The sequence below is a fragment of the Physeter macrocephalus genome, unplaced genomic scaffold, assembly GCF_002837175.3.
Source record: "Physeter macrocephalus isolate SW-GA unplaced genomic scaffold, ASM283717v5 random_201, whole genome shotgun sequence".
NCBI classification, from domain to species: Eukaryota; Metazoa; Chordata; class Mammalia; order Artiodactyla; family Physeteridae; genus Physeter; species Physeter macrocephalus.
Genome location: NW_021145486.1, coordinates 1,188 through 70,538, shown reverse-complemented (window position 1 = coordinate 70,538; position 69,351 = coordinate 1,188). Strand labels below are relative to the sequence as shown.

Below are 69,351 nucleotides of genomic sequence, written 5' to 3'. Positions count from 1 at the left end.
AAGTACTATGAGATAGGTGGTGGTGGAGTTATTATTATTACTACTATTATTATTATTGTTCTCATTTGACAGATAAGAAAAATGAGGCACGAATTAGTAACTGATCCATAGTCACACAGCTAGTAAGGGCAGAGCCGGGCGTTGAACCCAGGCAAGCTGGCTTCTCTGGGTAAAAGCGTCCCGCCTGTTTCCTCTCCTCCCGTCCAGGTGCTGGAGGCCTGGCAGAAGGGTCCAAATCCCCCTGGAAGCCTGGGCCACTCTGTTGCTGGGGGCGTGGCCTGTACCAGCACCGATGTCCTCTCTTGCATCCTGCACCTCCTGGGCCAGGGCTACGTGGAACGACGGGATGACCGCCCCCAGATCCTGATGTATGCCAGCCCGGAGCCCATGGGGCCCTGCCGAGGTCAGGCAGAGGTCCCCTTATGTGGCAGCCAGACCTCCGAGACCTCCAAGCCTAGGTAGCCACCCCTAGCTCTGTCACCCTACTGCCACCCAGGACGGACAGCACTGCAGTGACACGGGAGGGGTCGTAGCGCCCAAGTCAGGAGGCTCCCAGTGGAAAAATATTTCATTTCTTTCTTTGTCTAACCCCATTTTCCCTGTCCCTGTTATCTCGCCCATTTTGCTAGTCTTCATTCCCCCTCCCAGCACCGTCATCCCCTTCTTTGCCTCCTTCCCAAGCATGGGCCTTGCTCTCCTCAGCCTCCTAAAGCCAGCCCTGAGGCAAGGGACACAGACATGTAAACTCCTTTCTGGGTGTCTTTCATTCTAAGCAAAATTGAAATATTACGCAGATATGTATTGAGTACTAACTTTGCTCAGTGAAATATACAAATTCTAGCTTTCAGGAAGTCTGTTCTACAGAGGAATTTGCCGTAGGATTCCCCTAAGTAGCTGGCACCCCTAAAGCTTTTTACATCAGCTCCAGTTCACCAGGAGTTGTTACGGCTCTATTTTTCTGCCTGCTGTTCACACTGTGTGTAAAGCAAGTTCTCTAGAGTAATCTTGCCCCAACTTTCCCATGCACACACGTTCAAATTCAGTTGAGCTCCCGGTGACACTTAGGCTGCTGGTCCACAGACCGCACTTTGAGGTGTAAAGCTGTAGATTGTTTCTCACCAGACACCCTGGTAGTATTTTGGGCGGGACCTGCAGTAGGATTGTCCCATCCACTGTAGGTCAGTTAGCATCGTGACCCCTGCCCACTAGATTCCTGTAGCGCCCCCAGTCATTGCAACTGCCAGCTCCCCACTCTTACAAATGCTCCTGTGGAGGCTGTGCTCTGACGGTTGGTTGGATGGTTATCCTCAGGTTGGTTAAGCAAGTGTGGATGGAGATGTGCAAGCGGGGACTGGGGGACCAGGGTGGGGTTCAGCTAGCAGGTTGGATAAGCAGGGCAGCGAGACTGACCGCTGACTCTTCTCTCCCTCAAGCCCGGAAGTTGTGGCTGCCCTAGCATCCCTACAGCTGCCTGCGGGCCGCACCATGAGCCCCCAGGAGGTGGAAGGGTTGATGGAGCACACGGTGCGGCAGGTGCAGGAGACGCTGAACCTAGAGCTAGACGTGGCTCAGCACCTTCTGGCTCATTCCCATTGGGGCGCCGAACAGCTGCTGCAGCGCTACAGCGATAACCCCGAGCCACTGCTGCTGGCGGCCGGGCTGTGCGTCCCCCAAGCCCAGGCTGCCCCTGCACGCCCGGACCACTGCCCTGTGTGTGTCAGCCCCCTGGAGCCCGATGACGACTTGCCCTCCCTGTGCTGCATGCACTACTGCTGTAAGGTAAGGCCCCGCCCGCTGCTCTCCTGCCCCGGCTCTCGCCCGACAACACAACTCCTTGGGAACTTCTGGGCTTCAGCCCGAGCAGTGCCATTTCCCGTCCTGGGCAATGTTGAACGAGTCTCTTAGTCTCCCTTAAACTGGTTTTGTCATCGTAAGTGGTGCCTTGACACTCTGCAGGTTGTTAGGATCTGGCGGTATGTGTCAGTGGTTCTCAAATTTTGCTGCATGTTGTAATCACTGGGAGCTTTGAAAAATCCCGATGCTCAGACTCTGCCCCAGACCAATTAGAATCTCTGAAGGTGAAACCCAGGCATCTGGAGTTTTAAAAGCACCTCAGGTGATTCCAGTGTTCAGCCAAATTTGAGAACTATAGGTAGATAGGTAGGTAGGTAGGTAGATAGATACATACATACATACACACACATATACAGAATCAAGGTACTTTCTAAATGAAAAGTGTTATGAAATTGGTGATGACTGTAGTTTATGGTTTCCTTATCACCATTCAAGGCTCTTTATCCCAGAACATCATCACTTATTTTTACCATATATACTCTCATTTAACATAAAAATAAGAAGGAATGGTTTAAACCAAAAAATAGCACAAAAGCAGAGGGAAGCATGAGAAGTCAGGCTGCTGTAAAGCTGAGGCAGAGAAGGCTGTAGTTGGAGAGGGAGTAGTCCTCAGAGGGGGAGGGTCTGAGGCAGGAAGCCGGGTACTGAGTGCCTCATCTTCCCTGCCTCACAGCTTGTAGGACCGGTGCCCAAACCCATATACTTAGCAGGATGAGCTCCCCTGTTGCCCTGAATTCTAGTCGCCTCTCTCAGCAGCGCTACCCCAGTGGTGGGTGACCGGGGCTGTGTGCGTTTGCATGCGTGTGTACTTGTACTTTTTTCTCCTTCCCTTTTGCTCGGCTTCAGGTTACTCTTCTCACATAGTTGCCTCTGCTCCCTTTTTCCAGGTTCTTAATTATTTCCTTTACACTTTCACTTTTTCATTCAGCTAATACTTGTCATGGACTTACTACGTGCACAGCTCTGGGTGCTGTGTGAGGGAGTGGGGAAACCCCAACTGGCAAGGACTCGAGAGCTAATACTAACCACAGCTAATATTTATGGGGGACTCACTCTGGGCCATTGTGCTGTTTTACACACATCATCTTGCTTAATTCCCAGAATAGTTCTGTGAGGTAGGTGAGCAAACTGGTGGGACAGCGGAAGGAGAGGCGATTTGGGAGGTGGACAGGGGCCCAGATGGGTTGGGTTGGTGGACAGTGGCCTTTAATTTATGGGAAGCCCTGGTGGGTTTTAAGCAGGGAGATGATATGATCTGATTTCCATTTTTGAAAAGATCACTTTTTGTGGAGAAAAGACTTGGACGGAACAAGAGTGGAAGTAGGGACACTGGTTTGGAGACTGTTGTACAAAGAGGCAAGAGTTGGTGGCAGCTGGGCCTAGGGACAGTGAAGAGGGGAATGGACGGATTGGGACACATTTGGAGATAGAGCTGACAGGTTTTGGTGACTTAGGACAAGGGAATCAAGGCAGTTCCTGGGTTTTGTTTTTTTTTTTTTTTGCGGTATGTGGGCCTCCCACTGCTGTGGCCTCTCCCGTTGCAGAGCACAGGCTCTGGACGCGCAGGCTCAGCGGCCATGGCTCACGGGCCCAGCCGCTCCGCGGCATGTGGGATCTTCCTGGACCGGGGCACGAACCTGTGTAGCCTGCATCGGCAGGCGGGCTCTCAACCACTGTGCCACCAGGGAAGCCCCCAGTTCCTGGGTTTTTGACCTGAGCATCTGGGAGGAGGGGATGTGTCATCTTTTACTGAGTTAGGGAAAATGTTTGGGCTGAAGGGCAGATTTTTGAGGGGAAATTCAATCTGTTTTGGCCAAGTGAAGTTTGAGCTGCTTTTGCTTTGTTGGACACCTGTGTGGGACTGGCAAGTGGACAGTGGATTTTTGAATTTGGAATTAAGTGGAGAGGCCTGGCTGGCAACACCCAGGGAGAGAAGAGCAGGCCCAAGCTGTACCCCGAGCCTGTAGAGGTGAAGAGACGGGGAGCTAGAAAATGGGACTGAGGAAAAGCAGGCTGATGGCAGAGGTCCCAGCCAAAGGGGAGCCAGTGGCAATGCAGGAGTGATCAGACAGGAAATCCTGGGGTCTGGAGCAGTCGGAGGTGGTTTCCCAGGGTGAGGCTTGAGTGGCAGAGGGGCGGGAGGGGGAGTCCAGGCTGGAGACCGTATTCCACTTGGCTGGGCAGCAAAAGCCAAGGGCACACCCAAAGCAGCAGGGCTCCTTGTGGGAGTGGAGTGGGCTCTGAACTGAGATGCTGGCCTTCGTCCTACAGGGCAGGGCTCCCACCCCATGGTGGTGAGGGGCCCTCATGGCCTGTGTGCTTGCAAGCGTGGGGGTCTGAATTTGGAGAAATTTCCCCTGTATGATCTCAGAAATGCAAGAATTTTGCATTCAACTTCCCAGTTTATCTGGGCTTGTTTCACCATAGAAGGGGTTGGTTTTGTTTAGTACTTTGAGTGAAAATAGTCCGGTGAAGTGCTTCTTATTTATCCTGGAGCTTTGAAACCACCTGGGGGACTCTCCAGGGGTTGGATGCATCATTTGGGGAAGCTCAGCCGTCGGCAGTGTGAGGGAAAGGGTCGTTAATGGAGTCGTTTGGAGGCTCGGGTGCTCATGGTGTCAGGAGCGACGGGGGGGGAGGAAGCGCACTGACGGGACCGACTCCCACGGCAGTTGAGGGGTGAGGGGATGATAGCCTGGGTTGGCGGGGGCAGTGACATGGAAGCAAGAAAAGGATTCAAGAGTTGTGAGGGCTCCAGCACTGGGGACTGGGGGAGCGGTGGGGTGGCTGATTAGGATTTGGGGGCGCAGCTGGCGAGGCCGCTTTGTGGAGGAGGCTGAGTCTGGGGAAGTGGGAGCGTCGAGACAGGCACTGAGGTGAGCAGTGGAGCGGGAGGCGAGGCTGCAGCTGCGGCGCGGTGACCCTGGCCAGCCCCCCAGGCCTCCTTTCTCTCTGACCTTCTTGCTGTCTCCAAATCTTTCTTAGAACTTGAATCTTCTCCTTTTTCTTGATTCTCTTTTCCCATTCCCTTCACATCCATCCCAACGATAATTATAATTACATTACCACGGCCCGCACATCCTCAGAGTGAACTGTAATCTGGGCCAATCTCAGGAAGACTCATGGAGGCCGGAAAGCTTGGGGTCAGTTTCGGGGTTGACGTAGAAGCAGGTTTGTCTCTGGCGTCGTGCACCGTCGGGGAGGGGTGCTAGGTGTCACCCTTGTGCTGCTCCGGTGCTGCCCCTGAGCGGCTGCTCCTGTGTCCCTCCCAGTCTTGCTGGAATGAGTACCTGACAACGCGAATTGAGCAGAACCTTGTGCTGAACTGCACCTGCCCCATTGCCGACTGCCCCGCCCAGCCCACCGGGGCCTTCATCCGCACCATCATCTCCTCGCCAGAGGTCATCTCCAAGGTACCCCCTCCTCGGAGAGGCTCCGGTGCACAGCCCCAGGGAGTGGGCTGACACGCGGCGTGCGGGGGGCCTGGAGGTGTGGCATCCGGAGAGCCAGGCCCTCACCTCGTGGCACCTGCGTCCCCACAGTACGAGAAGGCCCTCCTGCGTGGCTACGTGGAGAGCTGTGCCAACCTGACCTGGTGCACCAACCCCCAGGGCTGCGACCGCATCCTGTGTCGCCAGGGCCTGAGCTGTGGGACCACCTGCTCCAAGTGTGGCTGGGCCTCCTGCTTCAACTGTAGCTTCCCTGAGGTGGGTGCCCACCCTGGCTCTGCCCTGGAGCCAGGATCCACACCTCTCCCTGCCACCCACAAGGACTCTTCCGTGTCCTCCCCACACTGCCGTCCTCCAGACCTGACCTACCCCTCCCTCCCCGCAGTAAGGGCTGGGCTGCGTCCTCACTGCCCCTCCTGCTCTAGGCACACTACCCTGCCAGCTGTGGCCACATGTCTCAGTGGGTGGACGATGGCGGCTACTACGATGGCATGAGCGTGGAGGCCCAGAGCAAGCATCTGGCCAAGCTCATCTCCAAGCGCTGTCCCAGCTGTCAGGCTCCCATCGAGAAGAACGAGGGGTGTCTGCAGTAAGAAGGGGGTACTGTGGGCACCGGCAGGGTCAGGGGGCATGGGAGAGGGTGGGAGGCCTGGCGGAAGGAAGGGGCAGTGGGCCTACCCGAAAGCTCAGCAAACAAGGGCAGTTACTCAGCCACCTTCGCTGCACCCTCCAGAGTGATTCCTGGATCTGAGTGTTGCTTCCCCCACTTTTAAGTCTACGCTGTATAGGGGAATTCAGAAGCCAGGGTGTGGTCAGTAAGGATTGGTAGGGTTAAGGAGACTAAGAGGGCATGAGAGGGACCAGGGCATCTTCAGTGGTGTGTCCAGGCCCTGGGCATTCCTGGTGTGGCTCTGGCCAGAGGCAGGAGCCCTCTGACCAGCTGGCTTCCTCCACAGCATGACTTGTGCCAAATGCAACCATGGATTCTGCTGGCGCTGCCTCAAGTCCTGGAAGCCAAATCACAAAGACTATTACAACTGCTCCGCCATGGTAAGGGGCCGGCGCCGGAAGGAGGGGGCAGAGGCCCAAGGGCAGTGAGGATGAGATGCTGCTGCAGGGCCGGGCGCAGACGTCTCTGTGTCCCAAGCAGCCGAACAGCTGTTGGGGCGAAGGCTCGGTGGGGAGGAGACAGAAGCCACCTGGGCCTACAGGTGCTGAGAGTTCTATCTTGGGAGGTCTGTGCATGAAGACCTTCAGCTTGGGAGTCGGACGTCTCACACCGAGGTGGCTCCGGAGAGGCCGGGGCGGGCTGGGCGCTCCCAGGAAGCACCAGCGCAGAGCAGAGCAAGGACTCCGAGTCACAGCCTGGCTCCACTGTGTACTCGGCTAACCTGTCCAGGCCTCAGCGCCCTTATCTGTAAACGGGGATGATAGTCTGACCTACCTCACAGTTATGAGAATTGAATGAGAAAACCTGGGTAAAGCATCAGAAGGCCTCCATGAATGGTAGTTGGTCTGGTTATTAACCTCATCCTGTCCTGCCAAGCACCCGACAGCCCTCTCGACCTGTCTTTACCAGGTAAGCAAAGCAGCTCGCCAGGAGAAGCGGTTCCAGGACTATAATGAGAGGTGTACTTTCCATCACCAGGCCCGGGTGAGCAGCGGGGCGAGACGGCTGGGTCGGTGAGGAGGTCAGAGGGCTGGGCCAGATGGCCGGGTAGAGGCTAGAGGTCCCAACGGGACGAGTGCTCTTCTGACTGGGTGGGGATGTGCGCGCTGGCACTGACCGCCTTCCCTGCGCAGGACTTTGCTGTGAACTTGCAGAACCGCGTGTCTGCCATCCACGAGGTGCCCCCGCCCAGATCCTTCACCTTCCTCAGTGACGCCTGCCGGGGTCTCGAGCAGGCTCGAAAGGTGTGGGGCGGGGCGTGGGGGCGATGTGCCCAGGGGTCTGGTGGGCTGGGAGAGAGAGGGAGGGAGGGAGGGAGGGAGGAAGAAGCTGGCGGGAGGCGGCCTCAGCGGGAGCGGCAGCCTGGGCTCCGCAGGTGCTGGCCTACGCCTGCGTGTACAGCTTCTACAACCAGGACACGGAGCACATGGACGTGGTGGAGCAGCAGACCGAGGCCCTGGAGCTGCACACCAACGCCCTGCAGATCCTCCTGGGTGAGCCCCCTGCCCACTCAGTGCTCTCTCCTGCCTCCCTCCCCCAGCACCCACCCCCGACACACAAACGGGTGGGTGACCAGAGCCAGCTGCCCGCCTTCATTCTGTCCCCTTCCTGTCCTTCATAGCCTTGTCACCATTATAAAGTTCCAGTCCTCAGGTACACAGTACACAGCCCTTCACCCGGCCTTTGCTTTGGTTACGACCTGTCCCCACCTCTAGGCGCTAGGCCCCGGTAGATGTGGGTGGCACATAGTGGGCGTCCAGTATGCATCTGTGGAAGGACGGGAAGAAGGGAGGGAGCCCCCGTGCCCTGCCCCCTCTGCAGAAGAGACCCTGCTGCGCTGCAGAGACCTGGGCTCCTCGCTGCGCCTCCTGCGGGCGGAGCACCTCAGCACGGGCCTGGAGCTGCTGCGGCGGATCCAGGAGCGGCTGCTGGCCATCCTGCAGCACTCCACCCAGGTAGCTGCCCACCCAGCCCGGCCGCCCTGGGGGATCCTGAAGGAAAGGCGTCAAGGGCAAATGGACCTGGCATGCATCCCAGCTCCCAGGCCTGCCCGTTAGCCACCTGGCATTTCCTGCAAAATGGAGTTGGTTATCCCAGATCAAGGGTATTTGGCCAGTTGCTTGCTCCCCAGAATCACCTGGGGAGCCTTTTCAGAAGATTCTTCGCAGATGTGGATTTAGAATCCTAGAACTGGGGGCAAGGGACTGGCATCCACCAGAGTAGGGGATCTGAGGTTCTTTCTGGCTCTGATACTCTGATGTCGAGTCTAAAGTAGGAATCCCACCCTCAGGGAGCTTACGGACTGGTAGTAACTTGGGCAGAAAAGGCGTGAACATACATGGGAAGTGGGGGTGGTGCCTCACTGCAGTATCCTGGGTCCCTGGAGCCCACCTCTGAGTCATGTTACACAGAGGCAGTGGCTTGTGGAGGGCGGTGCTGAGCGGGGGGCATTCCTGGCAGGGGCCGGGCCCCCCTCGGCCCTCAGAGGACGCTGGGTGAAGCGAGGCTGGGCACAGAGACCCCATGTCCTCTACTCTCCTGCTCCCCGCATCCTCCCGTCTCCTTTCCAGGATTTCCGGGTTGGTCTCCAGAGCCCATCATCAGAGGCCCGGGAGGCGAAAGGATCCAACGTGCCCGGCAGTCAGTGAGTGGAGGGGGCGGAGCCACGGGGGGGCCGTGGGAGGCGCTAGGCTTCCTCTGGGGCTGAGCATGGCTCTCTCCCAGGCCCCAGGGCTCCTCGGGGCTGCAGGTGGAGGAGGAAGAGGACGACGACGACGACGAGGACGATGTGCCTGAGTGGCAGCAGGACGAGTTTGAAGAGGAGCTGGACAATGACAGCTTCTCCTATGACGAGGAGTCTGAGAACCTGGACCGAGAGACTTTCTTCTTTGGCGACGAGGAGGAAGACGACGAGGGCTACGATTGAGGGGTAGGATGCAGGGAGCGCTGGAGCCGCCAGAGTCCTGGGGCCACGGGCTCAGGAGTGCACCCTTCCCCCTGTCGTGAGGGTAGGCGGTTACCAGTGTCTGTGGCACCGTCTTCTGTTCACTGAATAAACTTCTTTTTTTCATATACTTCTCTGGAAGCAGACCAGACAGCTTCCTCAATGGGCCACTTCAACTTCCCCCTCCATCGCACACACCCAACCCTCCTCCTCCTTTACTGTTTTCTTTAGGGTCCAGACTTCCATCCTCAGAGAAAGCCCATGGCAGACCTGTGTGACTTACACCGATAAAAGGAAATAAAGGTCCACGTGATACAGGGCCAGGTACAGGCTGGCCCACTTGCCCCAGACCCAGCCCTGCATCAGAGACAGAGAGGAATGGCCACTCCCACGATCGATCAGCTTCCTCCACACTCCTGAGTGTTCCTGGGGGGAGCTTGAGGGCGTTAGGAAGTATCCTCTTCTTGGGAGCCTGTGGACCTTTAAAGGGTTTCTACATCTTGAACTGAAGTGGGGTGTTAAGAGGATATTATGGGGACCTGCCCCCACCCCACTCTCACACAGACGGAAAGTTAGAATTGTAAACATGCCATGAATCTGGTACTGGGGCTAAGGGGTAGGAATGGTACTAGAGCAAGTCTGGGGTCAGGAGAACTTAATAAGCTGGGGTGAAGTCAAGTGGTGGGGTCAGGGGAGCAGCCACTGCTCAGGAGGATCCGCCTCAAAGTACCCATCCAGCACGGCCGCCGCCTCTGCCACCTCGTAGCCCCACACCTGGACCCGCGAGCCGTCGGCTGCTCCCCGGATTGTGGCTGAGAGCACTGGGAAGGAGGAGGGAGGTGAAGGTGGCTCCCTCCCACACTCCCCCCTCCCCTCCCTTTCCTGTCCCTTTTTGGGTGGGCACTGTGTTCAGACCCCCCGCAAGGAAAGAGCAGAGGGTGGGGTCCTCAGCTGGGGAGGGAGGCAGGGGCGGCCACCCAGGGCTGGGGGTGCTCACCTCGGCCAGACTGCGGGCGGAACAGACACAGGACTGGTTTATTGCGGGCCACGGCCCGGCCCAGCTCGTAGCCTATACCCAGAGAGGGCTGGGCCACTTCTACACAACCACTGGGAAGAAAGAGGAGACCAAGGCTCACTCAGGCTTGTAAGGGAGACGTGACAGAGTCTGGCTGTAGTGGGGAGGGAGCTCTAGAAAGTCCCTTCTAGGTGGGGAGTCCAGGCGTGTCCAGGGGATCTAAGACCCCAGGGGAGTTTGCAGGCGGGGGGAGCGCCACTCACCCTTTGCCTGCTGCAGCCAGGCCAGGTCCTGCTCATGGATGAGCCTGTCGCCCCCAGCAGCCTTTTCCCCTGTGGTTGAGGGAAAGCTGGTCAAGGGCCCGCCCTGGTCCTCAGTTCCTCTCCTCTGCTGCCAACCCCCCGCAAGGGCCCACCCAGCACTAAGATTCCATGAAAATGAGTGAGGAAATGAAACAGCCCGAAAGAAAAGTTTACTCCTGTGCAGGGGGATGTGTGATTAGGACCAGAGGAGTGATACAGATGAGATGAAGGGAAGGAAGAACTAATTCACCGTGGGTCAGTGATCGGGGTGGAGAGAAGGAGGAATCACATCCCAGGTGGGGGAAAGGCAGGCAGTAGCAAGAGGCTGGTCCCGGGCAGGGGAACTAGGGCCTCATAGGCTCTCAAACTGTGGTGGGTATGAGAACCACCCGAGAACTTGACAAAACTACAAAGGCCCAGGTGTCAATGAACCCAGGCCGATCTCCAGGTGATTCTCATAGCCAGGTAAGTTTGAGAACCAGTGCCAGAATGCAGAACGTAACCAGTAGGGGTGTTGGCAAGGAAGGCAGGAGAGGCGCTGGGGTCACAGGGCAAGGAACCCAGCTTTCCAGCTTGATTAAAATCCACTGGGAGCACGAGGCTCACAGCCCCCCAAATCAGAGCAGAATAACTGGAGAACTTGTTAAAAGTAGACTCTAAGGCTTTATCCCAGAATCTGCATTCTCAACATGCTCCCGCAGATGATTGTTGAGCACAGTAAAGTTGGAGAGCCACCAGGCAGGGGGGCACAGACCCTGAAACCAAAAAGACTTAAGCTTCAGCGTCCCTGGCTTGCACAGGCCCTTCCCAAAGCCCCAGCAATTGTGATTTGTGGTTTCGTCTTTTTAAAGAGGTTGCCCAGAATTGCATTGGGTCCCTCAGATCCTGGATCTGCCCCTGATGGGGAAAGGGGAAGACACTTAAGGTTTTCTGAGAAGTACAAGAGTTCTGGCACCGGGCTTCCCTGGTGGCACAGTGGTTAAGAATCCGCCTGCCAATGCAGCGGACACGGGTTCGAGCCCTGGTCCGGGAAGATCCCACATGCCACGGAGCAACTAAGCCCGTGCGCCACAACTACTGAGCCTGCGCTCTAGAGCCCGCGAGCCACAACTACTGAGCCCACCTGCCACAACTAATTAAGCCCACACGCCTAGAGCCCGTGTTCCACGACAAGAGAAGCCACCACAATGAGAAGCCCGCGCACCGCAATGAAGAGTAGCCCCCGCTCGCAGCAATCAGAGAAAGCCTGCGCGCAGCAATGAAGACCCAACGCACCACGACAAGAGAAGCCACCACAATGAGAAGCCCGCGCACCGCAATGAAGAGTAGCCCCCGCTCGCAGCAATCAGAGAAAGCCTGCGCGCAGCAATGAAGACCCAACGCAGCCAAAAATAAATAAATAAATAAATTTATTAAAAAAAAAAAAAAAAAGAGTTCTGGCACCATTTCCAAAGTAGAAAGTCAGCCAGATTCCGGGCCAATCACGCCGCAGGGGCAGCACATACTGGTAACAGTCTGATCAGAGGGCCTGAGAGAGACGGTGGTCGCGGGAGCTGGGGTCTGTCGGGTCTGAGGGAGGGCTGATACCTCGGCCCAAAGAGGGGTAGCAGGAGGGAAAGCTTTAGTCCTAGGTGGGAGGGAAGATGCCAGCGGATGAGGTATCTCGCTGAAGCAGCCCGGCCCACTCCCGTTCTTCTCCTCTCTGCAAACGCCTCCGGAAAGAGCCCGACAAAAGTTTTCCAAGGACCCAAATGTCAATACAGTAACTGAATGCGGAGAGTAGGCTCACAGGTCGGACGCACGCGGGCCGCCTTTCCTTATCGGGCAGGGGCCCTGCCGAGAGCTTCCCCGCAAGAGAGCGGGACTGGGTCGAGGGGCCGGACCTACCCTCTCCCTCCCGGCCGTCCGCGCCCCGCGCCCCGGCAGCTCACCGCGCGCGCCCCGATCGGCGGCCGCCGGTGCTCGGTGAGCTCCGCCCCAAAGCGCCGCAGCCGCGACACGATCCGCCCGTACAGCTCCCGGTCCTTGCGTCCGCCGGGGATGCTCCCGCCGAAGTACAAGGAGGCGCGGCCCGGCTCCCCGCGCTCCCGCCGCCGCCGCCGCCGCCGCCGCCGCACTTCCCTCCTCGCGCCAGGGGGCGCCCGCCTACGGCACGTGACCCGGCCAGCCAGCGGGGCAACGGTGCAGGAGTGTCCACACTTGTGAAATGGAGACGTCAACCGTACCCACGTGTGGGAATCCACCGCCTCCCGGACTTCTTTAACTCGTCCAGGTAGAAGGCGGGGTCCTCCCGATCTTATACCCTGCTCCCCGCCGCCCCCAGGCCACCGCATCTCTGCCAAAGGCAACTTCATCCTCCCAGCTCCTCAGCTCCCAAAGCTTGGAGTCAGTTTTGACTCTTCTCTTTCCATCAAACCCTACCTCCAATCAATCGGCAACCCCTACGGGTGGCTTCTCCTTTCCAAATAAATACAGACTCTGACGCCCACCTGTTGGGGAACCAAACTTGCGTCAGCCTCCCCTGCCCCCCCCCGCCCCCCCGCCCAGTAAAGCCTCTCTGCAGACACCTGGTTGTGGTGAAGGAAAGGGCAGTGATTACTGCAGGGCTCCAAGCAAGGAGTTCAGGACAGGAGTGCTCAAAAAACCCAAACTCCCCTTTGGGGTTCAGGAAAGCATTTTTAAAGGCCAGGCGAGGGAGGGGAGTCCCAGGGTAGGAGATTAACTCGAGCACAATTCTCTGATTGGTTGATGGTGAGGTAACGGGCCGTGTCGCAGGGGTGAACATTATCAATCCTCAGGTTCCCTTAGGTCTGGGGGCTACGAGCTCATGGTCATCAGGTAGTTAATTTCTTCCATTTGGTGGTGGTTTGAGCATCTGCCAAACAACTCAGAAAATGTGCAGATACTGTTATCTAGGTACTTCAGAGAGCAGCTAAAGCAGAGGATATGGGAGAGGGGTCTGTCCCGGGAAGGCCCCATAAGGTCCTGCTTGGTTACACCTCCACCACCTCTCTCAACAGCACTGTCACCTCACTTCCCTGCTACATAGTCTAGTCTCCAGCGGGGGAACCCTGTGAACACATTCGTTAGGTCATGTCCTCCTCAGCCAAACCCTCCAATGGCTCCCACCTCACGCTGCCTTTCTGGCTCTTCCTCAAGCAAGCTGGACATGCTCTTGCCTCCAATCCTTTGCATTTGCTGTTCTCTGGAGCCCTTTTCTCCCAGAGAGCTCTCTGGTCACTCCTTTACCTCCTCCAAGTCTGTTCAGGTCACCTTCCCTGACCACCCTCTTCAATATGGCAGCCTCCCATCCCTATCACCCTCCTGTGCCTTGTCTTTTCTCCTCTCATTACCATATAACTGATTTATTTTGTTGTATGTCTTTCTACACTCAGTAGAATGTAAGTCCCCAGAAAGGCAGGCATTTTTCTCTGTTTTTTTATCCCTAGCTTCTAAAACTGTGCCTGGCACATAGGAAACATTTATCAAATATTTTTTGAATGAATTAGTGGATTAAATGAGCAGCTGCATTTGATAGCACTTAGTAATCTGCTCAGCCCTAGACTAAGCTAATAGAAGCAGAGTCTGCAGGGAGCCAGGCAAACACACCATGGCTCACTGGTAATAACAATGATTTCTCCCTCATTTTATTTTGAAAATTACACAAATATAGGACAAAAACTTCAAATGGAACGAGAGAGTACACAGTGGAAAGGGAGTCCTGAGACCCCAATCCCATTCCTCAGAGGAGTGCATCATCGGAGGTTTCTTCTGAATTCTTCCTGATTAACTATAAAATACCAAAGCATGGGGTGACAGAGCAGACACAATAACCATTTTTTTTAAATGCAAAGTCACAAAGAGAAGGCAAAGACATCTTAGGCTATCTCTGTCCTCTGATGGGCCCAGCTCCAAAGATACACGAACCATGGGGCAAACGTGTGTGCACAGCTGTGCACTAGTGCTCTCAGCACCTTTGCACACACAGCCACAGGTGCATACTTAGGAGGCTGGCCTCAGGTGCCAGAGGCCTTGAGGGGCAACCTCCTTCACTCTCCCTACCCTTGGTCATGCCGTCCTCTGGTTCTCGCCACAGGTGAGGAACACACGTGCACATATAGACACAGAGCATCTTGTTTCTGGCTCGGTGTCTTCAAGAAAATAAGCTAGCCTCCGTCTCCTTAGCTCCCACACTTCTGATGTGCCTAACATCCCCACCTCAGGCTGAAGGAGAAAGAGGAGAGAGATATTTTGTCTGTTTGTCTAAATGCGATATAAAGCCCTGCGATTGGTTCTGTGTCCACAGTTGAGTTGGGTGAGGATGCAGAGCCAGCCACGGCTGGCAGCTCAGATCCTTGGCTCAATGCAGAGAGGCCTGAGTCGGAGGGACAGGGCACTAAGTGATGGGTTTGGGGAGCAAGGGTGGTGGGCTGGTCAGTGTATCCAACTTGTACAACAGTAAAGGGAGCAGCAGAAGACTATCTATTGCATGATTGTATTTAAGTGAAATGTCCAGGGCTTCCCTGGTGGCGCAGTGGTTGAGAGTCCGCCTGCCGATGCAGGGGACACGGGTTCGTGCCCCGGTCCGGGAAGATCCCACATGCCGCGGAGCGGCTGGGCCCGTGAGCCATGGCCACTGAGCCTGCTCGTCCGGAGCCCGTGCTCCACAACGGGAGAGGCCGCAACAGTGAGAGGCCTGCATACCGCAAAAAAACAAACAAACAAAAAGAAGTTATGTGAGAAAAAGCAAATTGAAGATCATATTAATCCATTTGTAAATTTTTTTTTTTTTTTTTTTTTTTTTTTTGCTGCGTTGGGTCTTCGTTGCTGCGTGCGGGCTTTTTTCTCTGGTTGTGGCGAGCAGGAGCTACTCTTCCTTGCAGTGTGCAGGCTTCTCATTGCGGTGGCTTCTCTTGTTTCGGAGCACGGGCTGTAGGCACGCAGGCTTCAGTAGTTTTGGCACACAGGCTCGGTAGTTATAGCTCGTGGGCTCTAGAGTGCAGGCTCAGTATGTGTGGCGCACGGGCTTAGTTGCTCCGCGGCATGTGGGATCTTCCCGGGCCAGGGCTCGAACCCGTGTCCCCTGCACTGGCAGGCGGATTCTTGACGACTGCGCCACCAGGAAAGCCCTGTAAATATTTTAATGTGTCTCTAAAAGATACTCTTTTTTCTTTAAAAAATATAACGATAATACTATTACCAGAGCTGAAAAATTTAGTAAGATTTTCTTACTGTCATCAAATATTTTATCAGTGTTCAAATTTGAATTGTCTGTTTTTATTGGTATATCCAATTATGTTATAAATGTTTGTTTACAATTTATTTGTTTAAAATCAGGAGCCATGGGACCTCCCTGGTGGCTCAGTGGTTAAGAATCTGCCTGCCAGTGCAGGGGACACGGGTTTGAGCCCTGGTCCGGGAAGATCCCACATGTCGCGGAGCAACTAAGCCCGTGCACCACACATACTGAGCCTGCGCTCTAGAGCCTGCGAGCCACAACTACTGAAGCCGACGCTTCTAGACCCTGTGCTCTGCAACAAGAAAAGCCACCACAACTAGAGGCTCACACACCACAACAAAAAGAAACCCCCGCTCTCCGCAACTAGAGAAAGCCCATGCGCAGCAATGAAGACGCAACGCAGCCAAATAAATAAATAAATAACTGGATTACAACCTATGAGAGACACACCTTGATTCCGGACTCACAGAAACACAGATAATAAATATTAAAAATAAATAAATAAATAATAAAAATAAAATCAGGAGCCACATCAAGTCCACATATTGTGATTGGCTGACATGCCTCTTAAGTCTATTTTAATCAACACGTTCCCCTTGCATATCTTCTCTCCTCCCCTCATCTGTCCTGCAGAGGTTCTTACAGTCTGGAGTTGACTGATGATATACCTGTAGTGCCATTTAAAGTGTTCCTTTGTGCTATAAATTGGAGTTGGATCTAGAGGCATGACCAGATTCAGGTTCAATCTGGGGCAAGACTACGTCACAGGTGGTGGTGTGTGCTCCCATCACAGGGCACAGAATGTCTGGATGTCTCTCTTGTTTGATGTTAGCAACCATGGATGCTCAATGCCCAGACCCATTCATTCATTCATTCATTGGATATACCAATAAAAATGTCTTAATATTAAAATAAAACTCACCAGCAGAAAACCACCTTAAGGCAAATGAAGTATAATAAAATACTCTTATAACCACCACTCATGCATGTCAAGAAATAGAGCTTCTCCCACTCAGAAGTTTCCATGTGCCCAATCCCAATCTCGGCCTCCTCATTCCCTCCAAAAGTAACCACTGCCCTTACTTTTATGGTAAGGACAAAAATAAACTTCCTTATGTTTCTTTATGGTTTTATCACCCAATGTGCATCCCTCGTCATATACTTTAACCTTCTTCATTTTTTTATAGGCCTTTTAAATCTCTTTTAATCTATAGCTTTGGGGATACAATTTTTAAAGCATGTGTTTTGTGTGAGACACTCAGTGGGTACTCAAAGAACTAAAAAAAAAGGAGTGAAGAGGAGTCTGAGACTTGAGACTCTGTTTGGCTTGGAGAAGGGCCAGAGTTAGCTCAAGAGTAGAAATCAAATCAATGTCATGCAGGGATGTGCGATGAGTGGAGAGATTCAAAGAAAGTAGAAATCAAGCATGGGGGGTATCCCTTCCGGTTTATCCTTGCACCCCAGCCATTAACACCCAGATCAAATATCACTTCCAGCCAAGAAGGAGTAGCAGGGAGCAGATTTACCCTCCCTTATATTTTGTTTCTTTGTTTTTCAAATGTGACTTTCCTTTCTCAGAATGTTGTAGAGAGAGCAGGGCTGAGATTTTCTGCCCTAATATATACTATACCTAATATATACTATACCCACCTACTCAGGTACATTCTTAGTTTGATTTCCTCCGCATCCCAGCGTCTAGGCTGTTTTCTTGCTGGTGACGTCATTTATGAGGACAATTTTGTGAAAGTGGAGAACATCTGGGGTCCTAGTCCTCGTCTTTCCTGGGTCGGGAATCTATAGAGGCCAAAACAGGAGACTCAGCCTTAGTGCTCAGTTTTGTATTTTCTTGTGAATAATTATGAATTTTAAAATTTATTAGAAAATTTAGCAAGTATGAGAAAAGAATGAAGAATAGTATATCAAATATCCTTGTATCCACTACCCAGTTTCATCAAATCTTAAAATTTTGTTATATCTATTTCAGATCCATATATATTATATTATAAATATTATAAATATACATATATTACACTATTGTGTATATAATAGATATGTATGTATATAGTATTGATATCTATGTATAAAAATAACGTAATACCTAAAATATATAATATAGTAGATAATATATTATTTATATATATGATAGTCTATATACACATATACCTTAGATCATGCTTGTTAGTTATAGTTTTATTTTCAAATCTTCTATATCCTTACAATTTTTTTTTTGCTTATTTGATTTATCAATTACTGAGGTAATTTTGTTAAAATCTCCCTTTGACAGTGGATTTTAAATTTTTTTCTTGTAATTTTAACTATTTTTACTTTGTATTCCGAGACTAGTAGGTGAGTACAAGTTCAGAATTGTTATATGTTCTTGGTGGTATGCATTTTGTCCTTATGAAGTGACCCACATTTTTTCCTAATAAATTCTTTTGGACTCATGTATTTTTACACCTTTTGTTTCAACCTTTCTGTATTCCAAGTGTGTCTTTAGTAAGCAGCTTATATCTGCATTTTTAAAAAGCTGATGTTCTATTAATCAGTGAACTTCGTCAATTTATATTTATTGTGATTACTTATATGTTTGGAAGTTTTTCCTATTATCCTGTTTCATCCTTTATATTTACTATGCTTTTTCCTCGCTTCTTTTTGTTTGTTTGTCATGCTTTCTCCTATGTGGATTTTTTAAAGTTGAGATATAATTGACATATAACATTATATTAGTTTTAGGTGTACAATATAATAATATGATACACGTATGTATTTTAAAATGATCACCACAATAAGTTTAGTTAACATCCATCACCACACATAGTCACAGATTGTTTTCTTGTGTTGAGAACTTTAAGATCTACTCTCTTAGCAACTTTCAAATATACAATACACTATTGTTAACTACAGTCACCATCCCCAGGGTTTTATTATCTTATTACTGGAAGTCTGTACTTTTTGACCACATCAACCTATCTCACCTACCCCCACACTCCACTTCTGGCAACTATCAGTCTGTTCTCTGTATCTATGAGGTCATTTTTCTTCAGATTTCACATATAAGTGATATGATACAGTACCTGTGTTTTTCTGTCTGACTTATTTCACTTAGCTTAATGCCCTCAGGGTCCATCCATGTTGTTGTGACTGGCTGGATTTCCTTTTTTTATGGCTGAATAATATCCCATTGCATATATATATACACACATCTCCACTGAAAGGGCACAAGTGTTCCATTTTCTCCACATTCTCACCAACACTTGTTATTTGTCATTTATTTATTTATTTATTTATTTATTTATTTATTTTTTGGCCACACCGTGCGGCCTGCTGGATCTTAGTTCCCTGTCCAGGGATTGCACCTGGGTCCACGGCAATGAAAGTGCAGAGTCCTAGCCACTGGACCACCAGGGCACTCCCTCTTGTCTTTTTGATAATACCCATCCTGACAAGTGTGAGGTGGTATCTCATCGTGTTTTTTTAAAATTAATTAATTAATTAATTAATTTTTGGCTGCGTTGGGTCTTCATTGCTGCGCACGAGCTTTCTCTAGTTGTGGCGAGCGGGGGCTACTCTTCATTTCAGTGCGCAGGCTTCTCATTGAGGTGGTTTCTCTTGTTGTGGAGCACGGGCTCTAGGTGCGCTGGCTTCAGTAGTTGTGGGTCTTGGGCTCTAGAGCGCAGGCTCAGTAGTTGCGGTGCCCGGGCTTAGTTGCCCCTCGGCACGTGGGATCTTCCTGGACTAGGGCTCGAACCCGTGTCCCCTGCATTGGCAGGTGGATTCTTAACCAGTGCACCACCAGGGGAGTCCTCATTGTGGTTTTGATTTACATTTTCCTGATGATTAATGATGTTAAGCATACCTTCTCACGTATCTGTTGGTCATTTGTACGTCTTCTTTGGAAAAATGTCTATTCAGATCCTCTACCCATTTTCAAATCAGATTTTTTCGAGTTGTATGAATTCTTTATATTTTTTAGATATTAGCTGCTCATCAGATATATGATTTGTAATATTTTCTCCCACTTCGTAGGCTGCCTTTTCATCTTGTTGATGGTTTCCTTTGCTGTATACCTTCCCATGTTTAACAAAAAAAAAAACTGGGAGGATACATGAAACAATGACGTTTCAACATTGGCCATCAGGCGGCCTAAGACAGTGACTCCTGAAAGACGAAACAAGCCAGGTGAGACTACTGTCTGCAGGGTTTCTAGGCTGCAGGCAGGAGGGATCCAGGCTGAGCTTGGCTGTCTCCTTGAGCTGAGGAGATGGAAGGGGAGGCCAAGGCAGCTAGTTTGCAGCACAGAGCACAGGATAGGAGAGAGAGCTCTGGAATCTTCAGAGGGTTCCTGGGACAGTCAGCTGAGGACTGATCAGCACATATGTGTGAGGAAAGTGTCTGAGGTGGGAAAAGAACCATCTGAAATGAACAGAGAGAACAATCTTTGGAGCTCACACAAGATGGAAATCATGCCTTTCCCTCCAGCTGAAGGGGTAAAACCTCATAATTCTTGGGGCATTAGGTAAATGATACTAAAGGGTTTGCCTCAGTGGTGGGGAAAATTAGGCCCAGACTAGATGCTTCTCAGTTCCCTCCTAACGAAGACTTAAAAAGTAAGCCTTGAAAGGATCAAACTGTTTCTAAGTAAATTAATTGCCTCCCAGAACAAAGCTCAAGAGTATTTACTGAAGCACAAAAATATCCAGGACACCACAAGGTAAAATTAACAATATTTGGCATCCAATTTAAAAAATTACAGTATGGAAAGGAGCAGAAATGTATGACCTACAGTGCAAAGATAAACCAACTGAAATGGTTTCAGAAATGGTTCCGATAATAAAATTAGTAGACAGTTCATTAAAAAGAGTTATTACTATTCCATGTGTTTAAGAAGTTAGAAGGAAAATTAAAAATGGAAGATTTTTAAAAGACCCAGGTCAAACTTCTAGAAATGTAAACTACAGTAAAAAAAAATACATTGAATGGGATTCATACCAGATTACATGCTGCAAAAGCAAAGATGAATAAACTTGAATAAATAGCAGTAGAAACTATCCAAAATGAAACACGGTGAGAGAAAAGACTGGGAAAAAAATGAACAAAGCTCAGTGAGCTGCAGGACAACTTCAAGCAGCCTAGTAGACAGAGTATTTGGAGTCCCTGAAGGAAAGAGAAGAGCAGAGAAAATATGTGAGTAAAACGTGGCCAAAAGTTTTCTGAACTTGATGAAAACTATAAATCCGCAGATACAAGATGCTCAACAAACCCCAAGCACAAGAAACATGCATACAGGGACTTCCCTGGTGGGCCAGTGGTTAAGAATCCACCTTCCAATGCAGGGGACTTGGGTTCGATCCCTGGTTGGGGAACTAAGATCCCACATGCCATGCCACAACTAGAGGCAACTAAGCCCGCATGTCACAACTAGAGAGAAGCTCGTGCACGGCAACAAAGCCCGAGCGCTGCAACAAAAGATCCCATGTGCTACAACTAAGACCAGACGCAGCCAAATAAATAAATAAATATTTTTTTAACTAAAAAAAAAAAGAAACATGCATACAACTACACCAAGGCACATAATAATCAAATAGCTTAAAAACAGTGATAAAGAGAAAATCGTAAAAGTAGCCAGAGGAGTAGAAAACATGACATACAGAGAAAGCAAAGATAAGGATAACTGCAGATTTTTCATCAGAAGCAATGCAAGCTAGAAGACAGTACAGCAACATTTCTAAAATACTGAAAACGAAAAAAGTCAACCTAGAAGTCTAACCTAATACTCAGATCAGACTGTCTTATCTCTGCTCAAAGTTCTTCAGTGATTTCCTGTCTAAAAGTCTGAGTCCTCTGTACATTGACTCTGCGACAGAGATGCTCATGCAGTAGGCTTATTGGGATGTGCTCTGAGGATCAATATCTGGGGAGGACTGAAGGAAGAAGCACTGGGCAGAGTAGATGCTGAGTTTTGACGCAGACTCAACAGAAACCTTGGCTCACCCTATCGGGGGTTCGCAAATGGGATGTTCCTTCAGAGCGGCCTTGAGTTGGGGTGATGGTGCCAGGCCTTTGTACTCACGGGTCTATCATCGATTGGCTATGGGATGCCCCAGGAAGGGCACATGATCTTGGGCATGGCAGCTCCCTTGGTCAAGGGCAATTCCAGACAGAGAGTGAGCTGAGAGAGAACCAGTCTTCAGCACCCCAGGCAGCCAGGGAAATGAGTCCCTGGATTCTGAAGGAGGATCTGGATGGCTCACCACATTGTCCACTATGCTTCCAAAAACTAAATGGAGAGAATCTAATCTCCTTAGCACAGCACACAAGGCCCATCATTCATGATCTTGCACAAGGTCACCCCCAGCTCACCACACACTGTCTTCTCAGCCTGGAAGTCTGTCCCACCCTCTGCCCTGGCCCCACTCATCTGTTGAAAAACTCCTACTAATCCTTCAAATTACAGTCGAGTGCACCTCTTCCAAGAAGTCTCTTCTGGCTACTTTTGCAGATTCAATGATCCTTCTTGCCAGCATAGAGGTTAGAAGCATGCACCCTGGGGCCAGGGTTTGAATCCCAGCTCTGCCACTTGTTAGCTGTGTACGTAACTTAAGGCAAATTATTCAGCCTCTCTGCATCTCAGTTTCCTCATCTATACAATGGGTATAACACTAATACGCTACCTCAAAGGGTTGTTATGAGGGTCAAATGAGTTAATATGTGAAAGGTCAGAACAGTGTCTGGCAGGAGTACATCTTTACTGCTATTATTATTGTTGTTGTCGTTGTGGTTGTTGAAGTTACTCAGTGTGCATTTGTTGAAGACACGAAGGATGGAAGGAAGGGACCTGAGAGAGACAAACTGCAAAAGTATGCTCAGGGAATGTTGAGTAATCCAATCTGTCAGAAGGGTAGTAATAGCCTCTCTGGGCCCATATTGGGAAGAATGTTTCATGTCACAGTAAAGAGTGTGCATCTAATTTGCTAAGATAAACAAGAGTTTGTCAACAGATGGGAGAAAGGACCAAAGAAAGAAAGGGCCAGGTTGAGCCAGGAAGTAAGGTGTGTATATATATATATATATATATATACGGCGAGGTGAGAGTTACAGGGGAGGGATGGTGTTAGAAGAAATGGGGGGGGCTTATGAGAGGATGGGTACAGGTGAGGGGAAATGAATTTAGAGGAAAGTAATATGAAAGTATGGATGATTATGTGGGCAAATCAGTTGAGGCTGATGGGAACAGGTGAGGAGTAATACAGACATGCTGGGAGTGGAGAAGATAAAGCAGGATGGAGACAGGTGAGGTTTGTGGGGACAGGTAAAGAGTGACAGGGCCCTGCTGGGGGATGGGGGTCAAGCGAATGGCAGAGACCAGTGAAGAGAATCTATGAGCAGAAACAGGTCCATACGAGAGAGAGTCCTAGGGCCGCAGGAGTGGAGAAAGGAGCAGAGTAGACTGTGATGTCAGAGCAAGGGCGGTGATGTAAGAGCCGGGGCGGTGAGGAGGTGATGTCAGGGCTGGTGCTGATGCTGGCGGCGCAGTGCATTGTGGGCAGCTCCCCGCTCTGCCGCTGCCGCCGCCGCCGCCGTCGCCCGAGAAGGATCCGGGCCGGGCCGGGCCGGGATGGTCCTGGTCGGGAGGCCGCCGCCACCGCCGCCGGAGGGAGCGGGCCGCCCATCACCGCACTGAGCCGCCCCCGCCCCCGCCCCTTCTCCGCCCCGGCCCCGGGGGATGCGCCGCCCGGAGCCGCTGCCTCCGCCGCCGCAGCCGCAGCCGCAGCCGCAGCGGGCTCAGAGCAGGTGAGGCGAGGCGAGCCGAGGCGAGGCGGGGCGGGGCCGGCCGGCCGGGCAGGGGTCGGGGAGGGGTCTCCTTCTGTGAACCCATCGGGCCTCCGGCCTGGCTCACCTCCCAGCGCAGCCTTCTCCAGTTCCCCCTCCCTGTGCCGTCTCCGTCTCCGCCCGAGGTGGGACGCTGGCCTACACAGCCTGGGCCGCATCCCGAGGCCTGGATCGGCGCCCTGCCCCCCAGCACACCCACCCTCCCAGCCTGTCCTCCAGGGGTTTTGCTCCTCGCTTCTCACCTCTGTCCCCGTCCCTATGGCTTCACTCTCCTGGCATCCCTGACAGTCGTTCCCTGCTGTCTCCATAACCTCTCTCCCTGTCCTCCCACCAGCCTCCTTGCCTACTTCCTCATCCCTTCAACTGTGCCCAGAAGCCCCTCTCATGGTCCTGTCCCCTCTTCACCTGTCATGATTATCCCTCACCTGTCTCTGTCTTATGCAACCCCCTCCTCTGATCCTGTCACCCTTGTCCCTTGTATTCCCTGTGCCCCCTTCCACACCTCTCTTCACCTGTTCCCATTACCCCTCACTGATCTCCCTCACCGCTCCTTACCTGGGCTCCCGGATTCCCACACACACCTGGCTTACACCTTGCATAGGTGCACACCAACACTTACATGCACATGCCATGATGAGCTCGCAACCACCTAGATATACACCCCCAACACACACACCTGCACGCACACACACACATCATCGGTCCCACACTCTCATACATACACACTTGCTGACAGATATAAAACCTCCTCCACAAACCCTCTCTCTCCACACACCCATCCCTCCACACACTAAAGGGTCCTGAGGGGGTGGTCATGGGGCAGCCAGGTTCCTTGTGTCTGTGTCATCCAACGCTAGCCTGGGCTGAGTTCAGTCCTCTGAGGCAGAGAGTGGGAAGGATGCTGGGCAGGGAGAGGCAGGGAACCCTCATTTACCCTCTTGCCTACACTCCCCCTTTTCCCACCTCACCTGTTCCTCTATGCTTGCCCATCTATAGAGTGGGAGCAGGACTCACATCTTCCTCATCTATCTATAGAATCCACCATCACAGGACTGGAAGGCCCACCAGAGGTCACCCTGTTTAACTCCTTAAGGCTCCCTCCCTACTGGTTCAATTGCTCCTTCAATCTTGTCCTCAACCTGTCTCTCCACCTTTATTCCAGAACCCCCCATCCCTCCCTCTCCCTTCATCCTGCCATTGCTCTCACTGCCCTCGGAATTCCTGATGCCCCATTTGCCACTTGGCAGAAGGAAGGCAGAGGCCTATTTAATATCCTCACAGTCCTGATACTCTGAAGTTGTGTGGATTGGAGGAAACAGTCAGCTGAGTCATTTGGCAGAATAAGAGTGGCAGTGTCCCTCTCCCTGAAGATCCCTCACGGCACACCATGACCTGTGGAAGGTTGTTTCCACGCCTTCGCTATCCCACGCTGCCCCTGCACCAGGATGCTCAGACACAGGAGCACTGGGGAATGAGTCCATCCCAAGTAAAGACAGGCTCATGGAGTTCCCACCCCATCCATTGCTATCTTAGGCACTTTCCTCCTCTCCACCTCCCCCACCATACCCAGCCTGAGGAGCTTCCTTCCATCTGTGACTGTCCAGGGTCACTGGGAGGCCAGAGCTGTGTACTTATAAAAAGTGTAGGGGGATAGGAGAGAGGAAAAGATCCATTCCTGTACCAGGGTGGCAGAGATCTCAAAGAGCCATCTCTTCTGGCCCCTGCCCACACACAGGCACATCACACACCAACAGACACAAAACCACACATAAGCACACGTGGACACAGATGTACAGACACAAAGACACAGACACATAGATAGACACACACAAAAAGACACACAAAGACATACACACTCACAGAGGGTACACGCACAGACACACACATGTGCACACTGACATTTCCCTGGGTAAGACTGGCTGGCTTTCCCAGCCCTCACACTTGGGACACTCCCCGATATCCAACTTCTACCTATCCGAACGCGACAAGAGCTGTGTTTCTTCCTTAGCAGACACAGAAAAGTGTGAGCAGAGGCTCTCTCACCCACTGGCCATTCAGACCCACTGCCCCCTGGCACATCTGCCTTCTCTTAGGCCGCTTCCACTTCCCCGCTGTCCTCACCACCACCACCCCCCCGCAGCTTCCCCCACCATACCCAGCCTGAGGAGCTTCCTTCCATCTGTGACTGTCCAGGGTCACTGGGAGGCCAGAGCTGTGTACTTATAAAAAGTGTAGGGGGATAGGAGAGAGGAAAAGATCCATTCCTGTACCAGGGTGGCAGAGATCTCAAAGAGCCATCTCTTCTGGCCCCTGCCCACACACAGGCACATCACACACCAACAGACACAAAACCACACATAAGCACACGTGGACACAGATGTACAGACACAAAGACACAGACACATAGATAGACACACACAAAAAGACACACAAAGACATACACACTCACAGAGGGTACACGCACAGACACACACATGTGCACACTGACATTTCCCTGGGTAAGACTGGCTGGCTTTCCCAGCCCTCACACTTGGGACACTCCCCGATATCCAACTTCTACCTATCCGAACGCGACAAGAGCTGTGTTTCTTCCTTAGCAGACACAGAAAAGTGTGAGCAGAGGCTCTCTCACCCACTGGCCATTCAGACCCACTGCCCCCTGGCACATCTGCCTTCTCTTAGGCCGCTTCCACTTCCCCGCTGTCCTCACCACCCCCCCCCGCCCCGCAGTTCAGCCTGCCTCTCTCCCTCTGAGTGGCCACAGGGCTGCCATACCTCTAAAATCCATGTCTTTAATCCATCGCCTTATGTTCACCCCATCACTCACATCCTTGCTTCTCACCCCCGTGGCCGTGTCAGTGGTTTGGGCTCAGCTCTGAGTACGGTTGCAGCCTCCTCACTCAGCACCATCCTCAAGGGGCTGTTGGGTAGCTCCTCACTTTCAGATAATCACATCTCCCATGGTTGATTGGAGGTCTCTCTCACTCTGGTGTGTGTCTTCCCTAGGTCACCCTTTGGTTCAGCAGGTCTCCCCTTTCAATAAGCCTCGGATACACAGTTCCTTGGGAACGGTGTGGCACGGGAAATGTGTGGGTTTGGGGGCCACAGATCGAATCCCCAGACTGGCCCTTCTCGGCTCAGGTCTCCCCTGCCTAAGCACTGATTCCAGTCTGGTGCGCCCCTCGGTCAGCAAGTCTTCCCCACATTAGTTAGCATATGTCTCTTTGGGAAACCCTTTCCCCACAGCCTGTTCACACATCATTTTCCTCTCCTTTTTCTATCACATGTGCGTGCCCGTCGCTGGTTTTCACATCTCCAGTTTGTAATTTGTATCTCCCTTCCTGTGAATGGCATTTCTGTCTTCTCCTCTGACCTCCACTTGGTTTTTACACAATGCTTCTCCCACTGACCCCTGGAGCATCCACCCAGTGGGCCAGGGAAGGATGCCTGCCAGGAGAATGGAACTCCCCTCCTCCATATCTGCAAGTGGGTCCCGGGTCCTAGCCTGCCCCCCTCACAGTCCCTCCCCACTCCCCCAGGTAGATGGCCCCCTCAGGGCAGGCCCTGCGGACACCCCTCCCTCCGGCTGGCGGATGCAGTGCCTAGCGGCCGCTCTTAAGGACGAAACCAACATGAGTGGGGGAGGGGAGCAGGCCGACATCCTGCCGGCCAACTACGTGGTCAAGGATCGCTGGAAGGTGGTGAGTGAGTGACCCAGCAGGGCGGAGGGAGGGGTGGGGAAGGATGGGAGGAGAGGATCTGGAGGCCTGTTAAAACAGGTGCCCTTGGAGCCCCTACCCTAAGAGGGAGGTGCCCCTAAGCTCATTTGCATATGGCTTGCAGGTCATTATTTTGCCTACACTTGTGGACAATCGCTTTCTCCCAGTGCCCTCTCTCCAACCCCGCCGTCTCTCACCCCTTTTCCCCGCTAGGTCACGTTGGTCGGGCCCAGCCTGCAACAACTCCTGGTTGGATGTCGGAGCAGGAGCTGCAGAGCTCATTGAGGGGAGGAGGGCGGGGGTGGGGGAGGGGGCCGTTTCTCTGCTGGACCTTGGAGAAGGGCAATGAGTGAGCCCCTCCTCTTCCGCAGAGGACAGAAAAGCTTGGGTTCGGGGAAAGAGGCCCTGAAGGCGGCTCCCACCGCATCCGCACTCCATCTTCTCTATCCACCCTCCTCCCTTCACTGCTTCCTGCGGCAGGTGCAACATGCCGAGACTCCATCTCCCAGAGTGCCTTGCTCCTCCAGCCCAGGACTTCGGGCTGCTCGGTCTGCTGGGAGTTGTAGTCCGAGCCTCTTCAGGGCTTTGCCTCTCGGATGGGAGGGCGACACATGAGGGTCGAGGCAAAGGCAGTGTAGTGTATGTTGAGCGGAACCTATGGTAAATCAATCCCTGTCCCACCGTCCCCCCCTTTCTTTCCGATGCTTGAGGGCACTCTGATCTCCTGTTTTTATGGGGGCAGGATGATGTGGGGCAGAATTTGGGGTGACTATGTGAGCTTGTGGGTCTGCATAGGGTGGGTGCTCAGCTCACCAGAGGTGCGGGGTTGAGAGGAGAGTGGGGCCTGGCTGCGGGCAGGTCTCCATGGCAATAACTACCCAGTGGGCAGGTCTCCTAGTGGCCAGGGAGAGGGGCAAAGGTGGCAGCGTTGTCAGAGATGTCTCTGGGACTGGAGGAGGTGAGGGAGGGAGCTGGAGGAGCCAGAGAGCTGAGGGAAAGGGCTGTCTATGTCCCAGAGGGGGACTTCCTGAGGGGGAGAGGAAGGGGACAGAAACTGGGAGAGGAGGAGCCAGGGCAGTAATCAAAGGCATGAGGGTCTGGCAAAGTGAGGAGTGTTCCTCCAAGACCCCACCCTCACCCCCTCCGGGTCCTGTTCAGGGCGTAGTTTCTGGCAGATTGGAGGCAGGAGGACCTTTGCATTGAAGAGGTGAGAAAAAGAGGGTATTCCAGCACATACTGAAATTGGGTTAGAAATTTCCTGTGTTTTTGAGGGAGGGGGTGAGAGATGAGTGGGGAGAGAAGTGGCAGGGGTGGAGGGGAAAGGGGCAAGCCCTCAGTTTTTGCTAGGCGACCTCGCTTTCCCCTCCCTCCCTGGACCCTGGAGAAATAGAGAGGGTGGGGTGCCAGATGTCTCCCCTCAGCCAGTCTCCACGAGGGACAGACAGAGAGTGAGGCACAGCTCAGGAACCAAGAAAACTGCCCAGATGGGCTGTGCCAGGAGAAAATGAGGGTCCATGGCACTTGGTGGAGTATTTAAAAATAATAGCATTTTTTTCTTCTTGAGGGGTGCCCCTTAGAATCAGAATGTCAAACTATAATAACAATAAAAACTTAGCATTTATTTTGAGCACTTACTGTGGCCGGGTGCTATGCAAAATGCCTTACATGCATTATCTCAACAACCTATGGAGTAGATACTGTTATTATCCCCGTTTCACAGTTGTGGAAACTGAGGCACAGAGATTAGCTAACTTGCCAAGTTCCCATGACTAGTCGGTGGAACCAGGTTTGTCTGACTGCTGGGGCAACAGTCACTGAACTATGTTGCTTCCTAAGAATTAGCCCATCTGAGAATCAGGATCAGAGAGCCGAGGGAGAGTTGTGACATATATTCTAGTCCAACTCTCATTTTACAGAAAGGGAAAAGCGGAAACTCACCCCAGTTCACCCAGAGCTGGGCCAAGAAACCTGGTTTCCTTTTTCCTAAGTGAATGCTAGTCCTATTGTGTTGTGTTTCTTGAGGTCCTTCGGCAGGGGAGAGGGTCCAGAAAAAATTTAGGAGGGGAGGAATAGGGTCTGGTGCAGGGAGGTTGAGAGAACATTCCTGTCACTGGGCTGTGGACAAAGCTGTTTTGTGACTTTCGTGGGCCTTGGGCACTTTTGCCCTTACTGGCCCCTTCCAACATAATAAAGTACAAAAGATTGCAATTGTATGACTGCATTGCTATAATGAGGAATAAATTAATACTATATAATAAAAGTTTTTTGATCTAAAAGTTCATTTTCCCCTTCTGATTGTAAAAGAAATGAAAACATTTTCATGGCCTCCTAAAAGTATTATTAGGGTGCCTGCTGTACTCCCCTGCCCCCAGAGGTTCTGTAATGGGTGGGTGGGGGGTGAGGAAGGAACTAAGGAAAGAGAAATAGACTCTGTTTGGAAGTGGAGGTGGTAGAGAAATACCCTTTGGCATCCTGGGAAATTGGAGAGTAGGTGTCAGAAATGTCTTGGGTGCCCCGAGCCCTCCTTACCATCTTCAGCAAGGATTTTGGAGCCTGGCGGATCTGGCCTTGAATCTCAGCACTCACACTGTTAATCACAGTATAGTCAATGGTTCCTACATTATTTCAGTTAAGACTGTGGGTTCTGCATCAGATTCCCTGGGTTTAAGTGAAACCCGGCTTTGCAACTTAGTAGCAGTGTGAACTGGGGCAAGGTACTTAACTCTCTGTGCCTTAGTTTTCCTTTTGTGCAAAATGACAACTCCTGTGACCTTCCTTACCTGTGTTGCTGGGAGCCTCTGGGGATGAGCTGAGATGATGTCTGTGAGTCTGGAGCACAGAAAACGAGGTGTTTCCTCCATGTTCCCACAAAGAAAACCGTAAAGGAATCTAGAAGATACTAGAATCTCCCCTGAGTTTCATGTTCCCAGAGGAAGACATGCCATTGCTTCCCTTGAGTCTGCATCTGTCTCCTCCTGTTCTGAAATTCTTCTAGAAGTCTGACCTTAACTTTCATCTCAAGTAGAGAGGGACCCTGGTTTCTCACTGCTCTTCCTCCCTCCTCTTTCCTGGGCACGAGAACCCAACCAGCCTTCCACTTGTCTTCTAAATCTTCCCTTCATCCTTCTCTCCTTTTCTAGAGTGTTTACAACTGTAACCTGCTGGGAACTCCCAGTCCTCAGCTCTGCCCTGCCCCCTTTCTCTCACCATTCCCATGTTTCAACCACCATTAAACATTTATTGGGCATCCGGGTGCTGAATAAATGCCAAGGGGAGGGCTCAGATGCAGGAGGCTTAGAGTCAGGAGTTTACAGATGCTCAGAGCAGCCTCCACCCAATCATGAGCAAGCCCAGCTGCGGCTGGCACGTTACAAGCCAACAGGACACAAGTGAGGACTCTGGAAGAGGGCAGGCCGCCCATGGGTCAGGGGGCTCCCTGGGGAGGTGAGAATTGAACCGTATAGCTTTTTTTCTTTTTTTTTCTATTGAGGCATTTTCTTTGCACAGATGTGTTACATCCCTAGAAAAAGAATCCCCGGATTTTCCCTCCTGTGTTTTTTCATCTTGCTTCCTCACGGTTCATGATGCCAGCTGAGGTTATCAGTACAATGAAACCACACTGACGGGACGGAAGCAGATTATTCTGCCATTTTTCTAGATCTTTGAGCTGCACATCAAATCTGGGGCTGATCACTCTACACTTGTTTAGCCTGCCTGTGAGGTTCACAATAATTTTCCCAGCTCTGTGAGCATCAGTGATTTCAAACTCGCCAATGTAACCATGCTTCAGCATCCCACTTAGAAACTGGACGGTGACTTTGGAGCACAGCCTAATAAGAACCTGGCATTTGCCTCACTTTTGTTGATGCTCTTGAGAGCATCAGCCAGGACCTTTGTGCGCAACATTACGACGACACGGAAAGATGGCGGAAAGAGGTGTACATCTTTCCTAAACCAAATGAGTCCTAACTTAGAACTCAGCACCTTCTCCCCTGTCCCCCCATCATTGCCAGCAGCACCCTCACTCTCCAAGACCCCTGGGCCCCTGACTTAATCCCGCCCCATAACTCAGCTTTGCTCATCTCCCCTGGCCAATTCTTCCTCTATCACAGTTCTCCCCTCTGCCTTTTCTCACTGCCTGCCCAGGGATGCTGGGGGAGGGGGGGCCCAGAACATCAGAGCTCCACTGCAATGCTCCCTGGGAACACACAGATTCTCTTCAAACCTCCATCCCCACCATGTTCCCCGGGACAGGAGGCTCACCCTGGTTTTGGGCATCTGACCTGGGGCCTCGGGAGTGATGTGAGCTTCAGCAGGGGGCCTGGGCAGAGAACACCCTTTGCTGAGTCCCCTCCCCCGAACACTCCCCTCTAAGTGCTCTCTGCCCCTGGTGTCATCTTTCAGGAGACTGCCAACCCCAGGAAGGGCTGGCCTCCCTGGGGGAGCGACCCACCTGAAGCTGCAAGGTTCTGGAAATTAGTTTTGCTTCTGGATGGAGGCTGCTCCGTCTAGGTGGGGGATGGGGGGAGAGTGATATTTATTGTCCTTAAAAGGCTCACGACGGCCCATTATCTCTTCAGAATCCTGCATCGGCTTGTCTCCTTGTCTCTGTGGAGTCTCAGGTCTCATAACTTTCTCACTGCCCACTCTGACATCTAGCCCCATGCGTGTGTGTGTGCGTGTGTGTGTGTGTCTGTGTCTGTGTCTGTGAGTAGTTGTACACCCATGGACTGAGCTCCTGTCTCCAGCACTAGGAGAGGAGGTGGGAGCACGGGTGGGTGGGGTGAAGAAGGGAGCCATGGGGTCCTCCCCTTCAAGGACGGCCCCTGCCCCCATCCCGGAAGGATGTGACCCAGTAATGGGTGGGGTGCGGAGCTGTTCAGCCTGATCCCTGTGTCCCCTGTTCCCCTTTCACCCGTCTCTGTAGCTCAAAAAGATCGGGGGCGGGGGCTTTGGTGAGATCTACGAGGCCATGGACCTGCTGACCAGGGAGAACGTGGCCCTGAAGGTGGAGTCGGCCCAGCAGCCCAAGCAGGTCCTCAAGATGGAGGTGGCTGTGCTCAAGAAGCTGCAAGGTGCGGGTCCAGGGCCAGATGGGAGGGAAGAGGTGATGGAGCCAGGGGCTGAGAGGTGATGGGCCAGGGGATATGGGAACAGAGTCCAAGAGTGATGATGGGCCTAAGGGCAGGGGGAGGTGGGAGAAGTGGCTGTGGGGCCAGGGCTGGGGGAACCAGGAATCAAGAGTGCACGGGAAGCCCACCTTAGGGCTGGGAGTGAGGAAGAAGGAGTAGGAGCTGGGAGACCCCTGTCTGTATCCCTCAGGGAAAGACCACGTGTGCAGGTTCATTGGCTGTGGCCGCAACGAGAAGTTTAACTATGTAGTGATGCAGCTCCAGGTGAGTCCCCGTGGCCCATCCTGCCTTCAGTCTCCCCCAGGAGCTCTGGTGGTGACTCCTGGGGTGGGATGGAGACTGTGGCCCTGGGAGGAATGGGGAGTGGGCGCAAGCCTCTGGGGCGAGGCTGGGAAGAGTGTCATGGCGGTGGTGGTCGGTTGGCAGCTGAGCTGAGCCTGTCCCCACCCCCACCCCAGGGCCGGAACCTGGCTGACCTGCGACGCAGCCAGCCTCGAGGCACCTTCACGCTGAGCACCACTCTGCGGCTGGGCAAGCAGATCCTGGAGTCCATCGAGGCCCCCCGGGACAGGAGGCTCACCCTGGTTTTGGGCATCTGACCTGGGGCCTCGGGAGTGATGTGAGCTTCAGCAGGGGGCCTGGGCAGAGAACACCCTTTGCTGAGTCCCCTCCCCCGAACACTCCCCTCTAAGTGCTCTCTGCCCCTGGTGTCATCTTTCAGGAGACTGCCAACCCCAGGAAGGGCTGGCCTCCCTGGGGGAGCGACCCACCTGAAGCTGCAAGGTTCTGGAAATTAGTTTTGCTTCTGGATGGAGGCTGCTCCGTCTAGGTGGGGGATGGGGGGAGAGTGATATTTATTGTCCTTAAAAGGCTCACGACGGCCCATTATCTCTTCAGAATCCTGCATCGGCTTGTCTCCTTGTCTCTGTGGAGTCTCAGGTCTCATAACTTTCTCACTGCCCACTCTGACATCTAGCCCCATGCGTGTGTGTGTGCGTGTGTGTGTGTGTCTGTGTCTGTGTCTGTGAGTAGTTGTACACCCATGGACTGAGCTCCTGTCTCCAGCACTAGGAGAGGAGGTGGGAGCACGGGTGGGTGGGGTGAAGAAGGGAGCCATGGGGTCCTCCCCTTCAAGGACGGCCCCTGCCCCCATCCCGGAAGGATGTGACCCAGTAATGGGTGGGGTGCGGAGCTGTTCAGCCTGATCCCTGTGTCCCCTGTTCCCCTTTCACCCGTCTCTGTAGCTCAAAAAGATCGGGGGCGGGGGCTTTGGTGAGATCTACGAGGCCATGGACCTGCTGACCAGGGAGAACGTGGCCCTGAAGGTGGAGTCGGCCCAGCAGCCCAAGCAGGTCCTCAAGATGGAGGTGGCTGTGCTCAAGAAGCTGCAAGGTGCGGGTCCAGGGCCAGATGGGAGGGAAGAGGTGATGGAGCCAGGGGCTGAGAGGTGATGGGCCAGGGGATATGGGAACAGAGTCCAAGAGTGATGATGGGCCTAAGGGCAGGGGGAGGTGGGAGAAGTGGCTGTGGGGCCAGGGCTGGGGGAACCAGGAATCAAGAGTGCACGGGAAGCCCACCTTAGGGCTGGGAGTGAGGAAGAAGGAGTAGGAGCTGGGAGACCCCTGTCTGTATCCCTCAGGGAAAGACCACGTGTGCAGGTTCATTGGCTGTGGCCGCAACGAGAAGTTTAACTATGTAGTGATGCAGCTCCAGGTGAGTCCCCGTGGCCCATCCTGCCTTCAGTCTCCCCCAGGAGCTCTGGTGGTGACTCCTGGGGTGGGATGGAGACTGTGGCCCTGGGAGGAATGGGGAGTGGGCGCAAGCCTCTGGGGCGAGGCTGGGAAGAGTGTCATGGCGGTGGTGGTCGGTTGGCAGCTGAGCTGAGCCTGTCCCCACCCCCACCCCCACCCCAGGGCCGGAACCTGGCTGACCTGCGACGCAGCCAGCCTCGAGGCACCTTCACGCTGAGCACCACTCTGCGGCTGGGCAAGCAGATCCTGGAGTCCATCGAGGCCATCCACTCCGTGGGCTTCCTGCACCGCGACATCAAGCCGGTGAGGGCTGCCCCCTCCTCTGAAGCACGCGCCCCACCTCCTCTCCTTCCCTGGGTCCCCTGGTTTCTTCTCCAGAACAGTGGTTGGGTGGGGACAGCCTCTTCTACCTGATCTCCATCCCAAGCTCCATCTCTTCCTCTCCCTGCCTCTCAGGAGCACCCCTGCCTGCCCCTTGGGCGTGCTGGTGTCCTCCCCTCTTTTCTCTTCTCTTCCTTTTCCTCACCCCTGACCTGAATAGTCCTTGAACCTGGAAAGGTGAAGGGGTTGGGGAAGGATGGAAGGATTGAAGAAGGAAGGGGGACGAGGGGCTGGGGCTTGGTAAGAGATGCCAAGTAGCTGATTTTGTAACATCTTGGATCTTGGTGCTTGGACCCAATTTAAAATGGTGAAAACTGAGGCCCAGAAAGGTTCGTTGAATGGCCCAAGGTCACACAGCAAGAACAATGCTGGTCTCCTGATGCCTCAGAGCAGGACAGTTACACTAAGCCACACAGCCCTGCTGGGAGTTCCAAGGATTCGGAGCCAGGAGGACCTTGGCTGGGTCACCCCTTGCTGTGTGATCTTGGAGAAGCCTGCAGTTTGCCCTCAGTTTCCTCCTATCTAAAATGAGCATAATCACACCTGCCCCTCAGATAAGGTCCGTGCCCTGCTGTACATATTGATGTTTTACTCTCACTTGAGTGTATGTGGGGTGGAAGGCCCCTCACCAGAGCTGTTTCTTGGTGTCCCCTGAGGTGGGCCTGGAGCCCCAAGACTCACAGCTACTGTCTTTCCCCAGTCAAACTTTGCCATGGGCAGGCTGCCCTCCACCTACAGAAAGTGCTACATGTTGGATTTTGGGCTGGCCCGGCAGTACACCAACACCACGGGGGACGTTCGGCCCGTGAGTACCGCCGCTCGCGGGAATCCTGGCATCCTCGCCCCGCCCCCTGATCTGGGGACCCTTCACCAGTTTTCCCTGCAGCTGCCTAGACAGGCCTGGCCTTGTGTTCAGTGTCACCCAGTGCTGGGTCCACGCTCGGCCTGTCCCCCTCTCCCCCTTGGCCTGGGTGGATGCCACTGCCACGCCCTGTGGTCTGCCTGGTCAAGCGCAGACGCAGGGGCAGTGAGCAGGGTCAAGAGACGGGTTCAGGACTGGGCTTGGTGTGTCAGGTTGCTCCTGACCAGGTCGACTCGGGAGTGCGGGGGACGGGGGTGATGGGGGAGGAGGCAGTCAGGGCTAAAGTAGGCAGAATTAGGCGGCTTGGTAAGCAGGGTTGAGATGTGGCCGAGGTCAGGGGCAGTGGGTGACGTTCCTGGTGGTGTTCTCCCCTCTGCAGCCTCGGAATGTGGCTGGGTTTCGCGGGACTGTTCGCTATGCCTCGGTCAATGCTCACAAGAACCGGGTGAGTGGCAGGGCGGGACTGAGGGATGTGGGGACAGTAAGGGCAGAGGTCAGGGGCAGAGTATGCTGCTGAGGAAGAGGGCAGGGCAGGCAGCTGTGACGGGAGGTGGGGAGAGGAGTGCAGGGCAGGGGCTGGAAGATGCCCCTCCAGAGACCCTGATTGGAAGAGGGCTCAGCGGGCACCTCCCCTTGATGTCACCTTCTTCCTTGTTTTGGGGATCCCCTCCTCTCTGTCCCCACCACAAATCTCTGTGGATGAGAAAGCACACACGGAACTTTTGACTGTGGGATTCTGTGTGTTGGCGGGTCAGGAATGGAGCCGTGGCTTCAGGGAGACCCCAGCTCTGCCCATAAGCACCCTGACTGGTGTCCCTCAGTGAAGGGTCAGCCTCCACTCCCAGGGAAGGACCTGAGAGCGATGGGTGACCCCCTCCCTGCTCCCACCCCCAGGAGATGGGCCGCCACGATGATCTGTGGTCCCTCTTCTACATGCTTGTGGAGTTTGCAGTGGGTCAGCTGCCTTGGAGGAAGATCAAGGACAAGGTGAGGGCAGTACAGCTGGGTCTGAGGGCAGGGAGGGGGTGTGGGGAAGCTGGGGCTCCATCTCCCAGTGGCCTCTTGTCTCCAGGAGCAGGTAGGGATGATCAAGGAGAAGTACGAGCACCGGATGCTGCTGAAGCACATGCCCTCCGAGTTCCACCTTTTCCTGGACCACATCGCCAGCCTCGACTATTTCACCAAGCCCGATTACCAGGTGGGAGCCTGCCTGCCTGCTCCTGAACCCCCGACGCCTCTCTGTGGGTGACTGTCTCCAGCGCCACCCATCCTGCTGAGGCCCTGCGCCCCTGCCGGCTTGGCCCTGAGCACCTCCCCTGGTCTTCCAACCGCACGAAAGAAACTGTTCTGTGCTCTTGTAAACAGTAGTCACAGCTAAGATTTATCAAGAGCTCACCCTGTTCTCAGTACTTTTCCTGCATTAACTCATTTAAGCTTTAAAACAAGCCTTTGGTGATATTGCGTGTTCTTTATGTTATTATTCCAGCACTTAACAATTAATGAAGCCAAGTGCTTTCAAGGACTTTACACTGAAACTCTGCAGAAGGCCAAGTGGGATGATTATCCCCATTTCATAGATGAGGAAACTGAGGCCTGACAGCCTGGTTAGGAGCAGGGCAGGGCTCAGGCACATCTGACTCCAAGTCCAGTGCTCTTTCCAAGGCACCATCACTACACTCCTAGGGGACCCACTGATCAGAGAATGTTCTGCCCAGGATCCACTATGTGCCAGGCATGGCTACACACCACAGGGAGCACAGATAGTGTCAGGCACACAGTGGGCTCGCAGTGAAGGGGGTCCTGCTAGCAGATAGAACCCTCTGGAGAGAGCTAAGTCAGAAGTGGAAAGGTCTGTGGGGCCGCCACCTCCTGAACCCAGGGACCCGGTTGTTGGCAGAGATCCCTTACTCGGGCAGTGGGAGGCCAAGCCCCCCAGGCCTAGCTCAGCCTCATGGGTTCCCCCAGACCACACAGCTTCGACCACACCCTGTGCTGGGCCCTGGGCTGGCTGCTAGAAATGTAGAGGTGGCAGATACGCCTGTGAACAATTCAAACCGCTGCTCTGTGCCCAATCGTGTGGGCGGGGGATTCAGGGAAAGGTTCAGAGTGGAGAGGACAGTGGGAAAGGCACTGCAGGCAGAGGAAGCAGCCTGTGCAGAGGCATGACCCCAGGTGGTGGGTTTGGGAAACTACTGGGGCTGCATCTGCTGAGATGGTGGAGATGGCAGAGGAGGCTGGGGCTGGTAATCAGGGGACAGATCTCCAAGGGCTTGTGTCCAGCCAGTGGAGCTTAAGTCAAGATGATAATTTGCATGCTGATTTGCATACCTTGTGCATGTTTTCATTTAAAATCAATGTGCCCTTCTTTCAATGCCCCTTCGTGGCCCATCCCTGTCCTGGAAGGCCCCTCTCTTCCCCCTGCAATCCCAGCAACTGCCCTCTCCTCCTGGCTAGCCCCTGGGTCACCTCTCTGTCCTCCCGCCACCCCCATCCCTGCAGTTGATCATGTCAGTGTTTGAGAACAGCATGAAGGAGCGGGGCATCGCCGAGAACGAGGCCTTTGACTGGGAGAAGGCGGGCAATGACGCCCTCCTGTCCACGAGCACCTCCACCCCGCCCCAGCAGAACACCCGGCAGACGGCAGCCATGTTTGGGTGAGTCTTGGGAGGGGCGACGGGGGGCAGACGACCCCTGCCCGAGGTGTCACCTGAGAAGCCAGCCCTCTCCTCCTCTTCCTACCTGGACACACCTGGCTGTCTCTCCTGTTCTTGGTGCTCAAAAGCGGGCTTCTTGAAACCCAGGAAGTTCTGCCACATCTCTACCTTCAATCTGCAGATGGAGGGGGCATCCTTATTTGGAGTTCTTGACCTTACTGGGGAGCAGGGGGCCCTGAGTGAGATTCCCCTGCCACAGTCTGTCTGTTTCTTGGTGGTCACACGCATCCATTCAGGGAACAGGTCTTGAGCCCTGGCAGCAGGCCCTGTGGGGGCTCAGAGAAGAGATGTGCAGCCCCTGCCCTCCAAGCGCTCTCAGTTGAGTCTGGGGTGTTTGTAACCGATGGGTCAGCGATTTCAGATCTAACTGAAAAGCACAAAGATAGAGTGGCCCAGGAAGGGGCCAGAGTGAGAAGGGCTCCCCACCCAGCCCCAGGGGTGAGCCAGGGGACACACTGCAGAGACTCCACAGGACTTGCCAGCACATGAGGTGCCGGGTCTGTAAAGACATTGGTCCAGGAACTCCAAAGTGATTCTTTCTTTAGACCCATTTCCTAGTCTCAAGGAAGCCAGCCAGAGAAATGTAGTGGGGAGCTGGCAGGGCCAGAGAGCATTGAGATCTCCTAAATAAACAGAGCCAGGTGGTGCCGTAACTGCCCTTCAGCCTCTGACCACCTGAGCCACCTGAGGGTGGTCTGGTCCCAGAGGGTTTGCAAGCCAGGGATGGAGATGGGCCTACGGACACCTCGACCCTGCCGGACCTTGACTGTGCCCACTCTCATGGGTGGCGGGTGGTCTCCAGGGCCTGTGCTAGAGGAGAGGACACCCCTGCCAGCCTTGCCCACGGCCCCCTCCTGGCCTCCGCAGGGTGGTCAACGTGACGCCGGTGCCCGGCGACCTGCTCCGGGAAAACACTGAGGATGTGCTGCAGGGCGAGCACCTGAGTGACCAGGAGAACGCGCCTCCAATCCTGCCGGGGCGGCCCCCCGAGGGTCCGGGCTCCAGCCCCCACCTCGCCCCCCACCCCGGGGGTCCTGAGGCTGAAGTCTGGGAGGAGACAGATGTCAACCGGAACAAACTCCGGATCAACATTGGCAAAGTAACTGCAGCTGTGGAGGGGGACGCGGGTGGCCTTCCCCTTCCTACCTTGCTCCCCACCCATGGGCCCCTCTCCCCAGCCGCCTGCCTGCTCGCCCTGCCTCCCTGGCCCGGCCCCATCCCAGGATCACCGGCATCCCAGTGCTCGGACCTCCCTCTCTCTCCTTCACCCCAGAAAACCACCTGCCCACAGCTGCCCTGTCAGCCCCACTCATGGAGCTCCCCTGTCCTGCAGACCCCCTGTTTGGTGGAGGAGGAGCAGAGCCGAGTTGCGGGGGTCCCCAGCTCCCCGGTGCGTGCCCCCCCAGACTCACCGACAACCCCAGTCCGTTCTCTGCACTACCGGAGGGTCAACAGCCCTGAGTCGGAGAGGCTGTCCACGGCGGATGGGCGGGTGGAACTGCATGAGAGGAGGTGGGTCTGGAGCCAGGGGGATGGTCAGGGGCCCCTGGGCCTCTCTACCTTCACACGGCTGGTCTGGAGGAAAGTTCAGATTCCAGGCAGAGGTGGGGGGACCCTGGAAGCGTTAAGAGGGTTCTACTTGGGCCTGGGGTCAGACTCAGTTAGAGTCAGTGACCAGCCTGGAGAAGGGGTCGGGGATGCAGAGGGCCCAGCTCAGACCATGGAGGGGCGTGGGGCTGGAGGAAGGTGTAGGACGAGGTGAGAACTGAGATGGTAGGTGGGCGTGCTTCCAGAACCTCTTTCCCTGGGAACTAATTACAGATGCCTCAGAGCAGTTGGTGAGGCTCCCTTCAGCTCTGGGGGAGGGGCCTGGAGAAGGATTCGGGGAGTGCCTGAGGAGAAGACAGACCAAGTTTTGGGGGTCAGGCCTCAGGGATCTGAATGTCAGGGAGGGACCTGGTTGGTGGGTGGGAGTGTTGGAGAGTTTAGATTCAAGGTGAGCCTTTAGGATGGGGGATGAGAGGGCGGCTGGTTGACCTTGGGTGGCTGATGGTCGCTAGGGACGAGGGCCCCATCCTCACCTTAGATCTGATGGGTGGGACAACCTCGGGTGGGAGACATGACCCCACCTCCCTTGGCTCTGGGTGGGGCTTTACCTCACAGCAAGGCTGGGGCCTTCTCTGCACCAGGAAAGAGGTCTCTTCCTGGGGCCCAGCCCTGGGGTAGGAGGTCCCTGCCTCCTCAGGCCCCACCTCAGCCAGGAACCCCCCTCTGGACTCTGCCCCGAACTGCACGGCCCCTCTGGGATGGGCACAGTGCCCCTCTGGGGTGTGGAGATGCCCGAGTCAGGGCAGCCCTGTGCCAATCCCTGTGGTGACCCCAGGACAAAGAGACGCAGGCCCTGTCCCGAGGGAGCCGACAGCCCGCACACACACACTCACATCCACACACACTCCCACACTCATACTCACATCCACACCCACACACTCACACACACTCACCACACTCACACGCACACTCTCACACTCACTTTCACACGCCCACCACCCCCACCCACCCCCCCCCACACACACCCTCACCACACTCACACTCTCACAGGTTGAACTACCCGGGACAGAAGACCACATTTTCATCCATGGTCGCCCAGAGGGTTCAGGAAACAGGGAGCAGTGAGGAGGGGCAGTTTGGAAGGGATACAAGTGGAGAAGGGAGGTGGGAAATGCCCTGAGCAAAGACAGTCCTGAGGAGCACGTTGGTTTGGCTCAGACTGAACCCTTGTTTCAGGGATGCTGGGGAGCGGAGAGGGCTGAGGAGAGATTTTCTGGAAGGTTCAGGATCTCAGGCAGGGCAAAAGTGTTTAGGGTGCTCCGGGGCACTTGGGAGCAGGAGAACATATGAAGCTGGTGAGATCAGGGTGTCCTACCTCCCTGCTTTCTTCAGTTCCCACTCCCCCCACAATCTTCGGCCCCTCTCTTCCTCTGGCTTCCTTTCTCCTTCACATCTATTTAAACAAACCATGCTCTTGGGAAAGGAGGTGACATTAGCCACTTACATGGGAGTATGAGTGTAAGACCTGGGTACCTCCCTCCGGGGGTTTTATTTTAAGCCTTATGAACAAATTGATAAAAATGTTGTGCAGATTGGAGTTGGCAGGTCCCACATAGGCCGGGGTAGGAGGATGTTGAGAAAGCCCCACAGGAGGCTTTGATCTTGCACCCCTCCTCTCACAGGCTCGATGCAAGGGGGAGGATGGCAGTCTGCCCCCTGTCCACAGCCTGAGTGTGAGTGAGGCCCCCGTGGTCCTCAGGGGGTCACCCTGGGCATTTGGGAGAGGACAATTCCTCCTTGTATAGCATCCTACAACCAGGAATACCCTTACCTTGGGGCTGGTACTCCCCAGTTGAGAACCTCTGCAAGTAACGTGAGATTCACAGCACAGGTTAAGATAACGATGAAAGAGATGTCCCCAGGTAGCATCAGGGTCCCAGAAGCAAAAGTCAGAAGGGACCCAGCCCCTGCCTGGCAGAACTCGCAGTCTCCTGGGGGGGCAGATTCGTAAACTTACACATGCTCCTCTCTGTGACGAGAGGGGACACAGGCAGCGCTGGGAAGGCAAACTAACCCCCGTCAATGCAGGAGGGAACAGCTCCCTGCAGGAGGTGACATCGAGCTGGGGTGGACAGCAGAGGATGGGAGGACAGGCTGTGTGTGGGGAGTGGCATTCGTAAAGGCACAGAGGTGTGAGCAATTTGGGGAAAAGCAAGTGAATTTGAGATGGGTCTGGCTAGGGGAAGGGGGAAATGGGGCCTTTGGTTGGCCGTCAGGGGCCTTGAATGCCAAGCTAAGGCATGTGGACTTTGTCCTGGGCTGGGAGTCACTGGAGTTTGTTGGAGGTGGTGAAACCAGCCAGGTAGGCTTGAAGGGTGGTGGTAAAAGAGGCTAGAAAACCATCAGCAAACTCGAGGGCCAGGTGGGTGTGTTTGCCCTGGGTGCAGCGGGAGAGAGCCCGCGTGGGGTGGGAGCCCTGGCTGGGCAAGCATCAAGTTGCCTTTAGGACGATCAGATGATCCAGTTTCCTGGGCGTGGTTTGGAGGACAGTGTTCCTTGGGCACAGGAACCAGATTTTACTTTTTGCCTGTTTAGATTCCTGGAACACGGTAGGCATTCAAAAATGTGTGTTGGATGAATGACTAAATGAATGAATGAGATCTTTGCAGGGACTGAGGTTGGAGGGTGGCAACCAGGACGCGGCTGAGCCTGGCCCAAGGTGGGAGAAGTACAGTGGTCAGGGGGTCTCAGGCATCAGGCTCCACCTTGCCACCTCCTTGGGATCCTTGGGGGTCCCGAGAGGCTGGGCACTGAGCCCCACGTTGGGTGGCTTTGCAGGTCACGAATGGATCTGCCCGGCTCACCCTCGCGCCAGGCCTGTTCCTCGCAGCCGGCCCAGATGCTGTCAGTGGACACAGGCCACGCCGACCGGCAGGCTAGCGGCCGCATGGACGTGTCAGCCTCCGTGGAACAGGAGGCCCTGAGCAATGCCTTCCGCTCGGTGCCGCTGGCCGAGGAGGAGGACTTCGACAGCAAGGAGTGGGTCATCATTGACAAGGAGACAGAGCTGAAGGACTTCCCCCCGGGGGCTGAGCCTAGTACGTCGGGCACCACGGACGAGGAGCCCGAGGAGCTGCGGCCGCTGCCCGAGGAGGGCGAGGAGCGTCGGCGGCCAGGGCCGGAGCCCGCCGTCCGGCCCCGGGGACGCGGCATGCACACGCTGGCCGAGGAGGACCTGCGGCTGACGCCAGCTCAGCCTCTGCCACCCCAGCTGAACCAGGCCGATGGCCGGTCAGAGATATCACAGCCCCCCACGCCCGGCAGCCCTTCCCACTCGCCCCTGCACTCCGGACCCCGCCCTCGACGGAGAGAGTCGGATCCCACGGGCCCGCAGAGACAGGTAAGGTTGGGCTTGCACCCCACTCCCCACCCCCGACGCCCACAGTCCTGGCACGTAGCCGGGAGTGCTCCTGTGTGCTCACTGGGGGCTGCCGATAGCACCCAACTGTTGCAGCTCTGATGAAGGGAGACAGGCTTAAGGGTCTGAAACCAAGCTTATGGGGGCAGCAAGGCTTCCCAGAGGAAGTACCCTCCCAGGTCTGAGTTGAGTCTTGCATTCTGGGTGGTGTCAGCCAGGCGACAAAGCAGGAGAAAGACCTCCCAGGCCAAGGGGACAGGGTGTGCAAAGGCCCAGAGGTGGCAATCAGAAAGCACTGCTCTGCTTGCACTTTGCAGCACATGAGGCTGCGAGGTGGGTTCTGGTGCCCTGTCTGGGAGGGCCTTGGGGTTGGGGCTGGATTCTGAAGGCTTGGTGAGCCACCGCAGGCTTTTAAACAGGCGTGCGACATGATGACATTGGTACTTTTGAAAGATCCCTCTGGCTGCTGTGTGGAAAATGGATTGAAGGGGCACAAAACTATCAGCAGGAAGGCCACATGGCAGGCGCCAGCGGGAGAGTGCCTTGGTGGCTTGGACCAGGGTGGGGACTTTGGATTCGGGGCAAGGTGGATGGAGCTGAGAGGTGTTGGGTGAGGACTGAGGGAGCTGTGACGGAGCAGAGGGGTTCTCCACTGATGCCCTGTGTTCTGGGTGGGTGGCAGTGCCGTCACTGAGTGGTTTTAAAAGGAGTATCAACTCAGATTTGGATGCAATGACCTCGTGGTAACTGTGGGATGTCCACTGTGGAGGCATCAGTGCTCAGGAGAGAGATCTCGGCAGGCGATACGGATTTGGGGGTCTTGTAGCCCACAGGGGTGGATGATGTCACCCAAGAGGACACCCAAGAGGGTGGGGAGAGCCAAGGGTGAAGGCAGAGCTGGGAAACATTCACACCTGGGAGGGGAGGGGTGAAAGGAAAGGGAGCCCTTGAAAAAGAGTGAGATGAAGGGGCCAGAGCGTGGAACACCTGGGGAGAGGGCTCCTGGAAGTCAGCGCAGGAGCTGCTGAAAGGGGGTGAGGGCAGCAGGGGATGTCCTGTGGTCAGGGCAGGCTCCATGCGGGGGTGAGCCCTGAGGACCAGGACGCTCAGACAGTGATGGGGAGAAAAGGAGCCAGGGCAGCAGGGACCCTAAACTGGGCACAGGGGGGCGCATGTTGGGGGTCCTGGGTGGACCCGGTCAGGCTGCCATGGCACCTTCTTGTGTGGGAGGACTGGGGGACAAGGCAGGACGGGCAGGGAGGGGCCGGATGGTGGTTGCATCATAAATGCCAGGGTGAGGGTCCGCAGCACGTCTCATGGTATTTTGGTTATTTTCTTCTGGCAAACATGGGGTGTCAGAATAGGCAGAAGGCCACTGGCCTGGCCTGGCTTCTCTGTGTGGGGTAGAGGCTGACCTCTGATCCAGGAAGTGGCTCCAACACTCACCCTGGGTGTTGAATGGGGTCTGTGCTCCCTCAGAGGACTGGGGAGAGCCGAGGAGGTGATGCCAGAGGGCTCAGGTGCTGTGCCGCGTTCCACTGGACTGTCCCACGTCGGGGGCATGCACGCAGAAGGCTCTGGGAGATGCCAGGGGCAGGGCTGGGGCCAGTTCCGCTGTGTGCTCAGAATCGGGAGGCCTGGCCGGGAGATCGCAGGTGCTCTGGAGAAGGCAGCTCCAAGTAGGGCTGTCTTTAGGCCCCATCCCTGTGTGTAGAAGGGACAACCTCTGAGCCAAGATCCTGAGGAGTGTTCGTCCTGGCCTTGCCCTGGACACTGGAAATTGGGGGCTCAAAAAGTGGGGACCATGAGCTTCCACCCAGAGAGGTCCTAGCCAGCCTGAGTTGGAGGCTCAGCCGGGGCAGGATGTGGGCAGCATGGCTGTGTTGCTGACCTGGACACTGTGCCCACCAGCACCGGCACTGGGAAGCAGGAGAAGGAGTAAGATCTGTTTGGGCTCCCTTGCTCCCCTCTCACTCATTCGTGCACTCATTCATCACCTAGTCATTCCCTACTTACTGCGCATCTACACTGTGCCGGGGACCGGAGGCATCAGAGATCAGACACACAATAGGTCGTGCTCTTGGGAGGTGCAGAGTGGAGGAAAGGAGACAGGGGGTGGTGGTGTGGGTTGGAGAGAAAGCCCAGAATTAAAATCAGGAGGCTGAGTTCTGGACCAGGGCTCTTCCAGTCCCTTCCTGGTGACTGTAGGCCAAGTGGGTCTCAGAGTCGGGGTGCTGAGCTATCTGGGAGGTTTTTCTCGCCTTCAGATGCACCCCGCACCTTGTCCTAGGAGTCAGCCTCCCACTGGGAAATTCCAGCCAAGGGGGTGAGGAGAGATTTGGGGGAGCAGACTCAGGCCTGTCGTACAGTCAATCTTGGGCTCAGGTCCTCCTCGTGACAAGGGCGGGCATTGCCTGTCTCAGTGAGCGATGAGCTGATGAGTCGTGTGAGTCTGGAGGGGATGTTAGGTGTGTGCGGGCCTTGGTTTCCCCACGGTGTACAGAAGGGAGGTTGGTCAGCTTTCTATGGCTGCGTGTGTGCCATAGAATGTCAGTGTCAGCTTATCCAAGAGTGTGCAGCGGTGTGTGGGCGTGTCCGTGTGTGTACACACGCATGTGGGTGCACATGTCGGAGTGTCTATGTAGAGCGCATAGCGGGTCTGCGAGTGTGTGGAGATCCATGGAAGCCTAGAACGTCACAGCTGGCAGGGTAACCATCACAGTGATAGTTCTAATGAGGATATAATAGCTGGCACTGCTCCCGAAATTCCATATTCTACAGGTGTAGCCTTCACAACAATACTGTGCAGAGGCCATCCCCATTTACAAGGTAAGGAAACCGAGGCTCAGAGTAGCTAAGTCTTTAGCCCAGGGTCACCAGCTGCTAAGTGGTAGAAGCAGGATTGAATCCAGGCAGCTGGCTCCAGGGCTGTGCCCGGAGCCACACAGTCTGAGGCCTGTGTGTTTAAGAGAGGAGCAAACACAGGCCAGAGAGAGCAGAAGACTTGTGCAGGATCAGAAAGAACCTTTGTAGGGTGTGTGTGTGTGTTGCATGCACACATGTGCGTGCGCCTGCTGTCTGGACTGCGGCAGCATGTGTGCCTGTGGGCGTGTCACTGTGTGTGGTGCAGTCTCTGTGTGTGTATGGGTGTGAGCACATGGGGCAGGACATGTCTTGGAGTATTTCAGTACGGCAGGGTGAAGCTGACTCCTTCCTTCACCAAGGGCAGGGGAAGAGGGAGGAATGCACTGGCATATTTTTTCCTTCTTTTGGTCTGGAAAGAGTCCTGAGCCCAGCCTGGGTGGGGGATCCAAAGCTGGCTGCACACTGGAATCACAGTTTGTGGAACGCCCCCCATCCTGTAATGTAACTAGATTAAGCGGCTCAGAGCAGGCAGGAAGTCTCTATAGGGACCCCACCCTGCCGCCTTTCTGCAAGGAAGCCCCTCCTAGTCCCAGCTCCGTCTGCTTGGTGTCTGATGTGTGAACTTCCTCCTAACAGCTCCTAAGATAGGAGCACCTGCAACTCTGTCACCTACCCCCGTGGGGAGCAGGGACATGGATAATGTGGAACCAGGCAGTTTTAGAGCATCTATTGTTCTTTGGTGTGCATAGCATGGTACTTTAATTTTTTTCTTACACACACCTTGTTTTCTTCTCTCCGGAATTTACGGTGCAAATTAGAAGTGACCGGGAAAGCCAGGGCAGAGGAGAGAGCAGCGGACAGAGTGTGTGATTTGGGGGAGGGATGTTTACCCTCCTTCCCGGTTGTCTCTGGCTGATAACCCAGCGGGTCAACATTCCCTGAGTACATGGACATTTGTTTGGCAGCCCCTAGAGCATTTCCCTGCCACGTGTGCGAGGGGCTGGGGGACAAAGATGAATCGGAGCTCACAGTCAAGGGGGTGGGGTGGGGATGCAAAGGTGGAGACACGATGTTTACAGTCAAGGGACACAGGGAGATAACAGAGAACTTTCCTCTGCTAGGAACAGGGAGCCAGCCTGCCTGGGAAGCTGGGGTGGCCTCAGAGACATGACACTTCAGTGGGGCACTGAGGACAGGGAGGTGGCCACAAGAAGTACCTGGCCTGAAAGGGCAGGAGCACCCTGGGATTAAATCCCTCTGGCAGCTGACCAAACTCTGGCTGAGATGCTGAACTTGAGCCTCCCGCATGTGCTGTGAGAGGGACTGTGGGCAACTGTGGGTACCTCTGGCCCTCAGTATCCCCAGGTGGGCCTTGGACCCCTAACCCTCAGTGCAGACAGGACCGGTTCAGAAGGATCCTAGACCTGGCCACAAAGAAGCTGGAAGGGAAAGCAGGGTGAGGGCAAAGACAATCCTACAGAATATTCTGTCTCCTCGCCTTTCTGCTGGAGGTTCCATGCCGGGTCCCTGGACGCCCATTCAATGGCCTCAGGGCCCCCCTCCTCCTCAGCCCTCTAGCAGCTGGCCCAGCCAGTCCTCACTGGCCCCGCCTAAAGCTATGTAAACTGGCCTCAGTCCCAGGAAGAGCTAGGGTTCAGGATGGGAAACATCGGATGACAGCCAAGTCACCATTTACATCCCCGTAAGCCTGGGACACTGAGCCCCACTTTCCCTTTTCCCTTTGAGGGCACGAGGGCAGCAGGGCACAGGCAGGATTCTTCCCGACAGTGGCCAAGTGAGGCGGCCACACCCTGCCATGTGGCTCGACCTTGCAGAGGACAGGGAAAAAGCCACCTTGGAGAAATGATTTCAATCGACTCCTCCAGCCCCCAGTCCTCTATCCCCTTCTTCATTCTCAAGAGTGATTTAAAGGATAATAAAACAGTTCACATGACACAGCATTTACACCATGGCCAGCACTGTTCTAAGGGCTTTGCATAGTATACCATCTGATCCTTATAAAGGTCCTATGATGTGGGAACCATAGTTACCCCCATTTTACAGATGAGGAAGCTGAGGCATGAAGAAGTAAAGTAACTTGCTTGAGGTCACTCAGGTAGTAAGTGGTGTAGTTGGGATGGACCTCAGAGTCCTACCCTCTGCTACATTGTCCCTGAGACCCTGACTGCCCCTGTCATGGGGGCAGGAGTGCCACCCCAGAGGGCGTGTAGCTGGTGTTCTCTAGACCTCATGAAGGGCATGGAGTCCAGCCGGGAACAAATGGTGCACAGATGCTAATACATTTTAGAGCGGCCTTCCTGGGGGGCAGGATTTCCCCAGCCCAGAGGGAACCCCGAGCTATGTAGAGCTAAGCCAGGAAGGCATCCCGGAGAAAGGGAGTGACCAAGGTCTCTGCAAGGAGACCATGGTGTGAGGAGGAGGCCGGGAAAGGGCATTGGAGGCCGGAGCCTAGATTGTGAGGCAGGAAAGTACTACAGTCTGCACGCCTCTGCACCCTGCCGGACCCTGCCGACCTGCCCGGGACGCCGGTGCCGCAGGGGCTGTCAGCGGTGGGGTGGCCCCCCGAGACGGAGCTGTCGAGTCTGTGCCTGACGCCTCTTTTCCCTCCACTCTCTTGGTCTCTTTCAGTTGGAGGAGGACAGACTCTCGGGGCACTCCCTCCCGCGGTACAGCCCCCTGCGACGACTGGCGTCCTCCGTTTTCTCCTCCTCCACGCTGGAGACCGAGCATTACCCTCACCCTGGCGGCGGCAGCTCCTCCGGTTCCCTCATTCAGCGCAGCCGCTCGGCGGAGAGCAGCCCCGTGCGGGCGCCCCACCGGCGCCATGCGCCCCTGGCCGCCGGCAACCACAGACTCGTGCCCTCGGTGCTCCGCATCTCGCGGTCACAGCTGCAGCAGGTGTGGGCCCGCTTCACGCACAAGACCTAGGCTGGGCCCCCCCCCTCCTGGAGGGGGCAGGTGGGGGGGGTGGGGAGCAGGCAGAGACCGTGGTTCCTTCCCAGGACGCAATAATCACACACTCATACACCCTGTCCCTCCCCATCATGCAATACAGCCCCCTATAACGTTGGCCCAAGGTACTGTAACGCCCCGCCCCTCACCCCCCATCGTCTCCCTTTGCTTGGTGCCAGCCAAATGGTGCAGGGAGGGATGGGGCTGTTGGTGCAGTTTCTGGGACAGGACAGGGGCCCTGGGCTGGAGCCACCAGTGAGTCCAGAGTCCAGTGGAAACCAAGGTGTCAGGGAGAGGCATGCTGGGTCAGAGTCAGTCTGGAATGGGGCTTATTCTTTTTAATCTGTGATCTCTTGGCATAGTTGGGCCTGGTCCACCCTTGAGGGGAGTGCCAGGAGACTGGGTCCCTCTTGGTGTGCTGTGTGTCTGTCTGTCCGCATGGGGCAAGGCGTGTGGCCCTGTGTGTGAGACGGGGACCTGGCCAGCCATATTTGGGGCTTGGTTGGAAAGTGCCTCTACACTCAGTGGTATGGGAGGAAGCAGCCCTGTAACCCAGTGAGCACTTCCCATGCCATTGTCAGGACAGAGTCCTTGCCCTGCCACATCTCAACCCAGGAGGCCTGGAGCTCAATCCACTGTCGGCTGCCCCTCCCCCAAGGCATATGTGCCATCATCCACTGGTGGGATTGGTTGCCTGGCCCAGCTCCTTAGGAGCTGAGCAAGTATGAACAGGGGCCTGGGATCTGCCTCTCAAAGCGAGCTGGAGCCTTGGGGTGAAAGGACCCCGTCTAGTGGCAGTGGCAGAGAGGGTGGTTGTAAAGGATGAGGTAGGACCTGTGAGCTCAGGACAAATTCCAGACACAGCAGTCCCACCACTGCCCCGCTCAGAGGGTGACTCCTTCCTGTGGGTGCTCAGCCAATCTTTTTGCCCCCCAGGGGTGGTGGTGAAGACAGAGCAACAGAGCACCTGGTAGGCTGATCAGATGGGGATCTGGAGATGGGTGGGGGATCAGGATGCCAGATTGCTTATGCTCTTTCTGCCTGTTTCTCAGCACCCAACGTGTCACTGCAGGGACCCCCAAGGTTCTCTTTCTTCGTTCCTGCCCATGTCAGCCAGCACTTCTGTTCCCCTGGGGAATGCGGCAGTGGTGAAGATGGCTCCAAGAAGGGTAGTACCTGTATAGGGAGGGAAGGAGGGGAGGAGGCCTGAAGGTTTGCAAAATGTTTATTGCAGTAAGGTTGCATCTGTGTGTGTGCTTGTGTGCATGCAGGTACACTTACGAGTATGAGTGTGCTTATGTATGAGCATTTGTGCATGTGGCAGGGTTGTCACAGATAGATGCTCAGGCTGTGCGCTGCCATTTACATAGACCCTAATGTGAATGGCATCCACTGAAGTTGCACAGTGCTGCAGTCCTGTGTGTGTGGGTGTGTATGAGTGTGCATGTGTGTGTGTGTTAGGGAGTCAGAAAGATGTTTGTGCAGTCCTTGGTAGTTTCCTATGTACCTACTATCATCCTGGCTCCTCTTTCTCCCTCCTTCCTCTATTGATGTCTGCTTCCCTCCCAACTCATCTCCCTTCAACTCCTGTCTCTGGTTGTGGTAGAGGCCTCAGGGCCCCTGCCCCAGCCTAGGGATGCCATGGTGGGTGGGCAGTGCCCTGAGCCAAACTGTTCTCATAGATGGCTCATCCATGTAAGATAAGCCTGCACCCACCACTCTCCTTTCTCCAAAATCTGTTTCTTTTTGAGGATATCTGAGCCAAGAGCACCCTCTCCATCTAGGAATGAAAGCCAGACTCGGGCCCACCCCCATCCTGACTGCTCATTTTTGAACCTCCCCAAGTCCAAGCCTCTGTTGCCCTCCAGGATGTTTTGTGTGGCTCTGCATCCTGCAGTGGCAGAAGGTAGAGGAGGGTCAGGGTAGAGCCTCAAGAAAAGAGGGAAAACACAAAGCACAAAGGTGAGGGGGTGGGATGGACAGTAGCCCTACTCCCCGCCTTCTGGCACTGCCCCCCTCTCTCCCTGCTACCCTCTGGCCCTCTTTCCATCCTCTCCAGCTAGTGGCAGGGGCTGAAATGAAGGGGAGTCTGTCCACCAGCCACTCTAAAAGTCAGCAGCAGTGGGAGCAGGGCCCCTGTTATCTGGGACTAGATGAAACCAAGCACTCTGTTATCCGGCATTTCCTTCCAGAGGGTTCCACTACCCGACCCTGAGCACAGCTCCCACTCAGTGACCAGCACCCTGAGGTACTCTAAGATCCCAAAGTGCCTTGTGACATATCAAAGATGATGGCACTAGCTTCAGCCTCGTTTTAGCATTAAACACATATTTCTGTTTCCAAAGCTTTTGGAGGTGGGGAATCCTGTTTAGCAACCCCAAAGTGGCTGAATTTTCAAACACACACACACACACACACACACACACACACACACACACACACACACACCAGAACTGATAACTGTGGGAGAGGGTGTGTCCTTTAAAGTAAGATCATGAGTCAAAACATTTTGTCCTTTGGGGGACATCCTTTTATGTGTTCTCTGTAGTGGAGGAGATACTGTCTTATAAGCCATAAAGCTCTGAACTAACAGGAAGTGATCTTGATAATATTAAGATTATCTCAGGGCCCCTGCCCCAGCCTAGGGATGCCGTAGTGGGTGGGCGGTGCCCTGAGCCAAACTGTTCTCATGGATGTCTCATCCATATGAGCTAAGCCTGCACCCACCACTCTCTTTTCTCCAAAATCTGTTTCTTTTTGAGGATATCTGGGCCAAGAGCACCCTTGCCATCTAGGAATTATTACCTTTTGAGGGTAGTTTTGACTTTTGGAACGTCTAAGGCCATTTGAAGCCACGTGTGTTGGAGCAAGTTCATGTGAAGCTCAACAGAGCCCTGCATGGTTTGGAGTTGGGGTGCCTGTCTCTAGGTCCCAGGCTGGGTACGGACCTGCAGTGTTGTCAGGCTCCTTTGGGTTTCCCAAAGAAGAGGTCAGAGTGTTTCAAGAAATGATACCCTGCTTGGGGAAAGCACATAGCCTCCCCAAGGTCGGCTTTGAAAAGAAGCAGCACTCTTTGTTGTATTGGAAAACGATATTTTCATACTTTAAAGTCACACCCTGCATGTAATGGTGGCTTCCAATTATTAATTAATTTATTTTATTTAACAGTCACTGGCACACAGAGCTTATTATGTGCCAGGCAGTGATCTAAGCACTTTACAAAAATAACTTGTTTAATCCTCATAATAGCCTAGGAAGTAGATCCCAGTATTATCTGCATTAAATGGATTAATCAGAATATCTAATTTACAAAAGCATATTAAAAACCCCACCAATGCCGAATAACTGAGGTCTTGTTTGATGGGAGTTTTAAAGCGTTTTAATCTGTGTATTGGTCTATTTACTATTTACTGTCCTTTCTGGTTGGCCCCTCCTCGCTCTATCTAGTAAGAATGAAGTTGTCTATGAGTCAGACTCTCCTTCCTTCTCCATCCCAGAGTCCAGGTGGGGGTCACTCCAGAGTACTGGGGTTGGTTGAAATGGCTGGACCCTGTCTCTCCAGAGACCCCAACCTCTCAATCCCACATGGCTCCAAGCATCCCATAGCAGCTCTGGGGATTAGATGGGCGGAGTAAGAGTTCCGGTGAGAAAGCAGGTGCTCAAAACCCTGTCCTCAGTGGTATTGGTGGAATCCTTGGGGTCAGGCTCACAGGCAGGGCAGGTACTGGCATTGGTGACCACTGATCATGGAGATGTGATATGTCACCAACTCACATGTCAACAGGAGCCAAGCAGTGTCAGGGAGAGGGCACTTGTGGGGATTGTGGTAAACAGAGGACCACCACCAATCCTCAGCTCAGCCAATTATTGCCAGTATCTTCCAATTTTTAAGTGAAATCTCACAATTTTTAATTAGTGGCATCTAACTTTTTTAAAAGCAACAACTTTTTACAGAAAAATCACTGTGTGAGCTAAACAAAACCGGTTTACAGGCAGAGACCCTGAATTCAGTTTGAACCTCTCTGAGCCTGAGGACTCACCCCTCCGCAATCTATCCAAGGCTGTAGCACACAAATGGGGGCAGTGTTCTGCCCCAGGAACTCAAACTGGGTGGGCTTCTTAAGAGAAAGCAGTTCGTGGCCAGGGGGGCTGTGTGCTGTGTGCTGTGTGTACATGTCAGTGAGCTCATGGTGTGTGTGCCTAAGTGTGTGTGTGGGCCGGTGGATTTGTTCATGGCAAGTGGGGTCCTCCTCAGAGGACCAGTATTTTCTCTGTGGGACAGGAAACTGAGTCAGTGAAAAACGCTCTAGTAAATTCTCAGTAATGAATAGACACCCTCCACCCACTTAAGGCAGCTTGGGTCACAGCAATAACGATTCAACACTCACCCCCGCCGCTAGCATCCCGAACCCAGCAATCTCCTTTGCGTTTCCAGTTGTGGGGAAAAGGGGAATAGCCCTGCCCAGCACATGGGGGAATAGTGGAAACTCTGAGCCATGCTGGTACCTTAACCCTTGCTCCCCCAGCCAAGAGGGGCAGGCCCCTCCAATCCCAGGAAAAGCCAGGGTTCCTCTCTGTGGAGGGGCCCAGGACCCTCCTTTGCTATTTCTCTCCTCTGCACTGCTTAGATCTCCTTTTCTGGGGCGGGGTGGTGCTGTCTGCCCAGGCAGTGGTTGGGGGGGCCTGGGCTACTGGGGTGGGCAGAAAGAGCTGTGGCAATGTGTCTATATTGGGTGGCCAGGGGAGGGGACCATGCTTAGGGAGGATATGGGGACCCCTGGCTGTGGGAGCATAATGCTGTATCCCCTGCTGTCCTTGGATTGATTTGGTACCTGAGGATGGAAGAGTAGACCTCTAAGGAGGGCCCGAACACCACCCCACCCCACCCCAAATCTCCACTGAGATTCCAGCCCATAGGGCAGGAATCAGCCCACCCCCATGGGCAGTGCTTGGTAACAAGGAGTGTGGCAAATCACTCTTCTTAAGTTGGGGGGCATGTCCCCAAAGTTTGCATTATTCCCATTAGGGACAGAGGTGCCCCGTGGGACTGGTGGGGTCAGCCTCTGAAAATTTTAAAGCATCCTTCTCCCTAAGGGAGAGGCTCCCAGCCTGAGGACCACATCCCTCAAATATCCCAAATCGTTTCTCACACCACCCAGTGGGCTTCCCAGCTTAGGGAGCCCCTGGGCTTGAATGGCCCCAGCCCCCCAATTGAGTAGTTAAGAAGCAGTGGGGGAAGAGGGGCAATGAAGCCCAAAGGACTATGGGAACCTTTCTAGACCTCCGCTTCCACTTGGTTCCGCCGTGCGTCCCACCATGTACCCTCCCTTCTACCTGCACAGGCTCTGAGGGTTGGGGGGCTGGGGTTCACCTTGCCACGACTAACAGGCCCCCCCCCCTCACACACACACACACGCACACACCCATAGCTGCAGGCACACTTCATGCACTCTCCGGACAGCAAACTAGCGGCCCCCCGCCCAGGAGAGCACGAGGATCGTGTTTCCGGGCCCCTCTCACAGGTTTATCACTGTATCAGGACCCCCATCTACCACATTCCCCTTTGTCCCCGACCCCTGGACCCGCCCCCGCGGCCGTCGCACCACGAATGTACGTTCAGTCTTTTTAACTAGCTGCTAAGCGGCGTGATCAGGGTACCGCCAGGCCTCCGAGCCCCCGGCTCGAAACCCGCCCCTCACGTCGCCAGAGCTTCCCTCCCGGGCGCCCCGACGTGTGCGACCCGAGGGGGTGTCAGCCTCTGCGCCCCGCCCCCGCCGAGCTGCCTGCTGCTAAAGTCCTCCCCCGGTTATCGCCCCCAGCCCCCAGCCGCCCCCGCCCCGCGCGTGATTGTGTTAGCTTCCCCTCCACAGGCTCTCGGTCACAGGGTCCCTGGCGGGGCGGGGCTGGAGTGGTAGCTCGCCCCTCAGGGCTTCAGGGCAGGACGCTGACAGAGGGCTGGGAGGGGAAGCTGGCCAATTCTCCGGGCTCGGGCTCGAAGAGGCCCTGTCGCCCACCACTGAGTCCAGTTACCTCACCACCTACAGAGCTGCCCCCTCCCCCCTCCCCCCCAAATAACTGGCCTTGCAATTGGATGCCAAAGAGCCCAGATTTGAGGGGGACCCAAGCTTTGAGCCTAGGTCTCTCAGAGCCACCCAACACCCCCTTTTGGCCCAAGCCCCTGCGTCCGTGTCTCCTGCCCCACCCCACTTACACCACTGAGGGCCCTGGGGGTCCCCAAACATGCCCCCACTTCCAGCTCTTCTCTCTTCCCACCCCCGAAAATAAAACTCAGGGACCAACATCTGCTTCCTTTGCACTTGCTCCGTCGACCCCTGCCCCCCCACTTGGAGGGGCTTCCGAGGGTGAAGAGGCGGGGTTCGGGGCCCTTGTGGCTGACAGTATTGAGCGAGGAGAGGGCTGGCCCCTGCCCCCTAAGAGGTGAGACTGGTGGGATGGGGGAAGCTCAGCCCTGGGGCCCACCTGAGCCCTTTCCCTCCAGGGACCCGAGGAGCCCCCTAGCATTGTTGGGAGACACTTCCTGATCGAGGTGGGGAGGGGAGCGAGGGATAGGAAGGGGGTTGGCGAGAGGACCTCCCTCCCGGAGGTCCCGAATCCCAGCCTGTTTATTCCTGGGCCTCCCCATCCCATCATACCCCCCCCCCATTTTGTACTGCAATAATACTGTATTATAAGCTTGCACTATTTCCCGACCCCGGCCAGCATAAGCATGCACGAAAAACTCAAAACCACACACACACAGGAAGATGGGACGCTTTTTTTTTTTCTTTCTCTCTCTCTCCGGGGTGCGTCCTCAGTGTACAGAGCGGCGTCGAGGGGCCCCGGGCCCGGGTAGAAGAGCATGCACTGAGACCCCGCCCCTAGACTGCGAGTACTGTACAAATCCAACACTTGAAACTGACACGCACACGCGCGGCGCCGCCGGGGAGGGGGGTGGGACACGGACACGCACCCCCGCGCACACGGCCACGCACAGGCGGGGGTGGGGGGCGCCCCGCCGTCACGCGTCGCTGTGCGAGGGATCTTGTGCCTTTTAAAGTCCCTGTATGTTAATGCAGACAATCCGGAGAGCTTGTGTACTACCAAATCCTGATTAAAGACGCCTTCCAGGAACCTGCACTTCGCCTGCTTTCTTTCACCCTTCTCCTTCCTAACCCACCATTCGATGCAGAACCAATTCTGGGGTCGCCGGGCTGGGCAGAGAGCAGGGTCTAGTCTTTTGCTGACTCAGGGATGGGGTGGGGGGCAAACTCCAGATCAATGGATCCAGCCCCGCTCCTACCTCCGCTAAGACAGGCTAGATCGGGAGGGGACCAGAGGTTTCAGCCTAGTTGGACTTGAGAGACCCTCACGAGGCAGCTGGCTGTCTCCTTTCATCCGCAGGAGGGCTTTGGGGGTGGACTCTGGTCTTTGGGGCCGACTCCAAATCGCCAACTTGCTGGAGGGGGGATGCGGAGTAGGGAGGTGGGTGCACTAATCAGTTTTCTATGGATCAGACAATTGAGGCCAAGTGTGTGCTGGGGGTGGGAAGCCAGAATGCCAGAGAGCCCTGTGGGAGGGAAGGGCACGGGAGCCTTCCCCCACCCCCTGCTTTAATGGGAGGTCTGAAGTAGCCCTGGCTTGGGGGAGAATGGTCTGTTGAGGGGGATCAGTGAGAGAGTGGATTGTGCAGAGCCAAGGGAATGCAGGGATAGAATGTGGGTTGAGGGAGAACTAGGACAAGGAGAGGGGTGGGACACAAAGAAGGAGAGGATCGCAGAGACTTTGGAGACGGCAGAGAGAGAGGCTGAAAGTGGAGGGGGGCTCACCCTCTCTCTGTCCCCCACCCCACCCCTGCAAACCTGCAGCCACAGCACCAAAAGAGGAAGATACTTTTCTCGGGGCCTAAAGCAAGTGTGTGGGTAGAAGGGCAAGCTACAGCTGCATTTCTTGACCCGCAGAGCATTTAGAATGTCCCCATGCTGTCAGATCCTTGCCCTGGGGCAGCCAGGGAGGGGCTGGGGACACTGAGATCTGAGGGTCAAGTATGGAGGATCTGTAGAGACCTAGAGTAGGCAGCTGCCTTCCCAGGTCATCTTACCCCTTCCACCCAGATGACTGCCATAGGCCAGTGTGCCCGGGGTGGGTGGCACCCCTGGGTGTTGGGTGGAGGAGCAGAGGGAGGGCTCTTGGCTTGGCAGATGTGGTTTGAGAATAGAGACACGGACAGAGAGATGAAGAATCTGGGAAAGGCAGAGGTGGGCAGAGGAAGCTACCCTGTTGACTTCTCATCTCCAATTTTCAGTCTGGGAAATTATGGCAATTGGAGGGGGGTCCCCTGGGGAGGAGGGGAGATGGGAGGTATGCGCTGGGCAGCTGCTGAGGGAGGAGATGGGGCACTGCTGTGAGAGGCACAAAGCCCTCCCCGCTCTACAGTGAGGGAGGGGCGGGGTGTCAGAGTTCACACTCCTCTTGTCCATCGGCAACCCCCCTTCTTTGACCTTGGGACTGTGGGCTGATGTGCAGTGCACGATGTCTGGGACTGGCTAGGGTCCAGGCAGGAGAGTTGCTCAATGCACGCTGTGTGGGGATGGGGGTATGTGGAGTAACCTGTCTCCAGCATCAGTAGCAGAGAAGTCAAGGCTGAGGAGAGCCCGGTTTTGTTGGTGGCAGGGGCAGTTGGGAGTCTGGTCCGTCTACCTCTGTTCGCTTTTCCTGCTGATTGGAGTAAACACGGGCTTGGGCTGACTTCTGAAGCTGGTGAGGCCACATGCCGCTGCTCTGGGCTCAGTGGAGGCAGGGGAGGGCTGAGGCTTTCATTCTCTCTGTCTCAGCTCCAAAGGCCTGCCTCTCCTCCTCCCACACTATTCAACCTCACCACATCTGCCTTTGGCCAAACTCCATCGGTTCACCAGGGAGCTTTGAAACAGATTTCTGGGCCTCATCTCTGACCTACAGAATCTAGGGAGTAGGACTCAGGGCTCTGTTTTTTTAAAAAAGCACCCCCGAGTAATGTTGTGCCAAGCATGCTGGAGTACCACAATAAGCAGACTGGAATCATAAAGGGCCACTGCCCTGGGAAGGGAGCAGTAAGGTGCGAGCTCCCGCAGACCCTGACTTCCGCTTGGTGACACCCAGCACTGTTTCTTCCCTCTGAGATAGACTGGGAGAGTGTCACTGCTGTCCCCCTCCCATGGTGTCCTCAGGCCTATAGGGCCAAGCACACAGAGGCTATCCAGTGACCGCTGGCTGATTGAATGAGCACAGGATCACATGGGCAAATGGATGAATACTCATTGGACACAGGCATCCAGCAGAGGCCAGAAAGGGTGTGGGAGGACGCTCTCTGAGGAGGGAGGAACTTGAGCCCAGCCCTGGCCCTCCCCAACATGGAGCCAGATGGGGAGGGGCTTTGAAATAGAAAACCCAGCATGCCGAGGCCAGGGTGGGCTTGGTAGTGATCCTTAGGGCAAACCTGTCCCTACTCTGAGGTTCACAGCTCTGCTAAAGGGCAGAGGGTCCTGAGTTTCTCCACGTGGGAGGATGGGAGGCCAGTGAGGCAGTGGAAAGAATTCTGAGTTCTGGGCTACCCTGGGTGGTGTGCTTTGTGACTTGGGCATGTTGATGCTTCTCTCCAAGCCTCAGTTTCCCAGTCTGATATTATCAGTGATGCCTGATTTCCAGTTCTCATCCCTCATCCCTCCCATGTAATGGAAGGGGAGGGCTTTGAGATGAAAGGAGAGAGGGTTCCAGCTATGATCATCTAATGTGGGCACTGTGAGCAGAGGATCCATCCTATGGATGGGGCTTTTCCTGAGAGATCCAAGAACTGGCCAGATGGCAGGGGAAAAGGTGGTTCTAACAGGGATGCCCAAAGTGTCTGAGATGGGACAGGGAAAATAGGCAGAGGTTCTGCTGAGAAAGAATGGCTTGGTGGGGTTGAAGGATATCCCTGCTGGGTAGGATGTATCGAGTGCTGGGTGGGTGAGTTCTGAGCCAGACAGGATAAAAACATAATGAGAACACACCCCAGCGTGTGCTGGGGTCCTGTCCCGTGTCTGATGCTATTTTGTCTTGCATCACTCCTCCCCACTCCATCAAGGCTTCACTGATGGTCTGATTGTGAGGAAGATTACAGCAGTTAAGGAGGGGAGAAGTCACAGCCTTGAGCAAATCTTGGCCTTGGGGATTCCTTCCCCTCCATCAGCCTTTGGGCTGACTGCACAGAGACCTCAGCTGGGAGAGCCCCTTCTTTCCCCACCCTCCGCCCCCTACCCACAGGTGTGGCATCCAGGAGTTTCTGGGGTTGAGGAAGGAATCAATGATCTTCAAACCAGAGTGAGCAAGGTGGGGGTAGGAGGTGGGGGGCAGGGTGGGGAGGGAGCTAACATTTATCAATCAACTGCTATAAGCCAGACTCATTGCTAACATGACCTCATTTATGGTCACAGCCTTGGTGAAGAATGCATTATCCCCATTTAATTTCCTAATCTAAAGATTTCACACTCCATGAAAACAAGCACCCAGATCTGTCTTGCTGATCCACAAATTCACAGCCTCTAACACAGCGGCCAAGGCAATAGACATTCAAGGACTTCTTACTTCTTGAATGAATGAATGAATGAATGAAAAACCCTTAAGAGGCTCGGTGTTTATCAAGAAAGAGAGCCATGTAAACACGTGCTTGTGAAATAGAGGGTGGAAGGTTCTGTAATGGAAGGATGTGGGAAAACAAGTAGAGTGATGAAGTCTGCTTGGTGGGTGGACAAGAAGCTTTTGCGGAAATGAGCTGTTTTAGCTGGGTCCTGGAGGAAGAATAGGAATTTGTCATATCAATAGAGAGAGTGAGAGGAACCCCTGGGCAAAGGAAACTGCCTAGGGAAAGACCCAGAAGTGTGAGATGCATGAGGCATTTAGAGAACTGCTGGAACGTAAGTGGGGGACCAGAGGGTGCTGCTCAAAGTGAGGTTGGAGCACAAGGTAGGAGTCAGATCATGGGGTGGGGTGGGGACAAGTGGGGAGTGGGGATGCTCATGTGCCAAGCCAAAGATTGAAACTGTCTCCTGAGGACTGTGGGACCCACCATAGGTTTCTGCAAGTTTGAACCTGTCCCCTGAGATCTGTGGGACCCACCATAGGTTTCTGCAGATTTGAATCTGTCCCCTGAGATCCGTGGGACCCACCATAGGTTTCTGAAGGTTTGAAACTGTCTCCTGAGGACTGTGGGACCCACCGTAGGTTTCTGCAGGTTTGAATCTGTCCCCTGAGATCCGTGGGACCCACCATAGGTTTCTGAAGGTTTGAATCTGTCTCCTGAGGACTGTGGGACCCACCGTAGGTTTCTGCAGGTTTGAAACTGTCTCCTGAGGACTGTGGGACCCACCATAGGTTTCTGCAGGTTTGAATCTGTCTCCTGAGGACTGTGGGACCCACCATAGGTTTCTGAAGGTTTGAAACTGTCTCCTGAGGACTGTGGGACCCACCATAGGATTCTGCAGGTTTGAATCTGTCTCCTGAGGACTGTGGGACCCACCATAGGTTTCTGCAGGTTTGAATCTGTCTCCTGAGGACTGTGGGACCCATCGTAGGTTTCTGCAGGTTTGACTCTGTCCCCTGAGGACTGTGGGACCCACCATAGGTTTCTGCAGGTTTGAAGCTGAGAGAAATGGGATCAGATTTAAGTTTCAGGAAGATCACTTGGGCAGCTGTAGGAAGAACGGATGGGCAATGCAGAATGGAAAAAACAGGCTGATGGATGGGGAACCATCAGGCAGGACAGGGCTGTGCCCATGGGCATAGGGCAGCAGACACAGATGTTCAAGAGGAATGCCTGGCAGGACTCCCTGAGAGTCTGGATGGCACCTGAAGGTGTTGGAGCCCCTCCAGGGCTTCTGGTCTGCATGGGCTGTGTTTAGGAAAACAGAGGCCCTGTGTGTTCAAAAGGCTAACAAAGTGCTGGATACCATCAGTACCATCCCACCAGGAACAAAGCCATGTCAGCCCTAATGGGGCCTGGTGCATTGTGGGTGCCTGGGGATGTGTGTGATTGACAAGCGTGGAGCTAGAGAAGACACAGCAGCTGAGGTCCTGGTGAGATGGTCAGGCCTTTTGAGTCTGGAAGGAAGGGGGCTAAGGGGAGATGTGGCAAGAATCTAGAAAACCAAGGACATGCCATCACATTGCCAAGAACTCTGCACTAAGCTTCAAAGGGTAAAACTTAATCAAGTGAGAAGAAACTGCCTTTCATAGGCTGGCTGTGAGTTTTTGGAGGAAGTGTGGACTCAAAACATACCTACAGAGGACTGGAAAATTACTGGCTGACAGGCAGGTGGGAAGGGGGCTGGAGCTCCAGGGGCCCAGCCTGCACTTCAAGGGGTGGAGGACAGCCTGAACTTTGCCCTTGTCCGACAGGTTCTGGTGGCCCTGGTGGCCAGCTTCCTGGCTGCAGAGGAACTGTGCCCTGTGAGGAGGCAGTGAGGGCTGACCCAGACACTTGCTGCCTCTCTCTGGACCTGGTTTCCTACATGGTGGCTATGATGGCTTGCAGTTGTCATTTTCTTCTGTTGATTGAACTAGAGTTGCCTCTGGGTTTCAGGATACACATAGGATACAGAAGAGTGGGGGTAAAGGGAAGACTGGTAGACAGAAAAGCCACCAGGATCAAGGCCTGGGACCTCAGGGGACCTGGAGCACGAACACAGTTATTCATCAGAGATTTATTGAGCACTTACTAGGTGCCAGGGACCATTCTAAGCCCTGGGGACAGAGCGGTGAGCAAAACAGCCCCAGCATGTGCTCTAGTGGAACTCACACTCTCATGGGCCTCCTAGCCTGGGAGTGCAGTCAGGCCTTCTCCGGCCCAGGATGCGGGGGGTGACCTCAGTGGGTCCCTGTGTGTGCCCCTTGCAGGTATTCTCCGTGGCGCCCCCGTTTGAGGTGAATGGTCTCCCGCGAGCTGTGCCCCTGAGCCTACCCTACCAGGACTACAAGAAGGATCTCTCCGATTACCGCGAACGGGCTCGGCTGCTCAACAGGGTCCGGAGGGTGGACTTCTCGCACGTGCTACTTGCCACCCCGCAGGTCCCGCTGGCTCCTGTTCAGCCTCAAACGAATGGGAAGGAGGAAGAGGAGGAGGAGGAGGAGGAGGAGGAGGAAGAGGAGGAGGAGGAGGAGGAAGAAGAAGAAGAGGAAGAAGAAGAGGAGGAGGAGGAGGAAGAGGAGGAAGAAGAGGAGGAAGAAGAGGAGGAGGAGGAGGCAGTGGCCCTGGGGGAGGTGCTGGGGCCACACAGTGGCTCCAGCAGTGAGGGCAGCGAGAGGAGCACGGACCGGAGCCAGGAGGGCGCCCCGTCCACGCTGCTGGCCGATGATCAGAAAGAGTCCAGGGGCCGAGCCTCCATGGCTGACGGGGACCTGGAGCCTGAGGAGGGCTCCAAAACGCTGGTGCTCGTCTCCCCTGGCGACATGAAGAAGTCGCCTGTCACTGCCGACCTGGCCCCCGAACCTGACCTGGGCACTCTGGCTGCCCTCACTCCTCAGCACGAACGGCCCCAGCCCACTGGCAGCCAGCTGGACGTGTCTGAGCCAGGCACCCTGTCCTCTGTCCTCAAGTCTGAGCCCAAGCCCCCTGGGACCGGGACAGGGCCGGGGGTTGGGGCAGTGACCATAGGGGCAGGGGGAGTGGCAGTCACCTCCTCGCCCTTCACCAAAGTCGAGAGGACCTTTGTGCACATTGCAGAGAAAACCCACCTCAATGTCATGTCTTCTGGTGGACAAGCCTCCCGGTCTGAGGAGCTCAGCTCTGGCGGGGAGCTGGGCCTGGAGGTGCCCTCTGATGGAAGGGCTGCGGAGGAGGGGGCCTCCGTGTACCTGGAGAACGGCATTGCCCTATCAGGGCTGGTGAGCTGTGTCCTGTCCGCTCCCCCTGGGAGCAGCCCCTTGGAGGTGACCACAGACTCACTGCCCAATGGCCCAGCCCTTGCCGATGGACCAGCCCTGGCGTCCCTGCTGGAGCCGGGTCCCGAGAAACTGGCCACCATCTCCCCCAGTCGCCATGCCATGCCAGGCCCTCGCCCCAGGAGCCGAATCCCTGTCCTGCTGTCTGAGGAGGACACAGGCTCGGAGCCCTCAGGCTCACTGTCCGCCAAAGAGCGGTGGGTCAAGAGGGCCCGGCCACAGCAGGACCTGGCGCGGTTGGTGATGGAGAAGAGGCAGGGCCGCCTGCTGTTGCGCCTGGCCTCTGGGGCCTCATCCTCTTCCAGTGAGGAGCAGCGCCGTGCCTCTGAGACGCTCTCAGGCACAGGCTCCGAGGAGGACACGCCTGCCTCTGAGCCCGCGGTGCCCAGGAAAGCCGGGCGGGCAGCTGCCACCCGGAGCCGGATCCCCCGCCCCATCAGCATCCGCATGCCCACGCCTGCCGCAGCCCAGCAGCCCCCTGACAGGCCCCAAGGCGCGGCCCCAGCATCTGACACAGCCATCACCAGCAGGTGAGAAACTGCTACTAGTCCCAGGGCAGGCAGAGGGTGACTACAGAAGGCCTCCATCAGCAGAGGCTTCCCTGGAGCCAAGGGCTATTGATAATTCAGGAAGGACCCTCAGCCACACCCCCTGTCCACCACCTCCCCAACTAAGTCTCTCTGACTCAGGTCCCAGCCCTGTCACTGGGCTCAAGGGAGTGGCTGCAGTGACTGTGTCTGGAGGGGTTCCAAGGAGACCAGGCTTGGGAAAAGGTTGATGGGGGCCAGTGGGGCCCACACACAGCCTCTGGTGTGCCATGGGGCATTTGAGGCCAAAGGATAAAGGCCAGAATAGTTGGGAGAAAACATTATTCATATTAATATAAACATGGGTATATAATAGAGTAGAATGTAAAATCCATGCGAATTTTAAAGATAAAACAGAGACATCAAAGAAAGCCTGGAGCAAGCTCTTTTGGTAGCAGCCTGGGAGTGTGTGGCCCTTAGAGGTCCCGTTCTGGAGGATGGGGCACCATGCCTCAGTTTATCCATCTGTGCCAAGGTCTCCTCAGTTTCATCCAGCTCTGAGGATGCAGGACTCTGGAGCTCAGTGCCCAGGGAGATTCTGAAAATGTCTTTTTGTTTCTTTGCCCTCCTCTTCTCTTGCCTTCTGCCCTCCGCACCACCTCCCGCAGGCTCCAGCTGCAGAAGCACCCAGGGACGGCCATTGCTGCTGACCTCCGTCCCAAACAGCCCACCGGCCGTGGCCCGGGCCCAGGGCGAGCCCAAGCCGGCACCAGGCCCCGAGCCCCGCGCAGTCCCGGCCTCCCCGCCTCCTCCGCGCACCATCCCAGCGCCTCCCCCCGGAGCCGGTCCCTGTCGCGCAAAGAGAGCCCCTCCCCCTCGCACCAGGCCCGGCCCGGGGCCCCCCCACCCCGGGGCGCCCCGCAGGCCCGGGCCCAGCCTGAAGGCACCCCCTCCCCGGGGGCCCCCAAGAAAGGACCCAGAGGGAAACTCCAGACTCAGCGCGCAACCAAAGGCCGGGCGGGGGTTGCGGAGGGTCGGGCTGGGGCCAGATAATGACGCGCGCGGCGCTCCGTGGCCCCTCACCCTCACCCCGGCCCCCCACCTGCAGCCGGCCACACTGGAACAGCTCCCAGCACAGCCTTACGCGCCTGACGCGCGCCACCCGCGGCCCCAGCTTCCTGCCTGCACCCGCGAGGACGCGCGCCAGCACACGCCGCGCCCACCCACCGGCCCTGCGGAAGGGGACGCGGCGCCGCGGGGGGAGTGTCCGCCTCCCCATCCTTCCCCGTCTCCGCCCCTCCCCCTGCTGCCCTTCAGGTGGGGCAGGCTCACCCTACGCCCCGGGGAAGGCTCAGCGACTCTTCACCAAGGACTCCACGAATGGGGACGCCCTGCTCACCACCAGGCCTCTGCTGCTCTCCAAGTCCCCCCAGGGAACTCTGCTTACACATCCTGCGGCGCCTTTCCCTTCTCCTGACCCTCTTCCAGCCAAAGCTACACGCCCCAACCCTTTCGGAAAGGCAGCCTCAAATTCCAGAAGTGGAGGCTCCAGCCTCCCACTAGGGGTTAATCTCACGTCTCCTGGGAGCTGTGGTGGTTGGAAAGGGCTCTTCTCAGCTGCCAGACCGGGGTTGGGGAGGTGAGACCTAGGAGCCATTGGTCTACTGTGGTGTGAGGGGGCAGGTCTGACCTGCCTCAAAGTCAGCACCATCCTGGACACCCCTGTAGGAGGCAGTGGACAGGTGATGGGGGAAGGGTGCTCCCTTGCACCTCTAGGGTGCAAAGACCCCCTCCCCCTTAGTTTGTGTGGGACCTCAGTGGGAACCATCAAGTGTGTGTGGCCTGCCTTCCTGGGCAAGTGTTTCCCAATGGGAAGTTGGAGGGGGGCTTTAAAAAAGGTTTCACCCCTTCCCTTTGTCCCCGGATCTAGTGCTCAGGACCCCTCACCATCAGGAATTCCTTCTTGCCATCTAACCTCAATCTTGCCTACTGCAGTTTCAGCCAACTTCTCTCTCTCCTGAATTCAGTGGAGGTGGAGAATGGCTGATTATCATCTTCTCTGCACTGGCCCTTTGGAGATTCAGGGACTCAGTTCTAGCTGGGTCACCCTCCCTGTCCTCCTGCCTGTGGGGAGTAGGCTGGATCAGACCATCATCTCCTCCAGTGGGAGAGAGAGCAGAAATAGGCAGACAGACAGACAGCTGGCCCCTGGACTCAAGGCAGAAAGGCCCTTTTAACTTCCAGATTGTATGCTTGTGTGATAGGTCCAGCCCCAGTCCCCTCCGCCTCCAGCTCACCCTTCAGCCTGTCCCCTCTTGTCCTAATCCCAGCCCATGCAGCTGAGCAGTCCCTGCGGTGGGTGAGGCCTCTGCTGCTCCATGAATGGATATGGGGCCTCCTCCTGGGTCTGGCTTCTGCATAATTCATCCCAGCTCATCATCAGCCTCAACTGCCTACATCTGGGCCAAGGGGCTGCAGAAAGGATAGCCAACCCTGCCTATCTGGGACAGGTCCCCTGCAGGCCTTCTCCATCCTCAGCACACACAGCCTCTGCCCCCTGGCCCGGCCCCTCTGTTCTTCCCTGGGTCACAGAGAGCAAGGCAAGACAACCAAGGGAAGAGGAAGAAAGGTCCCAGCCTGCCCTAGTGATCTGGCAGCATCCAGCCACCATCATTTAGAAGGATGCCCATGAGGAAATTTGCCCCGAGAGAAGCCTGGTGGTGCCAGCTGAAGCCCCTGATGGAGAGTCGGCAGCTTGGGCAGCTGCTTGTATGCCAAGGTGGTGGTTTCTCTGCAGACCAGCCCAGGGGAGGACTCCAGGGTGGATGGCCTTCGAGGTTCACCCTATGCTGACGCAGAAGCTCCCAGAACACTCAGGAAACCTCTCCGGACAGAGCCCTCTTTGTCAACCCGAGACCCTCCCAAGGCCTCTGCTGCCCTCTGGATCCAGCAGAGGGGGTGGAGGAAGGGCCACTCCCTCCCACCTAGAGCTTCTCCGAATGACAATCAGCTCGTGCCAGGTGGGGACCAGGGCATGACCCCTGGTGCCCAGGTCCTGGGCCTGCTCCTTGCCACCAACCGAACTGTGAATGTAGGGCCCCCAGCCTCACCCCTGCCCCAGGACCAACAACACCCTGGTTTGGTGTTGGGAGGGAAAAGGGGGCGGCCTGAGAGAGCCCCAGGCCCATCCCACCCTCTAGCTTCACCCAGCACTGGAGCTGGGCAGAGACACAAAACCCTGTCTGCCTTTGGGATTCCGGACCTCCCTAGGGCTCCCAACTGACCTCAGGCCTCTGCGTCATTGAATGTCACTGAGGTGGGGGGAGGAGAGGAAGGGGCGAGTGTGCGAGGGGGCTAGGGGACTGACTCTGCTCTTCTCCCTCAGAAGGATCCAGGGCAGAGGAAACCACACCTTCCAGTGCCCCCACCCCCAGCTGCAGCTTCTTCCCCCTTGGGCACCCATTCCCTGCCACCAAGCCTTCCCAGTCCTGAGCGCCTTCTCTATAAAAGAGTGTCACACCACCACCACCACACCCCTCCAGCATTTCCTCATCACCACAGCCTGTGTCACTGGCTCGGATGCAGGTCTGCTCACCCCAAAACATGCCTCCCCTCCCCAGCCGCACTGTGCACGAAGAAGGTGCAGGCGAGGAGCCGGGCCCCAAACACGTGGGCTGCCCCCTTCCCAGATCCTCGCAGGGGCCTGGCTTGCTCAGTCTTCTCAGCTCCGGGGACCAGCCCTGGTGGCCATGGGGTAGGGGGCAGAGAGTTGCCCTTGCCCTCCCCCTGGGGAAGCCACTGAAGAATGTTTACATGCCAAAAAGAATGTAACACCCTCCCCCATCCCTCCTAGTCACTGCATGGCCTCTGCCCACCTTGCACCTGTCCACCCCCGACCCGCACCCCCTGAAAGCCCCTGTCATGATTAGATCGGGTCTCGGAAGGGAAGTAGCCATCACACCATTAAAAAGCCTGTGGACCTTTCTTTCTGTTGGCCTGGACTCTTTTTCCTTTGGGAGAGAGGGCAAAGCCCAGGCCCTGGGGTTGGGGGTAGACAGGAGAGAAGAGAGCAGGTTGGTGGGAAAGTGGAGAGGGACTGTCATGGAGGCAGATTGTCTACAGAAAAGGATATGGAAGCTCAGGATGGATACCGGAAATTTGCTCAGGGTTACACTGGTGGAAGGGGATGGTCCTGCTGTCTCTGACAGCAAAGCTCAGGCTCTCTCGGCTCCCCTGGCTCCCAGAGACCCTAAGTCTAGCTTTGTGCAGAGAGGGAGGGAGGAAGAATTTTCATTGCCCCCAAAATTAACAGACAAAAGTACAAGTGTTTGGAAAACCATAAAGTACAGCAGCTTACAGGCAAGGAAGATAAATGGTCATTATTCTAACAAAATCTATGAAAATCACAAATGAACAGAGCCTCCACTCCTAGAAATGTATCGTATGGATATACTTGTAAACTTGCAAAATTATATGTGTCCCAAGTTATTCATGGCAGCATTCTTTGAACTCCGCAAAGCCTCATCTGCAATTCCGAAAGCCAAAAAGTTCTGAAACGTGGGAGTCTTCCCATTAGATTGGCATAAACTCATTTGGTATCAAAACCTGCCAAGACCATTTATAGTCTTTATTAATTCCATTTATCATACATGTTTGCGGTGGAAATATTAATGTGTTTGATTGCACGGCGCTGCCTTAGATCCTACTAGGGTGTTTCATAATATATGGAATATGCACTGAATTGCCTTTCTAAGTATAAATATATTCTGGATTCTAAAAGACTTTCAGTGGTTTGGGTAAAAGACTGTAGACCTGTAAAAGCAAGCGCTCAGAAGCCATCTAAATGTCCGTTAATTGGGGCCTGTTAGTAGAACATGGCCACCCATGTGACATCGTGGGGTACTGTGAAGCTCTACAATGAAGGAGGTGGCTTTTTGTATACAGTAAAAGAACTGTGTGTGTAATGTCCAACTGTGTAGATGAGTTAGAGGCCTCTGGCTGCTTTGCGAGGTGAGCTGGGGGGAGGGAGGCTGCAGTATAGCATACTTGCTGTACTTTTTGCATTCTGGACCCTAAGTTCACTATGTGTGAATCTTTCACCTAGGCAATACGTAAACAATTTCTGTCCCAGGGTAGGCTCCCAGCCCTGTCTGGGATCAGAGGGAGAAGGGCCCAGGCTTTGATGTCCTGCTCTCCCTCCGAGAAGACCACTCCACCACAGCTCTGACATTCCAGAACCTGTGTAACCATCTCCTGTTTCCCTCCGTGACTTCCTGGGCCCCCCTTTCTTTTGACGTGATGCAAGGGGGCTCTAGGGTCTGATTCACTAGCTTTCAGTGGGGACCCCACGTGCTTTTACCTTCCTTCCTGTTCAAAAATGTCAAAAGCAGGTCATATTTTTAGTAAAAAGGCAAGTGCTAAAAGCATATAGAATAAAATGTGAAAGCCTGCCATCCACAAATGTGACCATCTACAGGTAACCCCTGTGAACCACTTGGTGTATACCATCTCAGACCTTCTTTTTTGTTTATAATAATAGCACTCTCTCCATATATATTTCTTATAAATAGAGGAGCATATTATACCTACTATTCTGAAACATGATTTTTACACCCAACAATGTCTTAAAATACAGATCTTCCTTGTTTTTAGTATATCATAGAGTTGTACAACCAATCATCACAATCAATTTTAGAATATTTCCATCAACTCAGAAAGAAACTCCATACCTATAGCAGTCACTCCCATTTCCCCTGCAACCCCTCCAGCCCTAGGCAATCACTAATCTACTTTCTGGCTCTATATAGATTTGCCTATTTTGGACATTTCATATCACTGGAATCACACAATATGTGGCTCTTTGTGACTGCCTTCTTTACACAGCATGCTTCCAAGGTTCATCATATTTAGTTTTTATAAGTACTTCATTCCTTTTTAGGGCTGAATGATATTCTGTTGTATGGATAGACAACATTTTGTTTATCCATTCATCAACTGATGGACTTTGGGTTGCTTCTACCTTTTGGCTATTATGGATAATGCTGCTATGAACATTCATTTACGAGTGTTTGTGTGAGCATATGTTTTCATTTCTCTTGGGTGTATATTCTAAGTATATAGGTAGAATATAGAAGTAGAATTGCTGGGTCATATGGTAACTCTACGTTTAATATGTTGAGGAATTACCAAACTTTTCCACAAGGGCTAT

At 54.7% G+C, this 69,351-nt stretch overlaps 3 protein-coding genes and 1 pseudogene across 3 annotated transcripts in view; 2 read left to right on the top strand and 2 right to left on the bottom strand.

Moving 5' to 3' along the window:
- Nucleotides 1-9,047, top strand: part of CUL9 (cullin 9) — a 38,230-nt gene extending 29,183 nt beyond the window's left edge. The window contains 12 exon segments of the mRNA XM_055082644.1: nt 208-458; nt 1,434-1,779; nt 5,127-5,267; nt 5,397-5,561; nt 5,729-5,892; nt 6,260-6,353; nt 6,883-6,957; nt 7,107-7,217; nt 7,349-7,466; nt 7,795-7,928; nt 8,544-8,617; nt 8,698-9,047. Coding sequence (XP_054938619.1) covers nt 208-458; nt 1,434-1,779; nt 5,127-5,267; nt 5,397-5,561; nt 5,729-5,892; nt 6,260-6,353; nt 6,883-6,957; nt 7,107-7,217; nt 7,349-7,466; nt 7,795-7,928; nt 8,544-8,617; nt 8,698-8,899 — 1,875 coding nt within the window. The 3' untranslated portion in view covers nt 8,900-9,047.
- A 544-nt stretch (nt 9,048-9,591) lies between these two features.
- On the bottom strand, nt 9,592-12,567 carry DNPH1 (2'-deoxynucleoside 5'-phosphate N-hydrolase 1). The gene is given in 6 exon segments (XM_024121736.1): nt 9,592-9,619; nt 9,621-9,738; nt 9,915-10,013; nt 10,196-10,264; nt 12,166-12,192; nt 12,195-12,567. Coding segments are annotated over 6 exon segments (714 nt in total).
- Nucleotides 12,568-26,896: 14,329 nt separating this feature from the next.
- Nucleotides 26,897-64,196, top strand: TTBK1 (tau tubulin kinase 1). Its single transcript, XM_007107566.2, has 14 exons — nt 26,897-27,004; nt 31,950-32,097; nt 32,345-32,418; nt 34,068-34,208; nt 34,987-35,091; nt 35,528-35,593; nt 36,043-36,135; nt 36,221-36,346; nt 37,648-37,802; nt 38,730-38,961; nt 39,196-39,374; nt 42,249-42,810; nt 61,573-63,146; nt 63,812-64,196. Exons 1-14 carry the CDS (start codon nt 26,897-26,899, stop codon nt 64,194-64,196), a joined length of 3,948 nt encoding a protein of 1,315 aa, XP_007107628.1.
- LOC129391843 (40S ribosomal protein S15a-like) lies at nt 30,543-30,928 on the bottom strand (annotated as a pseudogene).
- Nucleotides 64,197-69,351: the final 5,155 nt, after the last annotated feature.

Bases quoted from the DNA above. Each gene is read 5' to 3' on its own strand.
- TTBK1 (XM_007107566.2), top strand. From the start codon at position 26,897: ATGCAGTGCCTAGCGGCCGCTCTTAAGGACGAAACCAACATGAGTGGG. The intron at 38,962-39,195 runs GTAACTGCAGCT...CCTGTCCTGCAG, and splicing joins TCCGGATCAACATTGGCAAA to ACCCCCTGTTTGGTGGAGGA. The intron at 63,147-63,811 runs GTGAGAAACTGC...CACCTCCCGCAG, and splicing joins GACACAGCCATCACCAGCAG to GCTCCAGCTGCAGAAGCACC.